This window comes from Delphinapterus leucas, chromosome 12 (genome assembly GCF_059928025.1).
Source record: "Delphinapterus leucas isolate spDelLeu-1000000601 "Yukka" chromosome 12, BTC_Dleu_Yukka2, whole genome shotgun sequence".
Classification (NCBI taxonomy): Eukaryota; Metazoa; Chordata; class Mammalia; order Artiodactyla; family Monodontidae; genus Delphinapterus; species Delphinapterus leucas.
The window spans coordinates 94,932,541-95,003,977 of NC_143140.1; the positions used below are offsets into that span (position 1 = coordinate 94,932,541).

Consider the following 71,437-nt stretch of genomic DNA (forward strand, 5'->3'; position numbering starts at 1 on the left):
GTCTCCGAAAACTGGCCCAAGGCTGCCACAGAGAGGTCTCAACAAACGGGAACCGAAAGCAACAAAACCAAAGAATCCTCAAAGTCAAGTCTGCTTCTTGGACTTCACGATGCATTAGAAATGAGTAACAAACAGACAACACACAAGACCCCTTCTGCCTGGAAGTTTTTAAAGGCCTTCTGAGTAATTCACAGGTCAGAGAAGAAGGAATAATGGAAACTAAAAACACTTGCCCATTGGCACCAGGAGCACACTGCATCTCAAAGTGGCAACATTTAGCTAACGTGGTGTGAGACTGAGCCTTAGCTGAGCACAGAACCTGGGGGCCACAGCGCAAGCCCAGGGAAAACACAAAGGAGGGAAGGAGAAAAGTGAGAGCAGAGATTAATGAAATGGGACAGGAAGGGAGAGTCCAGGGCACCAGAACCAATTAAACGGGTTCTTTGGAAACCTGGGTTATATTGATCCACCTCTGGCAACGTCCAACAGACAAAACAATTTTAAAAGACAAAAACAATTTCTTTTTGACAAAATGATTAATATCGCTACACCTCTGGTAGGACTGAACAGGGACAGAAACCAGGGTAAGCAGAAATAAATAACAACACAAATAAAGCTAGTGTGGCCCCGTACACAATAATTACGTTTAAAAATCTTAAGGGAAAAATCATGAACAGATCTATGTTAGTAAATCTAAACACTTAGATGAAATGGAAAATTTCCTAGTAAAGTATACATTTGCAAGCTGACTCAAAAGGCGATAGAAAACATGACAAGACTTACAAGCATAAAGACAGTGAACCAGCTCTGAAAAATCCACCCCCCGTACAACACCCAGGTGGTGATACAGGTCAGGTCTACCAGCCCTTCAGTGAACAAGGGATTCCTGCCTTTCATACACTGCTTCCTGACATCCAACAAGATGGAATCCTTCACAGAGCATCCCGGGGGCTGGAAGAGCATCGGTGTGACAGCCAGACAGGCAGAGCTCAAGAAAAGGATTTTATAGGCCAAGCTCATTTATGAACACAAGACAGAACCCTGAACAGAGTATCAGCAAACTGATTCCAGCAAGGCACTAAAAAAAAAAAAACCGGTGTAATAATTTCACGTCTGGACTTTGTAGAAGTCTGAGTGGTGGTGGGAACGCAGGTGGGGTACAGATGAAAAGACACGTGTTGAAACCATACTGTGGGCATTCTGGAAGTCCTATTCTCTCTCCTTTTGTATGTGTTTAAAACTTTCCATAATAAAATGATTTACAATGTAAACAAAATCTTCACAGCCAATATTGTTCATTCCATGCGTGCACGACTGGGTTAACATTTTATTAATGCAACTCGTTTTATTAAGAGATGACAGGAGAAAAAAACACGATAATCTAAAAAATATTAAAATTTCACACCATTTTTCAATAATATTTGTGTATTCAAATCAGAAGAGAAGTTCTCCTTAACCTAAAAATAAATAACGTATTTACCAAAAATCACAAAAAAATTGTGAGATATTAGAAGAACTTTCTTTAAAATGGTAAAAGAATGCCCATTAGCCTTTTTTCTATTGCTTTCTGGGTGCTGTTTACATGGCCCTGGAGGTCCCAGTGGGCAGAGTGATACGAGAAAAGCAGATCGAAAATGCAGGGTTAGATTTACAGTCAGTGTTTGTTAGGGAGAAACCCTTCTCTCTCTTGCACCTTTCTCCTCCCCAAACCCTTCCTTCCAGGCAGAGATGACTCCATTGACAAACGCTCCTTTGTTAACCATCTTGTCTTGGCCTGTGTTGCATCCGGGGGACATGGAGCCTGAAGGTGTCTGCTATGGTCCTCGCTGCCCGGTTGGCACAGAGTAGCCACAATGCCTGTGAGCACACGACTTGGGGTCCTTCGATGGTGGGGGTTCAAGGTAACGACCCAGTACCTGGGCACTGATGGCCCGAGAGCCCACGCTTTCCTCTCCAACCTGCGCTTTTGTGGAACAAAGGCCATGTGTCCTAAGAACTTCCCTCTGTTAATACTGAAAATGATGCCAGGGAAGGAGGGGAGTGTGGGCGCCCACGGATGCCTTTCCCTTGGGTCTGTCCTCACTCACCAGTGCGCCTGGGAGGGGCTGGGAGCTGTGCACACAGCAGGGTGAACTGCAAAGTATAGATTGTGTAACTGCAGTAAGGGCCTGCACAGTTAGTATTCTTGTGTTTACCTTAGAAACCGGTTGTACAATATAAACACGAGCGGCCACATTCATGCTAGTAAGATAACTTTTTAATTTTTCCGTACATGGAATGACGGTAAATGGCAAATAAACATCCTGACAAGTTGGAGGGGCCCGTGGAATTGAACAGGGCTCCGAAGTTTTATTTTGCATGAGGCCTGGCTGTCACCTTCCCGGGCCCCTGGGAAGCCATCTGTCCCAGGGAATGTGGGCCCCTCACCTTCCAAAGACATGTGATCAGCTAAGTGGTTAGGCCCTAATCCCAGGGAAGGGCCAGCGGTCTGATAACCAGGGGGCACATCTGCTGCTTGGGGGTTCGTTATTGGGAAGCCCACTTGTCTGAGGATGTTATATATTCTCTAATAGCTTTTTCTCAAGTAGAGCTGATGCTACTACTTCTGGCTGCTTGGATTTTGACTTATTGTTTAGCCGCTTCAGAATCTGGGTAGGAAAGCAGAGTGTTATTTATTGGGCCCAAACAAACACGGCTGGTTTTGTCTGTATATAATCCAGGGCAAATCCCAGAGAAGCCACAGGAAAACTCTTAAAACTAATAAGAGAGTTCAAGAAGATTGCTGAATAAAAGACAGATACACGTACACACACACACACACACAAGCACACATAGCATTCAATAATTATAAAACATAAATTAAAATTCCAATTTCATTTATAATATTAAAAGAGGTATGTAGTGATAAATGTAACAAAAATGGGCAAAACCTTAAGGAGGAAATTTTAAAATTTACTGAGATACATAAAATAGACAAAAACGGTAAGTGACAGTAAGACTCTGTCATAAAGATGGCAGTACCCCCCAATTAATCTACACACTTAAATGCAATTCCATTGAAATTCCAAAGAGGATTCTCACAGAACTTGACAAGGTAACCCTGTGATTCACATGCAAGAATGAAGAGCCCAAATGACCAAGACAACTTTGAAGAAGAAAAGTTGGGATATTGGCCAAATAGTAGAAATCAGCACTTATTAACAGCTGTAGAATTTATCTGTGGTCCTGGGAGGTTGGAAGGATGAACAGGGAACAGAACAGATACCCCTCCAGAAAGATACTCCCATGTGTGCTGCGAGGGTACTCAGGGAGCAGAGCTGAGGACGGGGGGAGAAGACTGGGTTTGTCCATGATGGGGTGAAGTCGTCATGGAAGATGGACATGCAAAACTAGGAGAACTTTACACACACACACACACACACACACACACACACACACACACACACCAGTGGACTAGAGATCTATGTGGTAAGGCAAAAATTTTAAACTTTTAATAAATATAAAAAGATCTTTGCAATATCATACAAAAGAAGAATTCTATGAATAAGATTTTTAAAAATCCACAAACCATAAGTGAAAAGATTCACACATTTGTCTACACTGACGTAAAACCTTGTGTTCTGCAAAAAAAAATCTACGAGCAAAGTTAAAGACCATCCTCAGCTGGGAAGTGATATTTGCAACACCTATGTCTTATCGGTGACCAAGAATTAGTCTCTAAATTATAAAGACTCCTACGTATCAGTGAAAAAAAATTAGGAAAACGGGACAAAAGGATATGTACAGGTAATTCACAAAAGGAAGGTGAAAGGCCAATAAAAATACAAAAAGATGTTCAAGCTCACTTGTAAACAGAGAAACAAGAATTAAAACCATAACCAAGCACCATTTCATAGCCATCAGATGGGGAATATCACAGAGTCCAGTGACACAAAATCTTGGCAAGGAGTGAGAAAATAGGGAGTCACACGCTCTGCTGGGGGAGTGAAATCTAACCCCTGCTGTCGGCACAATAACGGCCCCAAAGATGTCCACGTCCTCGTGCCCGGAGCCTGCAAATACATCACCTCTCAGGGCAAAGGGGGAATGAAGTGCGCTGGTCTGCAGACCTGAGATGGGAGATGATTCTGGATCCTCGAGATGGGCCCTATGTAGTCACAGGTGTCCTTACAAGTGGACAAGGGGGCAGAGAGAGAGGAAACCAGGGACGGTGGTGTGAGAGGACTCAGCCTGAAGGTGTTGGCTTTGTGGAGGCTGGAGCGGCCTTGAGCTGGGGAACGCGGGCCCCTCTGGAAGCTGGAAAGGGACTGACTCTGCCCTGGACTCTCTGGAAGGAGCCAGCCCTGCTGACCCCTGGGTTGAGCCCCGTGAGATCTATTCAGGACCCAAATCTCCAGGACCTTAAGACGTCAATCTGTACTGTTTGAAGCCACCGAGTTTGAGGAAAAAGGTTACAGAAGCCACAGAGACTCCTGCAACCACTTGCAGAAGCTCCTGCAAAAGCTGTGGCCCTGTCTGCGGGGAGCCCTTCTGCTCCCGTGGACAGAACACAGAAAGGCACTCCCCGGGGCACCGCTGTGGTCCAACCTAACGCCCGCCGTCAGAGGAGTGGGCAGGTCAGTTCGGGCCTGGCCAGCGTGGGGAGCCCCCGAGCAGCACGTGAAGGCCTGGGCCCTGTGCCTTAGCCGCCGGATGTGACCCGAGAACCTTCCATTCTCTCCGAGTCCAGTGTGGTGCCCGGTGGAGGCTACCGGTGAGCCTGATGGGCCTGGCAGGTGTCTAGCGGGCAGCCACGGGCCTGACCTCGGACAAGACGGCCGGGGGTGACCTGGCTCTCCACTCACCCGTTTGCTTTAGATCCTTCAGCTTTCAAGATGGTGTCGGTGTAAGAGCCCACCTTGTCGACCTCACAGAGTTGTCCTGACAGCCAAAGGGAAACCCTGGGGAAGCAATGTGTGAACATTAACCGTTAATCGTAGACACTTGTTAACAATAAAGAGCAGGTGCCACACCTCAGCCACGGCCAACTACGCCATAAATCTGAGTTAATGTCTCCTAACCCAACAGCTGACACCCTCTCAGCCAATGGCTCCTACGCATTCTATGATAAACTCTTTCTCCTTAATTATATGTAAAAGGACCATCTTCATATTAAACGGGCTTCTAATATCGTCCTAGTTTCCCCAGCCACTCAAGTGGTCGGTTTGGATTTCTACAGCCTCCTGAAGATGTGTGACGGAGGTGTACACACGAGGAAGTTTCTTTAATGTGTTTTTGTTGCTTTTCCTAGCTGTGCATGATCTTTTTCGGGGGAAGATACAAGAGCTCCTAACAGGCTTAAATACAAGCAAACTCTGTGGATCCGCTCAACTCCAGATCCTAACAATTCCGATGTTTCCAACAGTTTGAACTGTGGCAAAATAAAAAGATACTTGACAGCAAATAAATAAATAGAAATGAAATTTAAATGAAATTCGACTCCAGGGACTATTATTATCATCACCTGAATTTTGCAACTTGGAGTGAGGTGAAATCCCTCCGCCAGTCTCATGATCCCTGCCGGGGTCGGACAAAACAAGTGTTGGTTTACAGCGTCGAGCAAATCATGAAGGCTGATCACCCCAAACACAGATGTGTTTGCTTTGCAGCCTTAGTGAACTGAGTCCAGGATTTGTCAGCACACGGACGGACGTGGTCGCCACAGGGAGGCATTCCGCTGTCTGCGTGCTCTGATGCCATCCTTGTAGATGTCCCAGAGGAAGACTCTGTGATTTGACGGTTTTTCAGTGACTCGTGTGTGCATCAGACACAAACCTTCCCTGAAGGAAGTTCCTGTAGTGCTGAGCTACTTCAAGATTTGATCTCGGAGACCCAGGAAAGCAGTGTAAAAGCAACAGGAACGTCGGGTGTTGTGAAGGATGGGGAAGGCTGTGGTCTCTTCCAGGACCATCTGGATCATACAGATGCTGATTAGATGACGGGGACAATACGCTGGTTCGCTGAGGACCGGCTGTCCTCCAGACGTGGCTCAGAGAGCTGCTACCAGAAGTGTTTTGCAAAGTTACACAGCAGGAGTGCCCGGACCTTGGTGGGCACCAGACCTATTCAGGCCAGGGTGGAAATCCTCGCTTAGGCTCTGGGGATCGGCCTGAGTACTTAGTACTTTAATAAGCCCCTTCGCTGTGCACTGCTTTGCCTCACTAGGGATTAGAAGGGACTTTATTCATCACAGACAGCCTAGGGGCTCCCTTGGTTGGGGGGACCGGAGCGGAAGGGGCTTCCGCTGTGCACGCGTGTGGACGCGCTGTGGTCCACGTGAGCCCCCTGCACTGGCCTCTGGTCCTCCAGGCTCCAGGTGTGCTTTCTCCTCCTCCTTCTCTGTCAGCAAGGATGCCAACCCGGGATGTGCAGCCGCGACAAGACTGGCGATGGGGATGCTGCCATGTTAGCAGGGACTGATACCACTACTGTCACCAGCCGTCGCCTGTCACCCAGGAGGTGAAGTGTGTCACAGAGACCAAATCTGAAAATCCAGCATGTGTCCCCAGATGGGACGAGGGCACGGAGATGGAGGAAAATAATTAAGGAAAATGAAGTGCAAGTACAATAGGGTTAATGATTTGTTAAGTGTGGATTTGCTGTGGATTTTATCCTTGGTTAGGAGACCATGGCTGAAGGAAACATAAAAAGGGAAATAAAACGGAATAAAAAATAAAAGGGAATAACAAACTAAAAAGAGAGTCAAATTTTAAAGATGGAAAAAGATTCTGATTAGAAATTCTTGTTTCTACAGGGATGTTCCTCTCAGAGATACGAATATGTTCTTGTTTCAGCGAGAATTCTCATTCCTTACTGGGGCAAATGAACGACACTGGGAGAACTCCTGAGCTGTCCTTGGATTCTATGCCACCGTTGCCTCGGTGGCTTCTGCAAGAGACCGCGGGCTCCCTGACCACAGAATGGCCACGAGCTGCGTGTCTTGCCACGTGTGCATCCCTCCGCAGCACCTCTCACCGTGGCGCCGGTCCCCGCCACGCCCCTGCCCGGGTCCCTGGCCGGGGCCAGACCTCCTGTCTCTGCTCAGACCCATCTCAGCACAGCTGGGTCACAGGCCTCTCCAAACACAAGTCTAGGTTCTCCTGGCTTCCGAGAGACCAAGCACACACCGATCAACGGCCAGACCTCCTGTGAACACGGGGCTGGAGCCTCAGCCTCAGCCACCTGCCCAGGAAGCCAGCCCTCCCCTCGTCTGCAATAAACATCCCGTGAGTCAGACCCACAGGAAGCCGGCTTGCAGTCTGCATAGGCCGTCTACGAGGAAGCTGCACAGGAACAGCTGTAGCGATCGGCACTCCTGTCCTACGACCGACAGCTGCCCCACTTTCTGTCCCTGCTTCCAGCTCAGGACCAGCTGAGGACCCCCAAGTGCGCCCTCACCCACCTCATCAGGTTACTTGCGGTAACCCTGCCAGCTTCCCCTGCCCCCTGGCCTCCATTGCACCTGCGCCCCCTTTCCCCCGGAAGCTCTCCCATCCCCCACCTGCCCCAACTCTGCGGGCGCTAGTGACACTGCTTACTGATGGTGGCCCACCCCCTCTCGCATATGGGCTGGGATCTGGACCCACTGGGTCCACCCCACCGGGACCACTCAGCGTCCCTCCCACCCCAGCTCCAGGCACCTGCTCAGCCCTGCGTTCCCCTCCCCTCCGCTCCCCCGTCCCCCTCCTCTTCCCTCCTCAGCCCCCCAGCCCAGCCCAGCCCAGCCCAGCCCAGCCTTCTCCCAGTTAAACCTCTAACTGCGCTGTCCACATGGAGTCCAAACTCTGCTTCTTCGGGCCCCACTGCATGGGCGCTGGCCTCTTCAGGGGCTGCTTGGTCGCCCTTACTGTTTGCTTATTTTCTCCAGCGAGACACAAAGCTTCCCCAGCGCGGGCGCCCCGTGTTTTCCTGTCACCCCACAGCAGGCGGCACGGCTCCTGAGACAGTGGGTGCTCAGTGAATGTGTCTGACCAGATGGATGAAGACAGCCTCGGGTTGGTCGCCCAGCTACCCTCCTGGTCATAAGAAGAAGATGCAGGAAGTAAGTTTCTCTTTCCTCTGGTCCTAAGTGCTCTCTCAGCTCTTCCCACTTTCTCTTCTGTGCGCACAAAGGGGGCAGCTGTAACAGAACACCATGGACTGGGTGGTTTAGTTCACAGGAATTTACAGATGGCGGTGCCAGTGGGGTTGGTGTTATTTCTGGCCTGTAAGTACAGCCACGTGTGCCCACATGACCTCTTCCCAATCCCGCTGGGGGCCCTGCCCTCATCTTGCCCTAACTGTCCCCCAAGGCCCCGCCTCTAAATGCCATCCCACTGGGGGCTAGGGCTTCAACATACGAATTTGGGGGACAAGTACATTCAGTCGGTCATAAAAGATAAAGATTCTGTTTCCTCAAATTTTACAGTATGATTTGATACAATAATTGGGGTATCTTCTCTGACATAATTATCCTTTTTTTCTCATTCTTATGAATTAGCAATTCTTATATATTTAATTTCTACCTTAGCTTGACGTTGATACTTAGAAAGAACTAGCTTCTCCTTTTATATATTTACTTTTTTGCTAAAATATTTGTATTTCAATCATGCTGGAAGTTACAAATGCTTTCTAATGATCCCCAAAGTCAAACAGTCAATTGTCTCTTTTTTTTAAAGGCTTTAGGGATGAGGAAATAGCTCATCTGTCTTCAGACGCACATGAAGGGTCACCCATCACCTAATAATCGCCCCTCCCCCATGTCACAGCTGTCTTCTGCGCAGGGGAGCTTCCTGCTTTATTCTCCCTTCACTCTGAGCAGTTACGACCATATCTGTTCAGAAGAAACATATGTGAAAAATATAAAATACTCAGGCAGATGAATGGAGTGTCTCAGTTAAGCTTTTCTTCTGCACATTCTGCCCTGGACCTTCTGCCTCCCTTAAATATTTTTCTTCCCTGAATTTATAGCCCCTCAGACTCTGTTTTGTAATTTCAGGACTGGGTTGGGGACTGGCTCTGCCTCCTTATCACCGATGATCTCGACTTTAACTCTGTGCTTTGAAGTATTTCCCCAAAGAGCCCCCCCCCCCGCCGTGGTTCTTGCCACGGAAGATGCCGCCTGCCTCGCGGAGCCGGGGTGATGCTCGGGGTGGGTCAGAGACCCTCGCTGACTGACCCTCTGTGTGCTCTTTCCCTGCCCACAGCCTCCTCTGCGCCCGTGACCTCCTGGCCTGTCTAGTCCCTCCGCTCTGCGGCCTGCGGGGTCCCCTCCCTGGGCTCCTCTCAGGAGCCCGACGTGGTGGTCAGCGGGCAGAACCGGGGCCCGTTTTCAACACCTTTCGTGTACTCCTCCCGGCAAACCCTGAGGCATAAACAACCTCACTCTATAAGAGGAAGCAAACCCAGGGAGGTTACGGAGACGCCTGGGGCCTCATAATAGCTAACTGTGGCCCAGCGGGGCCTGAACCCTGGGCTGTGTCCTTCTGCTGTGTCCCAGGCAGATGGGAAGACATGGCACCTAGAGTCATATTTATTTACTGTAAACCTGCCCGAGAGTAAATGCAAGAGCACCGGAGAGGAAGTAGCTTCGGGCCTTGGGCAGACAGGTGTGTGTGTGTGTGCGTGGTGTGTGTGTGTGTGTGTGTGTGTGCGCGTGTGCGTGGTGTGTGTGTGTGTGTGTGTGTGTGCGTGCGTGTGTGTGGGTCTGCAAGGCTGGGGAGAGACAAAGACAGATGGAGAGAGACAGACAGACAGAGAGAGGATCAAAGAGAAGGAGGCAGAGAGAGAGAGAGAGAGGGAGGGAGGGCGGCACACTGACTGATGACTGATTTGACATCTTATCACTGAGGGCTCTCTGTCCGCAGATGCCACGGTTGCATTTTGCATGGAGTCTGCATGGGTTTTATGGTTAGTTTGCTCCGTTAGTCTGCTGGTTGCACAGACAGGCCCGGCATCTTCTGGGCGGGGACGCATTCCTGTCTGGTTGGGCTTTGGAACCTGAATCATGAGGAAATGGAGCCTGGCTTCTGAGAAAGATAAACACTGTCAGAAATCCCCAGGGGCCCGAACCCACTGCATCCCCTTCAGCACTGATCTCACATGATCTTGGCCAGAGACACAGCCTGAGGGTCCTCTCCTGTGACACAAGGAGGGGGGCCCTGCTGAGGACGAAGGAAGTCTGCAGTTTCCAAATACGGCATTCAAAGCCCCCGAATTGAGAAAAACTCCAACAGACGCAAGAGATAATGTCAAACAGAGCAGGACACACTCTGTAAAGGGAGCTTCAAGGCCATTTCTCCGGGGTGGCCGGCAAGGGACACAGACTGTGGACACTGCTGGGACCGAGGCGGGGCCGGAACCCTGGCTCTGGATCCTCTCCCAGGACCCTCACCTGCTCAGCGGCCCTGGCAAATACTGGGTTCCCATCGCCTCTTGTGCCACACGGTTGAGATTTGGACCATTAAAGAAAATACCCTGTGTACTATCTTTTATCAAAAACCTCCACCATGGGTGGGTTTGACGTTTTCCTCCAAATATCTGGGCAGTTTTATAGAAAGCTCAGGAAGGCCCTTTCACCTCTGTTAGTAAGCGGATTCTGTGAAGCCCACGTGGGAATTCTATCCAGATAGACTCAAAAGTCTGCTCTGGGCCCTTTGAAATGGTTGCACTTTTGAGACAGAAAGAAAGAGAGTGACAGAAAGCAGCCACTCTCCTTCACTTTTGGAAACCTCTGCCCAGGTCAAACAGGTGGACTTCTTTGTTCTAAAATGTTAATCTTTTTAAAATGTGAGTCTCTGAAGTGCGTCCTGAAACTAGCTGTTCGTTACATGAATATCTAATGTCTACTACAAGATCTACTACCATTTTAGCTTGTTTTCTTACCATTTTCCTTCAAAAGTTCCTACCAACTGTGCATTTAGCCCCAGGACGGGGCTGTGGTGGTCACTGGGGAAGACGTTCCCCACCCCCCCCCCCATGCCTTCTTTCTACCTCGAGGCCCTCAGAACCAGCTTTGAATAATTCAGGATAAAACTTCATGAACTGAACATGCTGCTCTCCGCAGGCAGCTTCCCTGAAAATCCTACCTTCCTGAAAAGTTGAGGGAAATTCCCTTTGAAAAATAAACACCATAAAAGGGTTTCTTTTCCACAGCATTTTTATGCTCAATTCAGGAGTGTTGGGAAGAGTGTGGAGTGTACTCACGTGAAATGCATTTTCCCACCTCGGGTGAAAGAGTGTCCACATGATGGGGAAGGATTAGGGTTTGCTGAGCACCTACTACATTCCTGAGGGCAGGGAGGCTAAAAGGGAAAGACTGACTTGCAAAGACAAAGGCATAATCGGCTGTTTATTCATGTTGAGGGTTTGACCTGGATTCATAGTCCAACCCAGTTTCCACAGCACAGTCCTGCAACCATTTCTTAAAGGAAACGCTTTTGGGGGGAAACTGTTCAACAGGCTGGGGTACACCGAGCGCCCAGCCCAAGTGGAACAGGATGGAGGGAAGCAAGCACGGGGCTCACAGCACAGGCAGCTGGGAGGCCAGCGCCCCGACGAATCTGCAGTCCCAGAGTTCTGGGTGAAGGTCTCCACTGGGGCCAAGGTGGGGTGACGTGCCCAGAGTCACAGCCTAACCTGTGGGGCGGTGCACCAGGGACGGGCCCATCATCTCCTCTGAGGGGACTCCTTTTGAAGGGCAGCTTCGGGGAGAAAGCAAAGTGTCCAGATGACACAGACCTGCACGTCTAACACCGTGCGAGGCTGGATCCGTCCTCAGCCACGAAAGGTCCCTTTGTGTCTGTGGCTCCCTGGCTCCCGGGCCCGGACAGGCCCTGCTGTCGCCCAGCGACCTCACACCATGGTCATGACCTTCAGAGCGGCCGGCTGGAACCTGCGGATCCTCTTCTTCAGGGCCTTGGAGGCCTTGACGCGGCACAGCCTGGGCACCGGCGGCAGAGGGGGCCTGGAACTGGCCGGGGCCCGCTGGCTGGAGCTTCCCCTGCCCTGGCCGCTGCCCTCCGAGGTGCTGCCACTGGACTCCCCGTCCCCGAATCGGTTGGCCGTGTGGTCGCTGGCCTCGTCCCCGCTGCTCTCCGCGACGGTGGAGCGGAAGAGGGACACGCACTCGGCCGAGCGCTCCGAGCCATCCGACCCGCTCCTGGCTCGGGCATCCTGGCGGGGCAGCCTGGGCCTGGGTCTGGCGCACACGGGCCGCGGGCCACCCCCTCTCCGGGCCGCCGGCCTATGGGGCCCCAGGCTGGGGTCCGGGCGGGCCCGGGCTGAGATCTCTACGGAGGACTGCCACCTGCGCTGCTTCCTCCGGGCCTCCCCCCTGGTTGCCACCAGTGGGGCTGCTTCCAAGGGGAACAAGGCCTGAGCTGACACCTGGTGACCCTCTGGTCGGGCCACCAGCAGGGGGACGAAGACAGACACGGGGTAGAGGCTGGACTCAGAGCAGGACCGGCCGGGCGCCGCCCTGGCCAGGGTGGGCCTCCTGAGACCACCTCCCGACTCAGGGGGCGGCCGGGGGCCCCCGACGGCGCCCCACTGAAGCTGCGGCCCCCCAAGCCTCAGCGCCTTGTCGCTGGCCCCCCTCTTGATCTTCACAGGCTTGGCCTTGGGGGGCCCCACAGGGAGAGCTCCTGTGGCAGCAAAGTGCGGGCGGACACAGTGTCCAGGGGCCCGAGGGGGGCCCTCCCCACCCGCCCCCCCGCCCGGCGACCTGCCTCTGCCCGTCCAGCCGTGGAGAGCTGGCTGCTGACCCCGCAAGCAGGGAGCAGGGGCCTGGCCACAGCCCAGCCATGGGGAGCCTGGACGGGCCTCCCGGTGCACGCAGCCGCGCGAGGGTCTGGGGCCCTCCTCTGGACGGCTGCTGGGGTGCAGGGTGCGTACAAGGGGCACAGGCCCCGGCTGCTCGAGGCTGTCCCCACGGGCGGCCCCGCTCTGGGCCTCCCCTCCCACCTCCGCTCTCCCCCGGGCGCACACCGGCTTCTCCAGGCCACCTTCACTGTCCGCCCCCCGGACCCCGAGCCCCTGCGGGGATAGGGACGCCTCCCGTCCTGGGGGTCCACGCTCAACCACACTGCCCCTCGCAGGGGGCCCTCGGCCCTGCAGTCGCAGCAGCCTCTCTATGTAGGCGCTGGCTGGACCAGCCTCGAGGACCAGTCCAGTCCGAATGGAGCTCGGACCTGTGGCGCCAGGGAGGGGCTGACTGGGGGGCGAGTGGCCATCGCTCGGCGCTGTCTCCTTGGTCAGAGTAAAGAGGGGGCTCTGCAAAGCCACGGCGTGCAGGGGGCTGGGGTACGGGTACACCTCCCTGCCCCCCTTGGACACCAGGTCACACTGGTACTTGGGGTCCATGCCACGGCAGAGGAAGGAAGTGGCCTTGGGGTGTGCCCTGGCTTTCTGGAGCCCCACTTCAGCCGGCAGGACTCTTTCAAGGTCACCTGGGAAGGAGAAAAAGAACAAAACATAAATAAGGGAAGAAGCAAGCACAACCCTGGGGCACGAGGCCCTCCCCCGGGCAGGACGAGGCCCCGGCCTTGCATGTTCCACACCTGGACACGCTGCTGTCTGCTGTGCACGTCCCAGCACCCGGCTCCCATCACGTTCCTTCCAGCCACAGCCTGGAAGGCGAGTCCTAGACCCTAGCGTTCAGTTCCTGCCCTTGTTCACTGAAGGTGCGTAGGACGCCGAGGGAGATGGGGCGCCGGTGACCACACGGCCATCGGGACAAGGTCTCGGAACAGACCTTCCCTGAGGCACTCACAGATGTGCAAGAAAGAAAACCCATGGATCCTAACGGCCCAGGTCTAGCGTAAGGAATACGATGCATCTTTTCCTTTTGGGACACTCTGAAGAAAAAGAAAGGCTCTTCCCTGGCCAGTGGGGGGAACCGCATGTGAAGTAACTCTCTCAACGCCCACTTGCAGCGCTGCTCCCACCCGAGTCCCCGGCAGTGGCCACGAGGGCCGTGGAAGGGTGTGAACGGATGTTCATTTTAAATAAGACAAGAAGCCTTTTATTGCAACAGCCCTGCTACAAGGAACACAGGTGGGCGTTTGATGCCTACCTCCATCCAAAACCCAAAAAAAGCCCACAGAAAATATGGGACTCGGGAACCGCCCCCTTCCTTGTATGGGGCTCGGGGACCGCCCCCCCTTGTATGGGGCTCGGGGACCGCCCCCCTCCTTGTATGGGGCTCGGGGACTATCCCCCTCCTTGTATGGGGCTTGGCGCCGACCCCGCTCCCGCCTCCCCTTACCTGTGGACACTGGGCGGGGCCGGGACTCGCCTTGCAGCAGCTGGCTGGCGCCCCCCTCACTGGCCTGGGGCTCCCACGCAGTCAGGGGGACCCCACACACCGTGGCCTCATCTGCTGAGCGGGGCCGGCAGTGCCCCGCGCCGGGCCTGGCCTTCGGGGTGGCAGGCAGCACGGCGCCCAGAGAGGAGGACACGCAGTCGCTGCACACAGACGTGCAGGAGGTGGACAGGGAGCAGGACCCGCCGTCGCTCAGCTCGTAGAAGCCTGCACAGGGGCGCAGAGGCTGTCGGTGTGGTCTGGGGGGCCCGTGCTGAGGGGCTGGGGGTCTCAGGGAAGCGGGCCCGGGGGCAGGGAGGGGCCCGGGCCGGGGAGGTGCCCGGGGCCAGAATGCCGAGGACGCCTCCCCACCAGTGTCTCCTGTTGCCCACCACCTGCTCATCCCTCTCCTGGGCGAGTGGCTCACGTCCCCCCGTGTGACCTCCGGCTTCCAGCCCCGGAAGAGGGAGCCTGGCATCCTCCCCCGCCCCTCCTAGTGCCCGCCAAGCTCATCTGAGGCAGCCACCAGAGAAGGGGCAGCGTTTGGGGAGGTCCCCCGGCCCGGCCCTGCTACATGATTGACAACCCAGACTGTGACAGGATTTTGCAAACTGAAAAAAAGAGAAAGACACGGCAGAGAGCACTGTACTTGGGAAGACGCTGGTCTCCTGGGTTTGCCGTCTGAGCTGCTGTCTGAGCCTGGAATCTGGAGAGAAAGCCCATGTGCCCAGGACCATGAAGGTCAGAACGACCCTAACCATCGCTACGTGACCTTGAAAGGAGGGCGCACAGGGCCGCAGGAGAGGAAACTGTACTGATTTTAGACTGTAGACTTCAAAAAATACTTTTGCTGTCACATAAAAGTTATTATTTACAATCTCCATGCTGGTTCAACATAAACAGAATCTGTCTCAGCCAGCGACAGGTGAGAAGGTCATGGGGTTTTTCCATCAAAAGCAATATTTTAACAATTAAACAACGAGTACGTACGCACCCACTCTCTCCCTCTCTCTCCCCGTTTTCCCAAGCGCATTTAACTAAAAGTATTTCATCTTCAGTATTCTCCAATAACATGCTCTTTCAGGCTCGCATACAGCTCCTGACCCTCCGGTGGCCTGAGCACAGAGGCGGGTTCACCATGTCAGCCCTGCCGGGCAGTGCCGCACCCTGGGGTGAGGGACAGATGGTCCAGGGCCCGAGTGGGCGCCATACCCGAGCTGGGCCTGCTGTCGCTGTCCGGGACCTCACTGGAGGTTCTGCGCACGTCCAGCTGTAGCTCGCTGATCTGCTGGTCCAGTTGGTCCAAGTGGGTTTTCAGGCCGACGTCCTGAAGTCTTAAACGGTTCTCAGAAGGAAAACAGGGAGACATAAAACTGCTCTGTGTACAGAAATGGAAACTGGAGGCTCCACGTGAAGCTACATCACACATACAACTTAACTCTGCAAACCCACAGGCCAGCTCCCACCTGACAGCTCCCCCTTCCTCAGGCCGAACACTGTCTCTAGGACCCCTCCCGCCTCTAGCATGTCTTCCCAAGTGCAGACTTTTCTTTGCCAGCAATTTTCAATTAGACATTTCTTTATAAGAATATGGAGTAATACAGCTTATGAGAGTGGAATGAGGACCAAAAACAGCCAAGGACACCCCCTCTGGCAGGAGCCACCGATAATATTTTCAATGTCTTTTTCTACGTAAGAATCTACTTTCCCAGGCTCACGCCTCGTGGACCTTGCGTTTGGTGCCTGTATCACCACATTCCTTCACCGCAGCCCGTCCACGGCACCTGGGGAGGGCTGAGCTTTCGGCTCTTCAGGGGGACAGGAAAGTCCCCAGGAGAGAAAAAGGCCCTGCCTCTGCAGCGTCTTAGCTCCCATATCACAGGTGGCATTTTGACCGGTTACGGTTCTGTAGGGCTTTCAGGGAAGAGGGAGGGATGCTGCAGGAGGAGAGAGCCCAGCGCCTGGGATCAGCGCAGCCTGAACACCTGCCCCGGGAGGCAGGGTCTTTCTGGTCTTAGGGTCCACATCTCAACTCTGTTCTCCGAGGCTCTAGCTTCTCCAGGCCTCAGCTTCCCTGGCTGTAAAACGGGTTACTGTGAGTGTCAACCACACATATCTGTGTGTGTATATCATGTAATATACATATAGCACATGCATGTGGTTAACGCTCACAATATACATTCACACACACACACACACACACACACACACACACACACACGTGAATCATATGTCTGTAAAACAACACTGTTTCATAAATGCTGACTTCCCGCCTTCAGTGATAAAACTTCACCTTGTTTTCAAGGTCCACTACCTAAATTTCTTGTTTTGATTAGCAATTAAGTTTAAGGCAAATAATTAATGAATGCGATTATGCCAGTCACCCTGTTTGAGAAAATGATCAATTGTGTTTCAAATTCTTATATAGGAAATGAGGAATTACTTCAGTAGCTTCAATAATCTGAGAAGTCAGTCCAAGGGGGAAGCAGGTGGCGGTAATTTGATTCTTATGGGAGAACTACGTTGGCGCAGACTGTTCCCATACCACCAGGGGTAGGGGCCGAGGGCCCAGCACCTGGTGAGTGGCAGACCACCACACCCAAATCCACTTTCCTCTGGACCCAGTGCAAGGGTCGCAGAACAACCTCCAAGTCTTGTAGCAAGAGAGTCTCCCAGCCTCAGGTAATAGTATCTATAAACATAACACTGCAAAAAACCAGAATTTAATCAAAACATACACACCCAGGACCACCCAGAGTAGCCTCAACCTCCTGGCATGTTTTCACAAAGGGAAACGCTCCCCAGGTGGACGGCACTACCTGACAGCCGGAGCGGCGGGGGCAGCAAAGGTGGGCTCCCGGCCCATCACTACCCAAGTAAAAAACACTTAGACAAACGAAGGGAATTTTTACTGCAAATGACTTTTCTTCTAATGTCCTAAAATGAGACCACGGTACTGGCCGAGTTCAGTTCCTCTGTTTGACCACACTTCGACGTTTAAAAACATGGATTTTGACCCCTTCTCTTCCAAATCACGATGTCCTCTTTCTTCTGAAGGGGGACCTCTCTGGATTCCATAGTTGGCTTCTCTCCTCCCTCTCCAATCCCCCTCCCCCCGAAAAACTGACCCTGGCGCGTCTGTGCTGGAATAATTGCTCTGTGATTAATGTTTGCCCAGCCCGGCCTGCAGCTGGTGGCTCCTGATTAGGGTTGAGGGGCACAACCACGCAGGCCCCCAGGTGCCCTCCGATGATTGCTGCGTCCCCAGGACCCCGCTGCATGGCGACAGGGCTTTGTCACCCAGGATTGGCACTGTCCTCCGTAACCCTTCCCCCGTCCCTCGCTGGGGGTTTTTATGTCTCTGCTTTTCATTAACTCCTCGGTCTCTAACTCTGTGCTAAGTCAAAGGTTCCTTATGGCACCAGGACTGAGCATAACCCACTGCGGAGCCAGGCACACAGCATCGACTTCCATGTATTTCTGCAGGGAAAATGTGTTACAGAGACGTCACATGGGTTCCCTCCAGAGCAGCGAGCCAGTCTGTGTGGCCACCAGCCCTCCCTACTCACCGCAGGCCTCCAGGCTCAGGGGCAGGGCAGCACATCCCGTCTGAATCCCCTGAACCTGGGCGAGGGGCAGGGGGTCCGGTGTAAGGGAGAGCACAGCCCGGTTCCCAGGAGCTGGGAGCCCCGGGGCATCCGTGCAGACCCCAGGGCTCCCTGCCACACCCGTTAACTCAGACTCCAGGGCACTCCTGGGAATCTGCATTTTGACAAGCTTCCCTGGGACCAATTTTTTATGACCACAAAAGTTTGAGAACTTCTACCCAGGGAATGCCATTCAAAACAAATATCTGGCTTAGCCCTTTCTTCGAGATGCGGACTTTACATGCCATAAAAGACTGATGCGATTTCCACCTGCTTTGCCCTTTTGCTCGCCATCTACAATTCGGCTTTCCAGCCTTCTCAACCTTTACAGCAGATTGAGAGGACAAAAATGAAAAACGTCCCAAAGTTCAGGATACAGAGACGGCATCTAAAACACCTCTGTTCTTTCCTTGAAAGCTGAGAACACGCACAGGAAACATTTTCCGCATGAGTTCCACGGCACTGCAAGTGCCCTGTGGGTGGGTAAATGTTACTCCCTAGCTTGAAAAGAGGTCCTTCAAAGGGCCAGGGTCACAGATTAGCCTGGGGCATAACGAGCACTAGTGCCGCAGAAGGAAGCCTTGCCCAGCCCCGTGGATGCCTCCCCCCCCTCTGTGACCCTGAGCGAGTTCGTTCCCCTGAGAGGTCACGGAGCAAGCATGGTCGGTCCAAGGAAAACACCAGACGTCGTGATTACAGCTGCAGAGTCAGACCCTCATTTCCTGCAGTGCTTAATGCCGGCACCTGCCAGGGAGGAGGAGGTGCTGCCACTCAGGGTCAGGGCAAGTCGTGACCAGCAAAACAACCACCAGGAGATTCTCCAGCACCAGTTTCCCTGCAGGTCCCCAGAGCCTTTCCTCACATCCCACCTGGGGTGACCGCTGGCGCCTCCTGGTGGGAGATGGAGCTTCCAGGCTCCTCTGGGGCATCCAAATCTTTCCAAGTCAGTGTTGCTGGGAACGTAACGCTTATAAAAATGGGAATGGCAGCCTCTTCTCGGGGAATGACAATCTCCCTGGAAGGCACAGACAGGTGAGCACAGGACCGGCCAAACAGTAAGGGCTGCTTTGGTCAGAGGTCATGGGGGTTACATTAGCTTAGAAATATAGAACGTGGAGATAGTAAATACTGAAATCATCTCCCGCTTTGTTACAGCAGTAAAACTTGCTCATTTATTTATTCAACAAATACTAAGTACCTACTGCGCGCTTCCTGTTGTGACTGTAGACGCAGCAATTAAAAAGGTGTAGCTCGTTCGTGATGACTTCTCCTAATTGCAGTTTAAATCCCCCCCAAAATGCTCAAGCTCATTCTCACTTGGGAATGTCTGTGGGACAAAACTTTTATCTGGGTCAGATAAAAGTTCTTCCTGTCTCCACACCTGAATGGTGACCCACGCCCCGGTTAACCCCAGGGTGTGGGTAGGAGGGGCCCCGATTAGCCGCCGGGAGTTACTGAAGTGTGAACCTGGGGCTGGAGATGAAGGCCTTTTGATTGTACCCTGCATCATAGAACTAGGATCACTCCTAATTTTTTCTCTGTAAGAAAAATGTGAACGTGTTAATCGCTGGGCTGGTGTCACACACATTCAATTATTCTTCTCTTTTGATCACATAATCTGTGCCAAGAACAAAGTTTCAAGACAAAGGGTGCGTGTTCCTTCTGGTCCCCACATTAAAAAATAAATAAATAAAACAAAAAAAAACCTGTTTGATCTTCTCTCCCAAAAGGCTACCCATAATTAGAGGCTGAGTACTCGCAAGTCTGATTTGTATATTACTTAAGCCAAGTTAATCATCAACTGGGTTCTAGCTCCCCCGACAGAACAATTCACAGCGGCATCGCAAAGCTCCTTCCTGCCACACGCATGTCATGCATCTTTGCAGGCTCTGTGTGCCTCTCCGAGCTCCAGTTGAAGGTAGGATGTGTCTGGGTGCACGCACGCACGCACACACACACCCACACACACACAGGTAAGCTAAACCTGCAGCTATGACTGGATAAGATGGGGGGTGAGAAGCCTATGAAAGTTCCACTCGGTAACTAGCTCCTTCCTTTGCATAGCAGCCGCGGAATCACAGGAGGAGAGGCTGCACAGTTAGGGCCCCCCCTTGCCATGTGGGAAGATCGCAGGAGTCCTGGGACACATCTTAAGACGCTGAGCTTCCTGATTCTCTAATCCAGAAGCAGCTAACAAATCATGGACACGACTGCGCTAAGCTGATAGCAAAGCAGCAGCTTCATCCAGGTTACTTTGTAAAGACAGCAACCTTTAAACGGGGCAGATTTAATTTCTCATTTAAAAGACATTCCCCTGAGAGTACTACAGTCAACTCTACCAAATAGACATCTTTCTATACAGCCTTCTAATTTTTCCTTTAAAAAACACTGCAACCCTGCAAAAACTCTTGAGTTTTTTCCAATACATGAGATGAAACCATACATTGGATAAATAACCGAGGCAATCACCTGAGGAGTGTCTTCAGTGGTACAAAAGGGACCCGCGTTTGGAGGAGCCCAGGGGGGAGAAGGCCGGTGGGAAAGCAGGCCCAGAAGGCCCAGTGGGGTTCCACCGCCTCTGCGTTCAGAGGACACACCTCTTTTCATAGGTCAGGTTACATTTTAAAGTCGGAGAGGCCCTCATCGGATCCATGCTCTCCCCAACATTTCTTTACAGTGACACGACCCCAGGGCTCAACCTGAGCACATCACTGGGGACAATTCGGGGGACACTTGGCACGCTGGCACTGCTGTCCCCAGACCCACGCCAGCAGGGAGAGGCTGGCACGGGGCGCAGGACACCAGGATCCCAAGTAGCCCCCAGCAGGGGAAACCGATTCAATGCGTTCTTATCAGCAAAACTCCAACCAACAGGAATACATCCTAAAGTCGGTCTGCGCCGGGAAGTAGGCAGAGCCGGGCGCAGCCCCGATGCGCGGCTCGGCGCGGGCGGCCCGGCCGGGCTGCTTTCAGGGCCCGGATGCCTAGCCTCGCGCCTCGGGCCTCCGCGTCCCTCTCATTCGGGACCGAGCTGCGTCCTTCGAAATCGCCGAGGGTGCCCCCCGATCGGTCGGGCGGCCCGTCCGCCTGTTGCCTGCCGGGTGGACCGGGTCCCCGCGGCCCCGCGCGCCCGGAGCGGCCCCGCGACCCCCGCACGCGCTCCTTACCAGCTGCTCCTGCAGCGCCGCCAGCGCAGCCTCCAGCCGCAGCTCGTGTGCGCGGGGGCCGCGGGGGGCGGCGGGCCCGGGCGGGGGCTGCACGGCCAGGGCGCCCCACACGCGCGCCTGTTGCCTGGCGCGGAGCCCCTGCAGCTCGTGCAGCCCCGCGAGGGCCGCGCGCAGCCTGGCGCCCACCCTGCGGCGGTCCCAGCCTGCGGGCCCCGGCGGGCCGCCCGGCGCCCACATCCCACGTTCGACCTGCGCGGCTGCCCGGAGCCTCCCCTGCCTCCGAGCGGCGCCGGGCGGTGCGCGCGGCCTCCGCGCCGCCTCTCCCCGCCCCCGGCCCGCGGGTCGCCGAGGCGGGGTGGGACCTATCGGTGGCAGAGGAGGCGGTGTCTGCACACGCCCCGGGGTCACAGCGGCCGCCCCCGGGCCCGCCCCGTCGGCGGAGCCCCACGCCATTGGGGACCCGGGCCGCGCGCTCCGGGGCGCCCGGAAGGGGCGCGGTGACCCTTGGAGGGGACCCGAGGGAAGGAGGAGCCGGGTGGGCGCGGGTGAAGGGGCGAAAGTGGACCAAACACGGAGAAAGGTCTTGTTCAGGTTAGAAGCAATGTTTTTAAGGTAAATTATTGGATAGCTCCCCATTGTAAGGACTGTGTTACCCTTACGAACTCACTAGCACTTTGAAAAAACTCCACTTTTCCTGGAAACCTGAGCTTGTCTTTTTTTTTTTTTAATAATAGTAGCTTTACTGAGATATAATTCGCATACCATTTGATTCCCCTATTTAACACGTACAAGCCAAGGGTCCCTTAGCATTGCTTATTCGCCAAGTTGTGCAGCTATCACCACAATCAATTTTATAACATTTTTACCAACCCGCAAAGAAGCTCTGTGCGCCTTAGCGGTCACCCTCCATTTCCCCGCTGCACCTGACACTAAGCTGCCTGTTTGGGAGGTTTTATATACATAGAATCACACAACAGGTGGCCTTTTAGGACCGGCTTCCTTTACTGAGCATATTTTCAAGGTTCATCCACGTTGTAGCAAGTATCAGTACTTCACTCCTTTTTATTGCTAAATAATGTTCCGTTGTATGGCAGGACCAGTTTTTATTTATCCATTTATTCCTTAACGGGTTGTTTCCACTTTCTGACTATTATGAATAGTGCTACTGCTATGGCTGTTCATGTACAAGTTTTTGTGTAGAAGTATGTTTTCATTTCTCTTGGGTGTTTACCTAAGAGTGGAATTGCTGGCTCATAGGTAACTTCTGTGTTTAATCTTTTGAGGAACAGCCAGACTGCTTCCCAAAGTGGCTGCACCGTTTTACGTTCCCACCAGCACCGCATGAACGCTCCGAATGCTCCACACCGTCACCAGCATTCGTCTTTTTGGTCTCAGCCATTCCAGTATGTAGGAAGTGGTGTCCCATTGTGATTTTGATTTCCATTTCCCTGATGGCAAGTGATGCTGGTATCTTTCCATGCACTTATTGGCTATTTGTGTGCCTTCTTTAGAGAAATGTCTGTTCAGATCGTTTGCCTATTTATTAAAACTGGGTCATCTTTTTATTATTGAGATGTAAATATTCTTTATGTATTCTAGATACAATTCCATTATCAGGTATATGATTTGCGAATATTTTGTTCACTCCGTGGGGTATCCTTTCACTTTCTTGATAATGTACTTTGCAGCAAAACGTTTTTAATTTTAAGTCCAATTTATCTAGTTTTCTTTTGTTGCCTGTACTTTTGGTGTCATATCTAAGAAACCATTGCCTAATCCAAGGTCAAAGATTACTTCTGTGTTTTTTTCTAAGATTTTAAAAATAGTTTTAGTGCTTACGTTTAAGTCTTTGATCTGTTTTTAGTTAATTTTTGTAATGATGTGAGGTAGGGGTCCAACTTCATTTTTAAACGTGTGGGTATTCAGTTTTCCCAGAACCATTGGTTGCAAAGACAATTCTTTCCCCATTAAATTGTCTTAGGACATTTGTTGAAAATCAGTTGATTCAGAAAAAACAATTTCTGGATTCTCAATTCTATTTCACTGGTGTATATGTCTATCCTTATGCCAATTCCATATCGTTTTGGTTACTGTAGCTTTGTGGTAAGTTTTAAAGTCAGGAAATGTGAGTCATCCAACTCTGTTCTTTTTCAAGACTGTTTTGGCTATTCAGTCTCCCTTGCATTTCCACATGAATTTAAAGATCACCTTGTCAATTTCTGCAAAGAAGCCAGCTGGGATTTTGATGGAGATTGCAGAGGAATCTGTCGATTGATTGGAGAGGTATTGCTACCTTAAGGTTGAGATGTCTGAACTATAAACGTGGGATGTTTTCCATTTGTTTAGGCCTTCTTCAATTAACAGTGTTCTGTAGTTTTCAGTGTGCAAGTCTTGCACTTCTTTTGTTAAATTTATTTCTAAACATTTTATTCTCTTTCAAATTATTGTAAATGGAAATGTTTTTCAATTTCATTTTCAGAATATTCATTTCTAGTGTATAGAAATAAGTAACTGATTTTTGTATATTGATCTAAGCAAACTTGTTGAATTTTTTAGTAGTTCTAATGGATTTTTAGTGGATTCCTTTGCATTTTAAAAAATTTTCAAGATCACGTCATCTGGAAATAGATATTTTCACTTCTTACTTTTGTATTTGGATGCGTCTAAATTCTTTTTCTTGCCTTATTGCTCTGCCTAGAACTTCCAGTACATGTTGAATAGAAGTGGTGAGAACAGGTATCCTTGCCTTTTTCCTGTTCTTCGGGTGGAGGGAGGAGCATTCAGCCTTTAACTATTGAGTATGATGTTAGCTGCAGGTTTTTCTTTAGATGCCTTTTATCAGAATGAGGAAGTTCCTTTTGATTCCTACTTTCTTGAGTGTTTGTATCATTGAGTTTTTCGGGTTATTTTATGTTTCTTTTGTGTTTTCCTTGGTTGTCTGTACTTGTCTTATCTAATATTGAGAAAAAGCATGAGACTGAGACTTAAGCGGCCTAAGTTCCAACCTCCTTTGCCTTCAGTTTTCTCAACTATATAATGAGTGTATTGAAGATTGCTGGTGCTGCTTTTTTTAAGTAAAAAAATTTATGATTCCTCCTTACATTTTGTTCCAAAGAGAGATTTAGAGAGAGGGAGAGACTGGATATGATCCCTTTATTGGTTATCTCTCTTCCCCTCATCTATGACTCTCTTAATGGTGTCTTTTGGAGAACAGAGGTTCTTCATTTTTATGGAGTCTTATTTATCACTGATCCTGTTTGTGCCATTTTAAAGAAATTTTTGCTTCAGGAAATTCAGGCTCTTGAAGATATTATTTAAAGCTACTTCTAGAAACTTTATTATTTTACCTTTCTTATTTAGATCTACAATCCACGTAGAATGGCTTTTTGTTTATTGTATGAGACAGGGAGATCACAATTTACTTTTTCTCAAACACGTCCCAGTGCAATATTTATTGCCCCAAATATCTTAGTGTGTATTTCCTACACAAAGGTATTATTTTAACCAAATTCAATCATTAAATCAGGAAACTGATTTGATACATAATTACCATCTAATTTTCAGGTCCAGTGCAGGTTTTACCAATGATTCCATTTAACATCCTTTGGATCAGAACAACCCCTTCCAGACTTAGCTGTCCTGTCCTGCTGGTCTCTGTCAGCCTGGAGCAGGGGCCCAATCTATCCTTGGCCTATGACTCAGCACTTTTGAAGACTGTGCATTTTCAGGATGCTCCTTGATTTCCTCTTGCTGAAGTTTCCTCCTGGGTCAGGTTATGCTTCTGAGGCAGGAATATGAAGAGTGACGCTGTACTCTTGTACATCTCACCAAGGGGCACGCAGCTTCAGCTTGACCATTCCTGACACTGCCCACACTGACCACCTCATCTGTATCAATAGCTCTGTCTTTCACCTGTCCGTCCATCCGGTCATCTGTCCGTGTAAGATCTATCCAGCATCTATCTTTTCTCCATTCCTTCCTTCCTTCCTTCCTTCCTTCATCCATCCATCTATCTACCAGTCCATTTATCTATCTATCTGTAGCTGATCAATTGTTCAGGATAGGAAGGGAGGGGAAGTGGGGGAAGAAAAGAAAGAAGCAAGAGCCCAAAGGGTGCTATTGGGTTTTATCCTCCATGTGAGGCGGCAGGAGGAGGGTTCCGGAGTCCTTGGTGTTGGCCTAGGGCAGTGGGTGGGCAGAAACGCTGGACCGCCTCTGCTGAACTGTGGGCAGTTGTGCTCCTGTCTCTGAAGGTGGACACACCTGGGATTGGCATGAAGGGCTCTATGTGGCCAGTTGCCCCTACACTCTGACCTCCAATGTTCTGAGATTTAGGGGTGCGTTGAGGGGGACTGAGGGCTCTCCACTCCCCAAAATGTGCTGGGAGCCTTGCTGAGGGGGAAGCTTCTGCGTCCTTAGTGCTCTTGGGAGCGGCTACCACATTCCCATCCCCTCCATCCCCGGGGCGGGAAGGATGCTGGGTGTAGACTGCAGCTCCTGCCCTGGGCTTCTGTGAGGCTCGCATGTCAGCTGTCACCTACACTCCCCTGGGGTGACAGCGTATTCAGGTCGCAGGGGTGGGCCTTTCCTTTGTGAGTATTGGAGGGTCTGAAAGTATGTGACTTATTCAATGATTATACATCCACGTAGCTGAAAAGATTATTATTTAACTATAACTAAATAGCAATGAAAGAAATGTTTCTAAGATGCCAAGAAAAAACAAACTGAATTAAATGTTGTAACTGTAAGTGTATGAAAAGTGCACCTGCATAGCAGCAGGGCTTATGGAGCATAAGACAATTAAGACAGTCATTGGCAAAGATGGCAGCGTGGGAAGACGCTGAGTTAGTGTTTTCCCACAACTAGGGCACCTGCCAGCTGCTGGTGGGGGAGCCTGACGCCCAATGTGTATGGAGATGTGTATGGAGACGGGAGGAACCCCCAAGGGAACTGGTAGGACATGGGGGGACTGAGGGGGAGGAGAAGTGGAGGCCAGACAGGATTGGAGCCCCTGAGGCCAGGGAGATCAGAGAAGCAGGCCGGAGGGACCCTCCGGGAGGAGTGGAGGGCGATCGCCTGGCCCACTTGGGCACGGGGAGCCTACTGAGCTCCCAGGCCGATACGCTGCCCTCCAAAGCCTCCTCCAGGCTGTGTGGGTCCTTGGGGGCATAGGAGGGAGGCTGGGGAGATCAGGAGAGGCGGGCGGGAAGGGCCCTCCGGGACCAGAGGAGCAGGAGAGGAGAGGAGGGCATTGGCCCCGCCCACTCGAGCCCAGGAAGCCTGCTGGGCTCCCAGGTGAGGTCTCTGCCCTCTGAGACCAGGTCCTTGAGCCTAAGCCCCACCCCCCCAAAGCCCCCAGGGCCTTTTCCAGCCCTGTGGGTCCTGAGCATAGGCCCCACCCATCCCCCAAACCTCACCCTTGCTTAGGCCCCGTCCTCCACAGCCAAGGCCTTTACTCCCCCCCTTTTTCTTTTCTTTCTTCTTCTTCTTCTTTTTTTTTTTTCTTTCCCCTCCTCCTCTTTTTTACTCTTGTGGTACTGATGTACCTTCTGGGTGTTGACTCATCTATATTTTTATTTTTATATTCCTTCTGACATATCTGTTAGTTTCCTAGTCTAATTTTATTTTTTACTTTGTTATTGTTCTGTTTTTTCTTTTCTTTTCTTTTTTTTTGGCCACTGCATGTGGCTTGCGGGATCTTTGTTCACAAGCCGAAGGTCAGGTGAAGCTTCTGCGGTGGGAGCTCTGAGTCCAAACCCCTGGACTAACAGAGAACCTCAGACCCCAGGGAATATTCATCAGAGTGAGGTCTCACCGAGTTCCTCATCTCAGCACCAAGACCCAGCTCTACCCAGCAGCCTACAAACTCCAGCGTTGGAAGCCTCAGGCCCAAAAACCAGTAAGACAAGAACACAATCCCACTCATAAAAAAAATTTTAAAAGTGAGACAGCAGAAATATATGTCACGGATGAAGGGGCAAGGTAAAAACCTACAAGACCAAATAAATGAAGAGGAAATAGGCAAACTACCTGAAAAAGAATTCAGAGTAATGATAGTAAAGATGATCCAGAATCTCGGAGATAGAATGGAAGCATGGATTGAGAAAATACAAGAAATGTTTAACAAAGATCTAGAAGAACTAAAGAACAAACAAACAGAGATGAACAACAAAATAACTGAAAGGAAAAATACACTAGAAGGAATCAATAACAGAATAACTGAGGCAGAAGAAAGAATAAGTGAGCTGGAAGACAGAATAGTGGAAATAACTGCCAAGGAGCAGAATAAAGAGAAAAGAATGAAAAGAACTGAAGATAATCTCAGAGGCCTCTGGGACAGCATTAACCACACCAACATTCGAATTATAGGGGTCCCAGAAGAAGAACAGAAAAAGAAAGGGTCTGAGAAAATATTTGAAGAGATTATAGTTGAAAAGTTCCCTAACATGGGAAAGGAAATAGTCACACAAGTCCAGGAAGCACAGAGAGTCCCATACAGGATAAACCCAAGGAGAAACACACCAAGATGCATATTAATCAAGCTAACAAAAATTAAATTCAAAGAAAAAATATTAAATATTAAAAATATTAAAGGAAAAAATATTAATTAAAAATATTAAAATATTAAAAAGAAAATATTCAAATATTCAAAGAAAAAATATTAAAAATATTAAAAGGTAAAAACAAAAAATCACATACAAAGGAATCCCCATAAGGTTATCAGCTGATTTTTCAGCAGAAACTCTGCAGGCCAGAAGGAAGTGGCAGGGTATACTTAAAGTTATGAAAGAGAAAAACCTACAACCAAGATTACTCTACCCGGCAAGGATCTCTTTCAGATTCAATGGAGAAATCAAAAGTTTTTCAAACAAGCAAAATCTAAGAGAATTCAGCACCACCAAACCAGCTTTACAACAAATGCTAAAGGAACTTCTCTAAGTGGGAAACACAAGAGAAGAAAAAGACCCATAAAAGCAAACCCAAAACAATTAAGAAAATGGTAATAGGAACATACATATCAATAATAACCTTGAATATAAATGGATTAAATGCCCCATCCAAAAGATACAAACTGGCTGAATGGATACAGGTCATGGAAGCAACCTAAGTGTCCATTGACAGATGAATGGATAAAGAAGATATGGCACATATATACTATGGAATATTACTCACCATAAAAGGAAATGAAATTGAGTTGTTTGTAGTGAGGTGGATGGACCTATAGTCTGTCATACAGAGTGAAGTAAGTCAGAAAGAGAAAAACAAATACCGTATGCTAACACGTATATATAGAATCTAAGAAAAAATGGTACTGATGAACCTAGGGGCAGGGCAGGAATAAAGATGTAGACGTAGAGAATGGACTTGAGGACACGGGGTGGGAGGGGGAAGCTGGGGCGAAGTGAGAGGGGCATGGACATATATACACTATCTCATGTAAAGTAGATAGCTTGTGGGAAGCAGCCCCATAGCACAGGGAGATCAGCTCGGTGCTTTGTGACCACCTAGAGGGGTGGGATAGGGAGGGTGGGAGGGAGACGCAAGAGGGAGTGGATATGGAGACACGCGTATGCATATGGCTGATTCACTTTGTTGTACAACAGAAGCTATGGTGAAGCAGTTATACTCCGATAAAGATCTATTTAAAAAAAAAAAAGACTGCCATTGGCAAGTTTGCTGCGGTGGTGGGTGGCTTTCTCCACTGTGCTAATTTACTCTCTTGTTGATCAGTTTATTTGTGCAATAAGCCAATATTCACATACACATGCACACAGCACATACTCATGCACACAGCCCTACATACTATTAGAAAACTTTTTTTCCCAATCAGATTGGCAGAGATCAAAAAGAATGGTGATCCATTGTAGCAGGAGATGGTGGGACGACGAGCCCTCACAAGCCCTCCTCCATCTGACCCCTGCTGGGCACCCCCTTCCTCGCCAACACCCCGTCCACTCCACCTCAGTCTCCTGTGGCCTCTCAGCTCCCCAGGGCCTTTGCATGTTCTGTGCCCTCTACCCGGAAGGCTCAGCCTCAGCGTCTGCATGGCCTCCCCTCCCCTCCCCTCCTCTCCTCTCTTTTCAGATCAGTTTCCAGTCAAGCCGGCCCTGACCTTGCTGCACCCCTGGGGCCCTATGTCCACTTTTAGTTTTCTCAGCACATCATCCTCTCACATTCTTTATAGTTTGCTTGTCTCTTATGATCATTGTTCTTTGTTTGTTTCCCCCACTAGATTGTAAACCCGGTGAGAATAGAGATCTTTGCTTTTAAACTGGTGTATTTTATTTTATTTTATTATTTTTATTTTTTTTACATCTTTATTGGAGTATAATTGCTTTACAATGGTGTGTTAGTTTCTGCTTTATAACAAAGTGAATCAGTTATACATATACATATGTTCCCATATCTCCTCCCTCTTGTGTCTCCCTCCCTCCCACCCTCCCTATCCCACCCCTCTAGGTGGTCACAAAGCACCGAGCTGATCTCCCTGTGCTATGTGGCTGCTTCCCACTAGCTCTCTATTTTATGTTTGGTAGTGTATATATGTCCATGCCACTCTCTTTGCCACAGCTTACCCTTCCCCCTCCCCATATCCTCAAGTCCATTCTCTAGTAGGTCTGTGTCTTTATTCCTGTCTTACCCCTAGGTTCTTCATGACATTTTTTCCCTTAAATTCCATATATATGTGTTAGCATACGGTATTTGCCTTTCTCTTTCTGACTTACTTCACTTTGTATGACAGACGCTAGGTCCATCCACCTCATTACAAATAGCTCAATTTCGTTTCTTTTTATGGCTGAGTAAACTGGTGTATTTTAGATGCCAGCCTGGCTCCAAGTAGCTGTCTAATAACATTTGCTGAATAAACACTTGGTAACTTGTTCATCATTGAGCTGAACGAAAGCTTTAAAAATTATGTCTGGGACTTCCCTGGTGGTCCAGTGATTAGGACTCAGTGCTTTCACTACAGGGACCCGGGTTTGATCCCTGGTCAGGGAACTAGGATCCTGCAAGCCTTGTGGCATGGCCAGAAAAAAATAAAGAAGAAAAAAAAATTATATCATCTTTTTCTTAGATCATCCCCCATATGGTATAATGTTTTTTTACATTATTGAGTTTTGTTACAAAAGTAATATACAAGGTTCAAGAGATATGTAAAGAAAATTTAATATCATCTCTCCATCCCCTTTGGATTAAACCTTCTTTATGTATTCTAACGTACAGCCTTTCACAACCCTATCGTCTATCTATCCATCTACATATGTATGTATGTGTCTATCTATCATCTATGTATGTATGTATGATGTATGTATATATCCATGCATATATGTATGTATGTGTCTATCTATCTATCATTATCTATTTATCCAACTATCATTCTATCTATCCATGTATGTATGTATCTATCCATCTATGTATGTATGTATCTATCCATCTATATATGTGTCTATCTATCGTCCATATATGTATGTATGATGTATGTATCTATCCATGTATGTATGTGCCTGTCTATCTATCTATCTACCTATCATCTATATCTATCTATCCATCTATCTATCATTATCTATTTATCCAACTATCTATCATTCTATCTATCCATCTGTGTATGTATGTACGTATCTATCCATCTATGTATGTATCTATCCATCTATGTATGTATGTATGTGTATCTATCGTCCATGTATGCATGTATGATGTATGTATCTATCATCTATGTATGTATATATGTATGTATCTATCCATCTATGTATGTATGTATGTGTATCTATCGTCCATGCATGTATGTATGATGTATGTATCTATCCATGTATGTATGTGCCTGTCTATCTATCTACCTATTGTCTATATCTATCTATCCATCTATCTATCATTATCTATTTATCCAACTATCTATCATTCTATCTATCCATCTGTGTATGTATGTATGTACGTATCTATCCATCTATGTATGTATGTATGTACATATCTATCCATCTATGTATGTATCTATCCATCTATGTATGTATGTATGTGTATCTATCGTCCATGTATGCATGTATGATGTATGTATCTATCCATGTATGTATGTGCCTGTCTATCTATCCATCCACGTATCATTTATAGCGTCACCTTTTTCTCTTACCCCACACATTACCCTATAGTGTCATCATTGTCTAACTCTTTGAATACACAGCTAATGCTCCATTCTATGGATATACTTTAATCATTCTTCTATTGATGAGCATGATGCTGTTTCCTTAATTTTTTCCTACAACAGCAGTGCTACAAAAAGCACCCTTCTACATATGGCCTCAGTATTGTTGTTTGTTTCTGAGGCCGTCTTCTCAAAAGCAGGACTTCTGATGTCAGAGAGGGTCTGTGTTTTTATCTTAATGTCACGAGGTTGTCTCTCACAAAGGTTGTAACAAACTCCCCAGATCATGGCTGACGCCAAACATCATCAGTTAAAGATATTTCTTCTTGTTTAAGTGGTAAAAATGGGGTCTCAGTATTTCTTCAACGTCCAACGCTGCGGATCTCATGAGTGCGAGAACATCTTCTCACGTGTCCATCTGCAAAGTCTCATTTCTCCTGGGAGCTACTCCCTCGCTTCCCTGCTGCTGGTCTTCATCTCATCATGGGCAGGAGTTTTCCCCGTGTTCTGGGAATTGCCCCCCTCAGGGTCAGGAGAAGATGCCAGTGGTGTTGTGTAACTGACACTGGACTCCAGCAATTCCAAACACCTGCTTAGAAAAGGGAACGCCTTCCACCTTGGAGGCGATGACGGGTCATCAGGGGAAACCGGTAGAACATATTCAGGATGGAGCTGGCATGTGGTCCTGGGAAGAGTGGGGACCAGTGAGCTCTGCTGGTCACACAGACTTGCAGCTGGTGATGTAGGTGGTCTGATGAGACCCACGTTTGTCCTGATGGAATTTTGTCACATAATGATGCTTCATTTGGTTTTGAAAAACTAAAAGGATTATTGACGAAGTCTGAATTCACATTTGTACAAGTTTTCAGTGTTTCTGGATGTTCATGATGTACCTTGAGAATTGTCTCTATTTTGACTTTTCTTTGTAAAATGTGGATTTAATATTTAGCAGTAGTACTTGCCATTCTCGTGTCTTGATGGAGTGGCAAGAAGGTAGCCCGTGCACGTGAAGCTCCACTGAGCTTACCCGAGAAAGGCTTCCCCGGGGTGTGGATGTGGAGGGGGTGCCTCTGTGCAGACACGCATGGCTTGAGAACCCTTGGAATCAGCACCCAACAGACAGCGGGGCTGAAATTCCATGTAGCTTTTGTCCGAAGCCACCGTAAACCTCATACGATGGTATCACTCATTCAGACTTGGGCGTTTTGAGTTGATGTGGCGTGACTCGATCTGCACAGTCATAATGAATTTGTAAGCATGAAAGCCACATGCCTAGGAGCCAAATAAATGCACTATGTTCTATCACTGGTCCGGCCTTATTTACTTCAAAAACAAAAAGTCACGTCTTAATTACCCCTCTTTTCCTTTTCTTTAAATTCATCATTTAAGAGTATTATCTCAGCAACTTCGCTCCTTCCCTGATGACCGCCTGGGTGGGTGGGTTACTTGTTTTCTCAGAACTGTGAGACGGCAGATAATAAAAAGGCTCAACGTGCCTTTGGTCTTGTGTGCCCAGAGTGATGGGGGCATGGGTGGCAAAATAGAATGTATTTTTGTGTGTCTGTGCGTGTATTGCTCTGTTAAAAACACAGAAGGACACTGTGTCCTATGGTCAATTAGTAATGCATAGTCATTTTTGTTCCAAGATTAAAATTGGAAATCCGTAGCCTTTTGTAAGGATGAAATTGAATTGGAGAAGATGAAGCTACTTGTAACTTCACTTTTCTTGTGTTTTATTATTCCACCATAAAGGAAACTCTAATGTCTGCATTGCTACATATAAATGGTAACTCAGAAGGTGACTTTATTTTCTAGGGCCATCCATCATTTGGATAATGGTGGTTAGTGTCACCTTTTATGTACTTCTAATTGCGTTTCATGGTGCAGACAGACGTTGGTTGTCCAAAGTGTCTACATCCAGTCCTCTAAGTCTTCCATGTAATTCCCCTACGGCTCTTACAAAGGGGGCACTAACGCATTATGCCACTTTTCAGACTCGGTGTGTCCATCCGTCCGAGGTGGGTCTTGAAAGGTCAACAGTATGTTTAATTATGCAGTGATCTGGGGCTAGTGTCATGAGGCACCTACCATATTCTCCCTACTTTTGGGTACTCGCTATCAGATATATTTTCTCTTCACATGTGGAAATAACTTTATTGTTTATGCTAATTATTAAAGACGTATGTGATGATGGTTAAATCATTAGCAGGAGAAAGCTGGTCATAAACCCCTCCCATTGTGCACAGTTTTGAATATGTTATGTCTTTCCAGAGATTTCTGTGTAAATATAATTTTAATGCAAATCTAATCTCTTTCTTACTTAATACTTTTTTGGCCATTTTCAATATTAATACCTAATATCCTATTTTGTGACTATAAAATAGCATATTTTACTAACCCCCCTATTGATGGACATTACATAATCAACTATTTTCCCCTATTCTAAATCATCCTGAATAAAAGGGTTTATTTCCTCCCCACCCTCTGAGAAAAAGTCTAGTCAATACAAGGTATTATTAAAACTTTTTCCCCATTTTATATGATTCTTAGATTAATATTGAGAGTGAATATTTTTTGGGTATATGTTAGGTATTTACAGGCCTTGTTTGGAACTTTCCTGTTCAAATCTTTTGTCAAAACTTTAATCAGGATATTTATTATGGGTTATGTAAGAACTCTACATTAAAGATGTGGGGAGAAGGTGTCAAAAGTAACGTAAAATAGAAGAAACATGGGACCCCTTAATGTGAGGGTCGGAGTCATAACGTTTGAGGTCGTCGGCAATAAAAGATGGTTCAGAGTGAAAACCCTAGTGATAGAGAGGTGATTCACTATAGTAGGTGGGAATTTGCATATGTGGGAAAGAGGCTCATTGAAACTAATGAAGGTAACGTTGGGCTGAGGCCGGCGTGGTGTCTTCTGTGGCCCGTCCACTCCCGAGCACGAATCAGACACTCCCTTCCACTCACACCCACAGAGTCCTGAAATGTTTCTGCAACTTTTATTTTACAGAAACCACAATATCACTCACAACCAGACTCTCCGTTACGACCGGAAATTAAGGAAACACTTTAATCTTTGAGAAATAGGAAACTTCGGGGCATGTTTATATAATTGTACACGTATAATTGTTAAACAGTTTTCTATTGGATTAAATGAAATGAATGTATCATTGTTGGAGATACACAGTTTGCCGATTATTTTCATGTGCTTTAGATCGTGTAATTACAGATCTAATTGCAGAGCCCACCCTCTACCCGAGGGCAAAGTGAGTTAGGGCTGGTTATGATTTGTATAAGTCACTCGCATCTCAATTCTAACCACCACAATCTCCAGGGCATCCAGTGGCCACCTGTGGTTCCCACTGGAAGGGAGGGAGCCGCCCAGGGCTGCTCACCTTCTGTACCTGCCCTGAGGTGAGATATGGCTCGAGGAAAACCCTGCTGATTGAGGAAATCAGACCACGAGGGTTTAGAGAGCTGTCTGCAGTTACACAACAAAATTAACGATAATTGCTATGGAACCACTCAGACAGCCTTATCTCTCAGGGCCAAGCTGAGCACAAAATAGACTACCTTCTCTTGGGACGTAAAACCCGAGTGCATTGCATACCTGTCTGTGGGTCCCCGGAAACAGCCTTGGTATCAGAAAGCATCCGACTGCTTTGAAAAGGTGAGATTGCTCTGTAGTTACTGGGAGAAAATCTGAATAGATTGTAAGGGGAGACTTCTGGGGGCATTTGTGGGTCTTCTTTTTGGAAATGCAGTTTTTTTAAAAGAAGACGTTTTATTGGAAATCTTAGTTATTGTTGGAGAAATAGAAATCTTTTCCTTCCTTATTACATGGTGTACTTATAAGGTGATATTTTTATCATAAATATTTAAAATTTAAAAAATTGATATATTTTGTAATAACTCCATGATAATTTCAGAGTATAAATAGATTATAAATAAATAGGCAGGTATAACATGTTTTCAGATGAGAAGAAAACATGTCAGAATCACCGACAGTGTTTTTTCTTGGGGTAGGGGGAAGAAGAAAAGCAAAAATTTAGAAGAAAGGTGTGGCTTTGGCAGGCAGCAGTGACCTAAAAGCTTTCCACGTAAAATGTTAACCAGTCTCAGTGTTAGGTTACACCAGAATCTGCCCCATATACAATAGAATTCCACCTAGGAAAAAGGTGAATGGGAATAAAATCCAGACACATTTCCAGATCCTGTTACAGTGTCTAACAGGAGTTTTCTGCTGGGTTGAACCATGGGAAGTTGCTGGGTTTTTCAGATTTCTCTCTTTAGCAGTTGACTGAACTGACTACCATCACTTCATTTACCAAAAAATAACAGAAGTAGCTTTTTTGTTCTCTCTCTCTGTTTCCAGCATACACATAATTACGTAATTTTATATATATATTGGTGGTGGTGGTGGTGAAACATACCCAATATGAAACTTGCCATCTTAACCGTTGTTAAGTGCACAGCCCCAGCATCGTGTGCGTCCACGCTGTGCCACCACGTGTCCAGCACTTCTCCATCTTCCCAAACGGAAGCTCTGTCCCCACGAAGCGCTCACTCCCCCGACCCCGGCCCCGTGCAGCCACTATTCTACTGTAATATTTTGACTCCAGGGTCTTGGGCTGCTCTTGCTGTCTTTGTTGCTGTTTCCAGTCCTGAAAGAATAGCAGGGCTGAGGGGAGAGGTGTAGGTGCAGGAGGTGGACATTTGCTGGGCTGAGGGGAGAGGTGTAGGTGCAGGAGGTGGACATTTGCTGGGCCGAGGGGAGAGGTGTAGGTGCAGGAGGTGGACATTTGCAGGGCCGAGGGGAGAGGTGTAGGTGCAGGAGGTGGACATTTGCAGGGCCGAGGGGAGAGGTGTAGGTGCAGGAGGTGGACATTTGCAGGGCCGAGGGGAGAGGTGTAGGTGCAGGAGGTGGACATTTGCTGGGCCGAGGGGAGAGGTGTAAGTGCAGGAGGTGGACATTTGCTGGGCTGAGGGGAGAGGTGTAGGTGCAGGAGGTGGACATTTGCAGGGCCGAGGAGAGAGGTGTAGGTGCAGGAGGTGGACATTTGCAGGGCCGAGGGGAGAGGTGTAGGTGCAGGAGGTGGACATTTGCTGGGCCGAGGGGAGAGGTGTAGGTGCAGGAGGTGGACATTTGCTGGGCCGAGGGGAGAGGTGTAGGTGCAGGAGGTGGACATTTGCTGGGCTGAGGGGAGAGGTGTAGGTGCAGGAGGTGGACATTTGCTAGAAGGCAGTGACGGAGGGGCTCTGGCAGCTATCGTATATGCACGTCTCACACGCCGTGTCCCACACGCCGTGTCCCACACGCCGTGTCCCACACGCCGTGTCCGCGGCCTGGTTGGACGGGGCACCCTGGAAGGCTGCCGACCCACCCACCTGCCGTGCATGCCTGGGGCTGAGTTGACTGTCAGGCCCCGAGGCCCGCGGCTCCCGCGGCCGCACAGGAGAGCCCATGGTGGCTGGACGGCCTCGCGATCCATCAGGAAGGTCTCTGGGGTCACTCTCCTCTCTTGATGCGGTGACTAGTCTGGTTTGGCTCTTGGTGGAACGTTCTCTGCATGTGTGGGTTTGTCATTTTCCCATCACATATTAATAAGACCCATTTGGGTGGTGACTCCCTGACGCCCAGGCCCGACGAGTCGGCACTCGTGTCTGTTCAGCTCAGCCCCTCACATTCCGCTCCAGAAGCGGTTCCTCTCTGTCGGGAGGTCTGAGGTCCTCAAAGACGAATCCCCTGCTGGCACCAGGCCAGCAGGGTGGTGAAGGGCAACCATGACCACTGCCTCACTATATGGGCTGGTTTTGCTTCTCTGTGGGCTGTTCTCGCTTCTCTTATTTTATTTCAAGTGGGGGAAACACGACCACTTTTTAAGGGGATGGTGAGCTTGAGTCACCTTGTTGCTGATGTGTTAGGAACTGAGCTCATGAAACCTGACCTTTCTGACAGAAGAAATATGTCTTTTAGGTGACATTGGCTTGAATTAGAGTCTCAGATGCTAAGCAACTGAGCAGAATTTCCAGGAGAAATTTCCACCCTCCTGTGAGTGGCGGGTCAGCGAGGAGAGCACAGTATATAAAAGTGTCTGATTTGTTGCTGATACAGGTGAGAAAACTCCGGGTGACTGTCTGATGGCAGATACCTCACAGGCAGGTGAATCTGGCCCTCTGTGCTTGGGAGGGGGCCCCGAAGCCCAGGTGCCCCTCAGTGCTATAGCTGTAGACTTCTCACTCCAGCAAAGGGCAGAGAAATGATTGCCACCACGGACTCGGATGAAACAGCAAACAGGGTCAGACTCAATCAAGCTGGATCATACAGTGCGGTTGACTTCTATTTCTCGCCACTCTCCAGCATTTTAGTTAAAAATAGCCTTCAGGGGCAAGTATCGTGGAGAAAACAGGACAATGAATGGAGAACAAGGAAGGTGCTGCCCCTGGAGATGGGAGAGCAGTTATAGGATAACACAACACAAGTACAATTGGCAACACACGTGGCCGCCTTTGTCCACGGTCAGAAGAGCATCACTGCTCCCCCCACCCCTCCAGGGCTTTTCTGCCCTGACTGTGTGTCAGAGAATTACCTGGGAAACCTCCAGAAATTACAATCCTATGCTGGTCAGCCCCCTTCCTCAAGCAGTTTAATCAGACTGCTGACCCAGGAAAAGCCTATGAATTGGCCTTGTTTGAGACCGTCCTGGTGATGCCGGAGGGGTGCAGGGGTGGGAGAGCCCCTGTTAGAGCCTCAGCAGTGGGGGTCATGGTCACTGCCCTGGGTTATACGCTGGCTCATGTGTCCCACCCCTGCCCCTCAGCTCCAACCTGCCCACTGACCGCTGTGGACCTTGGCCCCCAGAAGGGATCTGTGTCTACCCTCAGAAGGTGCTCACGTGACCTTTCTGTGCTTGTGGTGGTGCTGGATGTCACTGACGGGATTCTGAGAATGCCACGCTGGGGTATGCGATTTAGTTCCTAGGCTGGCTTACTTAGTGGGTAATTAAACTGCCAACGTATTTATTAGTTTTGGTCCTAAAATGTAGCGCAAGTACTCAGAGGCTTTCTAGCAAAGGGTGTGTTATTTTATTCATCAAATAAAATATTAAAATCTGAGCAGGTCCCCTTCAGAGGGTGTTTCCCATCATCACGGCTTATGGCTCTACTTCGTGATGAAGTTCTCGATGAGTGTCAGTCTTCCTTTTGAGTAACAGGACAGAGCTGAGGCTTGTGCACTGTGGCTTATGACACTCCTGGTTCCTACCACCTCAACACCACACCTGCCAGGTATGGGGACGTTTAAATCCCTAGGACACTATATAAACTGCATGAAGGGATCGTCCTTCAGGATGGTAATCTGCTTTCTCCATCACCAAGAATATGAGGAAATTGCTTTAAGGTCCAAAAAGCATCGAGTCAGCAGTATTTGTCCTGAACCAGCCAGAGACACTAGCTGGGTTAAGCCACATATACTGGCTTTAAATTTAACGTCTGCACTTGTGGGATGTTGGGTCCTCAGTGCCTCGTGAAGTGGTTGTAAATGACTTAATAGACGTGGAGTCCTTAAAACTAGGACTTTGCAAGCACTCAATAAATATTAGCAATATTAGAGCTGGGTCAAAATAGGAGAGGGTGGTCTTACTGTCCTTGAGAGGTTTAAAAGCTAGATGGTAAGAGAAATAACCCCAACCGTCATTGGGGTGTTTACTCTTTGCCAGTCACCAGACCAGCACTTTTATTGTTATCTCACAAATACAGGTAAAAACACAGAAGAAAACATAAGAGAGATTGTGTAGTCAGGTGGAGGATACGGGATCTACACGTTCCGAACACAAGGTTATTAGGTTTGCAGAAGCCAAACGGGATTTGTCAGGGGAGATTGGTTTGAGCTGAAGAACCTTCACAAGAGGAAGCTTTGGGTGACCGTGAGCCCACCTTGGAAAGACATGAGATGAGAAAGTGGCCGGTCTGGGAAGGAGCCCGAGAAGTGCTGGGTGTGACGAAAGAAGGTCATGAGAAGAGCACCTGACGGGCTTCCTCAGTAGGTGTGGGGCGTCCCCTTCTTAGGGGTCTCTGGAAACAGACTTTACCCTTGTCCTCCAGGGAAGCTGTGGGCGTGAGGCGTGCGTCTCCTGGAAAGGCTGGGATTGAACAAAGGATTTTAAAAGTATCCTTTCTCCGGTTTAATTTCTGAAAATAGGGATAACGATGCCAGGGACAGTTGGTGCCGATGTGGAAAACCACGAGGAGGAAAGACGAGGGCAGTGCTGCTTCTGAGCAGGTGGGTCCCTCGCTCTGCGGCCCCTTCTCCACGCCAGGCCCCTCTGCTGAGTCTGGCACTTGAAGACCCTTGTGCGGGCCTCTCGGGGGAGGGGGCAACCTCGACACAGAACCTCGGGGCCTGCAAGGAGAGCTCTGAGTGGGGACAGAGCTGGAGGGAGAGAGGAAATGGTCCTGATGCTTCTGTCTGGAAGAAATGGTTCTCTCTGGCAGGATGAAAAAGGGCAGCCTTCCAGGCAGTGACAGCCTGTGAGAGCAGGAGACAGAGGGAGGCGGGAGCCGGGTGTGGCTGACGTCTGTCTCTGGGCCCCAGGCCCGCAGAGCAGGGGTGGGGCTCAGGGGAGGTGCAGGGGCTGAGTATCTGGAACACCTCCTGCTGTGAGGCTAGCTGTCCCTTCCAGGATGCTTCGAGCTGAGTGAGGGAGCCCACCAAGCAGAGGACAAGCCCTGGGGGTGTCCAGACAGCCTGGTGCCCACTACAACGACCAGAGGACAATGCAGATCAGACCCACCTGGGCTTCAGGGACCCGGGAAACCGGACCTGCGTCCTCTTGGGCAGGGTGGACGGGGGACTCCTTACCCAGGAGTATAAACATGGGTGCCGGGGAGCCCTGGGGGTGGGGGGTGTCCATCCTGGGGAGGGAGTCCGGAAGGGGTGGCGCTGCACTCTGCCCGCCTGGACTCTGGGGTCTCCAGCCAGGGGTGGCGCCAGGGGTGGCGGGGGGAGCCGTCCTGGCCAGCGGGCTTCTGCCGGCCTCACCTCCCCCGCTCCTGCCTCCAGCCTCAGGCTCTCACAGGTTAGGGCTCTGCAGCCAGGGGCCCAGGGTCGCTCCCTGTGCGCTCAGCTCTCCTAGAGAAGAGCCCGGCCCACAGCGGGTGGTCAGCAGTATTGCTGAGTTCGCGAAGGAAAGGGGGCAAATGAAACCCCGAGCCTGGGAAGGGAAGACCCTCGCCTCCGGCCACTTTTTCTAGGTTGGTGATTCCCAAATTCCGGTCGTGGAGGCCCTCCGAATTGGCCAGGAGACTTGTTCAAAATGCAGCTTTCGGGGCGGAAGCCTGGTCCTCAGACTGCGACGCCCCAGGAGCGGCTGTTTTAAGGCACGTCTGTCCCGGGCCGTCTTCGGGTTTACTCCACCTTTGTGACGTCTGTTTCCCCATCACCTAGGCCCGTTCTGGCCGTGCCAGGCGGCAGAGGGAAGGTCCCCAGCCCGCGGGCGGCGCGGACGGGAAGGGCGACGGGGAGGCGGGTGGGGTGATGGGGCAGGCTGGGTCCTGTGGGACCGCGGGGAGGGCCGCACACGGGCGTGTGAGGACGTGGACAGCAGCAGATTACGAACCACCCAAGTCCCTGGCGGCCCCCCAACACAGGTCACAGCTCTCCTTCCCCACGGGGGCGGGGGGAGGAACGTCCTCTGCAGTTTGGGTTTATCATCCCTCCAATTCTTAAAAAAGCTTTCCCCATACATGTTGCTAGGTTCTGTCCATCTTTGAAATTTATACAAATGGGCTCGCCCTATGCTCACGGAGTTCTCAGGGCCCCCCCCCCTCGCCCCCCGGAAACGGACACACACGGTCTGTGCCGCTCAGAGCGGCTACGGGCAGTGAGTTAACGCAGGCGAAGCCCCCAGAACGTAAACAGAGGCCGTGATTGTTACCCTACCCACGGCTGCCTTTGCTCCATGCCCTGTTCGGGGCTGCCGAGCCCGTGCACGGGGCAGTAGTTCATTCCTGTTTTCACTGTGGAGTGATTCATTTTATGATTCACCGCCATTTATTTATCCATCCCATGCTCGTCTGCAGTTTCCCCCATGACAAACTTTGAAACTTCTTGCATGTGTTTTCCAGGTGCCTCTGCGAGAGTTTTCCTCCGCTGCAAGGTCGGGAGAGGGGCCCTGTGCCCAGGTCCGCGCTGCAAGTTACTCCCACGTGGTGGGACCACCCCTCCCTCGCCTGCAGCTGGGGAGGGTTCTGCAGTCACGTGTGCTCACCAACAGTCGCTCTTTGCAGTTTTGCTGAGCCTGGTGTGTTGTTTTACTGTGGCCTGAACTGTGTCGCCTGGTTGACAATGGGCGAAGCTGCTCTTCAGCAACACATTGGATCGTCATTTTCATCGTCTGCAAAATGCCTCCTGTATTTTGCCCACTTCCCTGAAGGGTTGTTTGTCTTTGTCTCATTGGTGTTCCAGGCCTTTCTGTTCTGGTGGCCAAGCCTGTGTCTGCATGTGGTTGCAAATAATTTCTGGTTGTAGCTGGTTTGTCCTGTGCTTTCCATCTCTGCACACTGTGTTTTGAGAAGCACAGGTTCTTCGTTTAACGTGGCCGTTTATTCATCTCTTTGTGACTTGAGACTTAATCTGAAGTGGTTCCCTACGTACCTGCAGACGTAAATCCTAGCTCATTTAGTCATTCTCCACATACCTGACATGCTGTTCAAAATGCCCTTCAGTTACTAATTTCAGCCACATATTTCATTTTGCATGTTTTATTTGGTTCTTGTGGAGATACAACCTGTCAGTTCTGACAGTTGTACTTTCTTTCCTTATGTTCTCCATCTTTCGTTTCTTGAAAAAAATGCCTCAAACGTCACATTCTCCTTAAACTTGACATCTGTCATCTTTGGGGGTCTGCTTCTGTCCTTGGATGTCGCTTGCTGTGCTGTTTCCTCATGTGCTCAGCGACTATTGACCGTGAACTTAGGTTTCTTTGAACTTTGAGGGAAGGGCTGAGACGGGCGACCTGTCCTTTCAGGGAAGATGCGCTTCAGCTCCTGTTGGGTCCCAGGACCCTCGTCGACACTGTAGCCTGCGTTCCGGCCACTTGGCTAGAATCCTGGCTCCACGGGAGGCGCACCCCAGGGTCTCCTGGGGCGGATGGGGGCTCCCCATTCACCCGCTGTGGGGCCCCCATTTTCGGGGGAGGCTCCAGGGCAGGTGACAGCACCTGGCAGGGATTTATGAAAAAGTTACGGCAGAAGCATTCAAGTTGAGATAATTATTTTTTCCTTGACAACTGGAAAAATAAGATAAAACAAAACATAGTGTCATGGTTAGATTTTATTACACCACCTCATTCCATTGAAAGAATGTGGCCCCAGGACTGCGCTAAATCCCCCTCAGCTTCTGTCCAGGGTTGGAGATGGGAGGAAGTCACCCACAAAACGAGACGCCCACTTCGCTTGTGTCCATCTGACTTATTTTTCTGAAGTCCCATGACCGGCCCAGCCCGGCCCACTCATGCTGCCTCATTGCTCGTGAAGAAAGACAAATCCTGCCCCAAAGAGCTCCCTTACGTAACAGGGACAGAACCAGAACTGGCCCAGGAGGAAGCGATGGGCATGTGGAGGCCCAGCCCCCGCCTGCCAGGAGACTAATCACAACGTCAGTGTGTTTCTTCCACCGTGACCTAGGGTCGTGGACTCATCCCAGGGGGAGGGCAGCAGCCTAGCTGGGGGTGAGGGCAAGCGGCTGCACTTTCTAGAACAGGGCTGGGCACACGGTCCACAAAGGGTAGGAGAAAGTGTTCTAGTCTTTGTGGGACAAGACACAAATTGAATCTCTTGTAGGTACTCGACTAGAGAGAAAGCAGATTTCCACCAGTTTTTACTGATGAAATCGTAAATTTTTACGGACGAGGACATTTGAATTTCATCTAATTTTCACATCTCATGAAATATTCTCTTTCGATTGCTTTTCAACCCCTTTAAGATGTAAAACCCACTCTCCTGCTCACGGCTGAACAGACACAGCTGCAGTGGCTTTGCTGACCCCAGGGGGGGAGCAGAGGCCAAGCAGGGCAGGGCGGCCAGGAGCGGGTGCGTGTTCCCCCAGCACTTGGTACCCGGAGCTCTCAGTGCCCCTTGTAGGCCAAGTGCACAGTTAATTTCACCCATAGTAATTCTTACTTGTAAGTAAATCTATTCAGTGACAAATGACTCTAAAAATTCGTCATTTTCAGTGGCAAACCCTAGTTAAAATCCATAACGGGGTGACTCAAAGCACCGCAGTCCCCTGGCCTTTACGGACCAGATGCTGAAACTCCTTGTTCTGACGGATTTGCTCTCTCTCTCCGGGCCATGTGGCAACAAGGGAGGGTTCAGTCACCGCCTGGAGAAACAGTTCGCCTTGTTTCCATCCTGGGCTGCTTCCAGGGAGAGAAACTTCATTATGTTCAACTGGTTTGCAAGTGAATTCTGGTGGATGATCCCATAAAATTGTTTCTCAGGGTGATGCTGGGCTGGGTTCCAATCTGATTCGGCCCCTCGGGTCACCAGAATCGATTCTTCCCTTGGGGTCATGGGTGGCAGAGTTGAAGGGTGTCCAGGGCCCCAGGTAACCCCGCCCCTCCAGGACCAGGTGCTTTTCTTACACTAAAAATGCACAGAAACACTGAATTTTCTTCCTTCCTTCCCCTGGGACGTAGGTGCCTACATTTTATCACCGATAAAACTGACGTGACTTACTTGTGACAAACGACATATAAAACGTGACTTTCTGTGTTCATTATTATGGGCAACTGTGATATTTAAGAAGAGGTTAGTGTACTTTGAAAGGGAACTACACAGTTCTAGGAATGGATGGGAAGACTTCCTGCATGGAATTTCCCACCAAAGCAGGAAGCTCCTCGTGTCACCAGAAAAGTAACTTGGGTCTTCAGTGTAGAGATAAACCTCGGTGCCTCTGATTCAAAAGAACCTGCCTGTTGGACTCCCTTTCTTGAGAAGTATTTCCTTTTCTCCTGCCTGGTAATGGTTCTGAGCTGAACGTCTAGTTTTTAGGTAGAACATTAAGCTCGATTTCTCAATATGTTGAAAGGAATAAAGAGCAGGGGACAAGAAGTGACCCTGGGGAGCCCATCAGCCAATCAGGGATCAAGAGCAGAGAAGGCACGTTGTACCCCAGGGACTACGGGCTTGAGAGCAGGTGTCACCCTGGAGCATTGCCCCTCACCTGAATTCACTTGCAAATGTGGGTTTCTATTGTGTTCCCTATTTGCCTCTCAAAACATGTAAACAAATAAGACAATTCCAGAGACTTTTTTTTTCTTTAAAATGGAAAGTGCTTCTTTTTCTAATTGAACAATGATGGTTACTGAAAGATCCAGGAATTAGTTTTAAAATAATCACACATTTAAAAATAATGACCCGAGGATAGCAGGTATGACGCTGCTTTAACATTAATCCTGGGACTTCCCTGGTGGCGCAGTGGTTAAGAATCCACCTGCTAATGCAAGGGACACGGGTTCAAGTCCTGGTCCAGGAAGATCCCGCATGCCGCAGAGCAACTAAGCCCGTGAGCCACAACTACTGAGCCCGCGTGCCGCAAGAACTGAAGCCCGCACACCTAGAGCCCGCGCACCGCAACAAAGAGTTGCCCCCACTCACTGCAACTAGAGAAAGCCCGCGCGCAGCAACGAAGACCCAACGCAGCCAAATATAAAAATAAATAAATTTATATATAAAAAAATAAAGTTAATCCTGATCATCTAACCATGTGGATTAACATACCTTCTGGGAGAAAAAGCACCTGGATTGTGCGTGGTTGCTGGGTCTGCTTGGCTTTTCCAGGTGGATTTTGTAAGACTCTGTACGGAGAAGGGATTCACTTCCACATCCTAAGTGCCCAGTACGCTTGCTGACGCCCCACGTGTTTCACGAGACAAATGTTCGGTGATAAATGAACCAGTATGTGTCCCGCAGAGGGGAAAACATACTTGCATCTATTGCTTTGATGTCCCTTAGTTGTAATTACGTTTTATAACATGAATGATTTCACGCTTTTTATTCTTTTTTGAAAAATTTATGTCGTTGACGTAAAGATTGATTTACAATATTGTGTTAGTTTCAGGTGTACAGCAAAGTGATTCAGTTATACATATATGTAATAGTTTGCATCTGCTAATCTGTATTTTTTTTAAATATCTTTATTGGAGTATAATTGCTTTACAATGTTGTGTTAGTTTCTGCTGTATAACAAAGTGAATCAGCTATATGTATACATATAACCCCACATCTCCTCCCTCTTGCATCTCCCTCCCACCCTCCCTATCCCACCCCCTCTAGGTGGTCACAAAGCACCGAGCTGAGCTGATCTCCCTGTGCTATGCAACTGCTTCCCACCAGCTATCTATTTTACATTTGGGAGTGTATATGTGTCCATGCCACTCTCTCACTTCATCCTAGCTTACCCTTCCCCCTCCCCAGGTCCTCAAGTCCATTCTCTACGTCTGCCTCTTTATTCCTGTCCTGCCCCTAGGTTCATCAGAACCATTTTTTTTTTAGATTCCATATGTATGTGTTAGCATACGGTACTTGTTTTTCTCTTTCTGATATACTTCACTCTGTATGGAATGGACTCTAGGTTCATCCACCTCACTACAAATAACTCAATTTCGTTTCCTTTTATGGCTGAGTATTATTCCATTGTGTACATGTGCCACATATTCTTTATCCATTCATCCTATGATGGACACTTAGGTTGCTTCCATGTCCTGGCTATTGTAAATAGAGCTGCAATGAACATTGTGGTACATGACTCTTTTTGAATTATGGTTTTCTCAGGGTATATGCCCAGTAGTGGGATTGCTGGGTCGTGTGGTGGTTCTATTTTTAGTTTTTTAAGGAACTTCCATACTGTTCTCCATAGTGGCTGTATCAATTTACATTCCCACCAACAGTGCAAGAGGGTCCCCTTTTCTCCACACCCTCTCCAGCATTTATTGTTTGTAGATTTTTTGATGATGGCCGTTCTGACCAGTGTCAGGTGATATCTCACTGTGGTTTTGATTTGCATTTCTCTAATGACTAGTGATGTTGAGCATCCTTTCATGTGTTTGTTGGCAATCTGTATATCTTCTTTGGAGAAATGTCTAGAATGATTTCATTTGAATATTGACAAAAGCCCTGCGAAGCCTGGGGTATTTTCACCCTCATTCTACAGGTGGAGAAACTGGTGAAGGTCAGACAATTTTCCCAATATTCCTCTGCTGACGAGTGATGGTGCCGAGCTCACGTCCGGGCTAAGGGTGGGGACCTCCCACCCTGTCACTAGCCACGGCTGTCTTTATTTTGTTGTCATGCTGCACGTTGCCACCTCTTGCAAGAACTTTTTCCTCACTCCAAATGAGAGGTGCAGAAGTGGTCTTGATAGATTTTGGCTTTGCATGTGGCTTTCGATTTCAACATTCTCATGATAATATAATCTAAAATGCATTTAATTTTTTTAAAAAGTGAATTCTATTAATTTTTCAATCAAAATAAAATCACATATCACATAAGATTTAGAAAGCTCAGAATATAAGAGCTAGAATCTCATTATTGGAACGTGACTGTGCTAGTATCTTGGTTTGATTTCTTCTGGCCTTGATCTCCTACACCTGTATTTTACATAATTGCAAATGCAAACTGGAACATTCTGCATGTTCCACATAACAGGGAACCATACCTTGATGTCTGCGCTAATATTCTGTTGTGTGTAGGGACTAAGGTTTATGCCTATTTTAAGGCTTCCAAAGGGTTTTTGAACTACCTTTTATTAGAAATGGCACTTTGCTGAACATCTTTATGTATAATTTTCCATATTTAGGGCTTTGTTCCTTGGGTTAGAGTCCTCGAAGTGGATCTTATAGGCAAAAGGACATAAACATTTCTGAAGCCTTTACAAGCGATGGTCAGGCAGCTTCCAGAGGCCAGGTGTTAAAGCGTGTACATTAGGACGAGCAGTAGCGGAGAATGAAGTTTGCTGTGTTCCAGCCCAGAGGGCATCCCGTGATTTTTAAGATGTTTCTCTAATCCCGTGGGCTGAGAATTGATGTCCTGGGTTCAGACTGTGTCTCGATGCTCTGTTAGGACACTGGGCTTCAGTGAAGGGCCCTAGTTGTCACAGACAGCCCGGGACTCTCACCTGGGGGTAGCCCTGGTCTTCAGAAGCTGGCGCCCATGACCCCTCCTCGCCTCCGGAAGGATGCTTCTGCACGCATCTCCTCAGACAGGGAACCCGCTCGGAACCTGCTGTTGGTTCTGATCTAACGGAGACGGGAAGACCGTAGCCTTTCGGACAAAACCCCCCAACAGGCTCGCTTTGAAAATCAGAGGACGTAGAAACTACAAGTGCTTTGAAATCTGAGATGCACGTTAGATCTCAGGGAGCACTTCTGGGCGGGCTGTGGCTCTGGACTGCAGGATGACGACTCTCCCATCCAGGCTGGCGGCCGGCTCCCCCCGGGTGTGGACAGGGCGCCCCCTGGTGTGCACGCGGGGGGCTGCAGGACTCTGGCGAAGAACCCCATCTCCTTGCGCAAACCAGACTCCAAACCAGGGCTCCCGGGAAACTCCAAACTGCGAACATTTCAGTTCGGGTCCGTCCAGCCCATCCTCCTGGAGATGAGTCTGGGGCCGCTGCCCGCTGACCACACGGGCAGGAGTCGGGAGTCCGTCCTTCCCCTCCTGGCCAGCCCCGCGCCTTCCTCCCTCCTCCCTTCCCTGTGCTCCATCCTTCCTTCCTGCAGGTCGGGACTCAGGCCCGGGGTTCAAAGTCAGGCTTTGACAGTAACTCCCCTCCCACTCTGGACAATGTAGTTAAACTCTTCCAGCGCACTGTTACCGGTGTCTGCTCCAGGGAGATGCTGTGAAAAGTAAACGTGTTAACACAAGCCTAGTGCAGTGCCTGGAAAGTCAGCCCCCAGCACATGCCGGCCATTGTTTCCTTCCTTTTGCTCGGCTCTTGTGGGGCGTTTCTCTGGGGAACCAGCCCCAGGCAGGAGGGAGTGTGGGATGCGTGCCCAGCTGGTTATGGTGCCTTGTCTTTGTGCTTCAAATAGGGGGAATATATTTTAAAAGGCTTTGAATCTTGTCCCTTTCAAAGGACACCGAGGGTGTGTCAGGGCTCACCTTTTTGCTGCCCTCTGGGTGCCACTTAGAGAGGCATGTTCTGGAATCTTCCATAGGACCATCCTCTGTGTCTCCTGCCCTGCCTCCAAACACACACGGGCTCCTCCTTTAAATCCACCACCCCTGCCTTCTCCTTTCGTCCTGCTGCCCTGCCCTCCTCACCTCCACCCCCCCCCGCCCCCCCCACCGCCCCGGGCAACTGGTACCACCTCCTGGCCCGCCCCGTCATCCAACCTCAGCATGGCCACCCTCCACTCACACTCCCGTCAGGCACCCGCAGAATCAGGTCGAGACCTGAGCCTGGCGTTCGTGACCTGCCCTGGGTTCATCCTAGTGTGCTTTGCCGGTCTCACGTGGCCGGAGGGAGTCCCACCTCGTGCTTTGAACACACCTCCTCCTCCGGGTACCGGGCGCAGCAGGGGCTGGGATGTGCAGTGAGGCAGGGATCCCTGGGACATGTCCCAGGAGGTCGGGTGCGGCTGGCATCTTGCATCCTGTACCGGAGAGGACGTGACGCTCAGGAGTTTAGACGTGCCCTCTGGGTCACGGGAGCCAGTAGAAATGGCACACGACGTTGTTTCCTTACCGGGTGACCCACGTGCGGCTGAGACGGCTCAGCTCACGGTGGCGGCAGAGTGCAGGCGAGGGGCCATCGCAGAGCGGGACACGGGGAGACGATGAGGCTGTGAAGACGGCAGAGCTGGGCGTGCAGAGAGAGGAGGGGACGCGAGCCTTCTGAGGGGTCGCTGACAGGCCGTGTGATCGACCCCTCGTGGATTTCTAGCCTCGACAGCGGAGCTGCTGGGAGCGGGTGGGGAAGGAGACCTACAGCAGACGCAGGGTCCGTGGATTTGTTCTCTGAGGTAGAAGGGCTGTCACAGGGGAGAGTCCACAGGGGAGGGGAGGTCAGGGATTTTTCCTTTCCCCAAACAAAATGGTATTTGGAAAATCTCAGTTTTACCTTTTGCCGCTTCTGACCCAAATCTAGAGTCTTCTCCCAGGGTGGTGGTTCACAGTAGCCAGGACGTGTTTACGCAGAAAGAGTGCCTCCCATACATCTTATCCTCCTAGACCACATCCCTCTGAGTCATGCGCTTTCTCAAGGCGTTTCTAACGTGGCATCCCTTTTATCATGTCAGCATCAGAGACGTCTGTGCAGGGTTTTCATGGGCTCGCTTTCCAAAATTCACACTGTTCTCTAGGCCGAAATGAGGCAGTGCCTGAGAAAGATATTGCCGCCAGACGCCGTTCTGCAAATCACAAACACCACGTTCAACGCTCCTCTGAAGAGGCTATTTTCTACGCAGGTTAGGTGGTGTCTGTTCCAATATAAAAATTAAGCAACTGCCTAGTAATTCAGTGAATATAAACTAACGCATACTCATCAGATCCCAATATTTTCTCAAAAGGAGGAGGATTGTCTTGAATTTATTCAGTGTTGACCCGAATTAGCCACTTACTCCACTTCGCTTTGTGTCTACAATTTGGTAATCTCAGATAAAATTGTCCCATCCCCCCGACCTCTTTATTTTCTTTTTTTAGCAATCTGGTTATTGTTATTGCTACTAAGTTGCTTTCGTATGCCAGCTAGCAATTACCACATTGTTAGTGAGCGCAGATTTCTTCCTTATGATGTTAGTTGTCCACTGTACAAAATTATTTCTCAGGCAGAGTTTAAAGAGATGCCTTTGACGGAGAAGCTGGTGGACCTAGCGCATTTGGGAGCGTTTGGGAAGCCTTTGTGATTCATTAGAGCACAGTTCACATCACTGGGGGTCTGTAGCCTGACTGCCTAGTACATGGGCCGTTCTCCTCTGTGCCTTGATAGAAGTGGAGGAGCTCTCGGTTAAACCAACTGCCCTAAGGCCCTGGGTTTCCGTGGGGTTGCAATGGTGTCTCCTGGTGGATACCTGCATTTAAAAAGTAGCTGTTCTTTTATGTTCACAGGGAGATCTTTCAATTCATCACGAGTGATTTCACGGCTGCCCTGGGGAGGGACCTCGGTCCAGGGGCGCGCAGGCCGCTTGTCCTCTGAGGTCCCGTAATTACTCCAGGGTCAGACGGAACGCCCTCAGGGTGCGCTCTTATTTGGAAGGAGACATCCGTAGTTGGAAAGAGAAATTACTGTTGCCGCCTGGTGAAAACGCTCCAGGACATCAGGGTTTCAGAAAAACAAGGACACAGAATGAGGTGGTAGTTTAAAATCAGATGTACCTTACGACTGAACACGGGAAAGGGAACACGTGGAGACTAAGGGGCAGAGAGGCAAGATCGGGATATGTGAGACGTGGCAAAGAAATGGCTTTCTGTGTTTTTCTGGACTATCTTCTGAACAGAAGAGAGCTGCGCTCAGGAATCTCAACTTTTTGGAGAAAGAGAATGAAATTGCTTCTTTAACACTACATAAAACTACATTCAAATAATGACACGTTTATACAAAAATTGAAAGTATGGTGAAAATAACTTTTCCTTCCTGAAAACAAAAGGGAGCACGTTGCCAATCTGATCCCACCGCCTCTGCAAACTTCAGTGTGTATTTCCATCAGGCAGACATGGTCCTGTGGAGCCGTAAGTCCTACAACTATCAAGGTCAGGACAGTAGCAGGGCTCAGTCACTGCCACCTAATCCATAGACCCTACAGGAGTTTCACCAGTTGCCAACAATACCCTTTCTGGCAAAAGAATTCAGGTCAGAATCAGCCTTGGGCTTCTCTGTCATCTTCCTTTTGTCTCTTCTTGATCTGAAACAGCTCTTCAGCCTGTCCTTGCTCTGACTTTGGCATGTGTGAAGATCATAACCTGTTACTTTGTGGGTGTTTCCTCAGTTCAGGTGGGGCTAAAGCTTCAGGTTACACGATGACGCTTGTCCCCATGGCAGCCTGCGGGCACACACAGGTTCCATGGTTCACCGCCAGTGATGTATTTTCATCGCTTGGTTGAGGTGGCATCCGCCAGGCACCCCCGTAAGTTACCTCTTCCCTCCCTGTGACCAAGTAGTAAATCATGTCCTAATGAAGTAGTAGAAGAAAGAGCATTGGACTTTTATTTACTTTCATTGCTTTTTATATTAGTATATCTTTTCTCTTGTGCCGAAAATCTTAGTTTCTAACATTATTAACAGAACAGATTTTTTTTTTTTTGGTACGCGGGCCTCTCACTGTTGTGGCCTCTCCCGTTGCAGAGCACAGGCTCTGGACGCGCAGGCACAGCGGCCATGACCCACGGGCCCAGCCACTCCTGGGGCATGAACCCGTGTCCCCTGCATCGGCAGACGGACTCCCAACCACTGCGCCACCAGGGAAGCCCAAACAGAATGGATTTTGTTTTATTTTACAATATACCTATATTTGTTTCAAAATTACAATATTAACAATTTTCTAACAACTTGGCTACTGAATGAGTTTAAAATTGATTTTATTTTTTTTACTATAGAATATATCCCACCAGAAACTTACAATCATCTGAATAAAGAAAATTAAATACTTCCTAACTCATTCTATAAATATTACCTTGATAAAAAAAAGCTAGACAAGGATATTATAAGAAAATTACAAAGCAATATCCCTCATGAACTTAGATGAAAAATTCCAAATAAACACTTGCAAATCAAATCGAACAATATATATAAAGAGCAAGCCACTATGACCAAGTGGAGTTTATCCCAGAAATGCAAAGATTGTTAAACAGTCAAAAGTCAATCAATGTAAATCATCATATAGACAAACTAAATAAGAAAAGAGAAAGCAAATGATGACGTCAATAGATGCAGAATAAGCCTTTGAAAAAATTTAACATCCATTCCTAATTAAGAAAAACCTCTAGGCAAACTAGAAATAGAAAACTTTCTGAACCTGGTAAAGGGCATCTGCGAAGAAACTACATACTCAGGGTGAAAGTCTGGGTGCTCCTTGTATGATTAGGAATAAGACAAAAATGTCTGCCTCACCACTTCTATTCAGCGTCATACCGGAAGGCCTAGCCAGAGCTGTAAGGCAAGAAAAATAAAATAAAATGAAAGGTTATTATCTATGTTATTTATTTATCAATAAATCCAGAAAAGAAGATGTGAAGTTATTTTTACTTGCAGGCAATAAAATGCAAAGGAAACAACAAAAAATCCAGTAGAATGAATAAGTGAGTTTAGCAAATTACAGGATACAAGATCAATATTCAAAATAAACTGTATTTCTATATATTAGCAAAAAAATACTGAGAAATTGAAATAAAAATGCAATTCCATTTACAATAGCATAAAAATACAAAAACTTGGGAATAAATATGACAAACCATGTGCAAAACATGTACAAGGAAAACTGTAAAACATGGCTGAGAGAAACTAAAGATGATCTGAATGAATGAGATAGACCTCGTTCATGGGTCAGAAGACTTAATATTGTTAAAATATCAATTCTTTCCAAATTGAGCTATCATTTTCATGCAATTCCAATAAAAATCTCTGCAGGTATTTTTGGGTATAAATTGACTAACTGATCCTAAAATTCATCTGGAGATGGAATGGATCTTGAGCATAAACATCTTGGAAAGAGGAGAACCAAATTGGAAAATTAACACGACCTAATTTCAAGACTTATTTTAAAGCTACAGTAATCAAGACAGTGTGTTATTGCCATAAAAGCAGACAAATAGGTAAATGGGACACAGTGAAGAGTCTAGAAATGGATCTATGCGTATATGAACATTTGCTTTTGGAAAAGTGCTTAAAGGCAATTCAGTGAAAACTAATTTCAACCAATGTTTCTGGAAAAATTGTATATCCATATGCCAAAAACAAAAACTTTAATCCATACCTATTTGCACTATATACAAATATTAATTAAAAATGGATCATAGACCTAAATGTAAAACCTAAAAATCTGAAATTCCTAGAGGAAAACACAGGATAAAATCTTTATGGCCTTGTGTGAGTGAAGCTTTCTTAGATATGACACCAAAAGCATGATCTCAAACAAAGCAAGATAAAGCAAAACACACACAAAAAACCAAGTTGATAAACTGGCTTTCTTGCACATTAAAAACTTCTGCTCTTTGAAAGATGCAGTTAAGGGAATGAAAAGACAAGCCATGAACTGGGAGAAAATCATTGAAAATCATATATCTAATAATGGACTTGTATCTCGAGAGTATATAAAGAACTCTCAAAAATCAATAAGGAAACAAACAACCCAATAAAAAATGGGCAACAAAACGTTAATAGACATTTCTCCAAAGAAGGCACATGGGTGGCAAGTAAGCACATTCTTTTTAATTAAAATTAGAAAGAATGACCACATCAAATGCTGACAAGGATGTGGGGAAGAAGTGGAGCTCTCACACACCGTGGTGGGAATGCAAAGTGACGCAGCTGGAGAAGGCGGTTAGGCATTTTCTGAAAAAGCTAAACAGACACCTGCCCCACAGTTTAGCTCCTCCCCTCCTAGATATTTATGTATCTAAAGACAAGGAAGCACATTCTTCTACCAAGACTTGGACACAAGTGGGCACAGCAGCTTCATTTGTCTCAGCTTAAAACTGAAGAAAACCAAAATCCCCATCACGAGGTAAACAGATAAAAAACAAACTGTGGTGTGTAGACAAAATGGACCACTACTAAGAAATAAAGGGAACTAACTATTGACACATGAAGCACCATGGACGAATCTCAAAACTATAGTCAGTGAAAGAAACCAGACCAGAAAGAGTGCTTACTGTATGATTCTATTTACATTAAACTCTAGAAAATGCGAGCTAATCGCTGGTGAGAGGAAGTAGATCAGTAGCTGTCTGTGGGCAACTACAAAGGGGCCAGGAGAAATTTTAAAAAATTTTTATTGAAGTCTAGTTGATTTACAATATTGTGTTAGTTTCGGGTGTACAGCACAGTGATTCAGTTACATATGTATATATATGTGTATGTCTATTCTTTTTCAGGTTCTTTTCCCTTATAGGTTATTACAAGATATTGATTAGAGTGCCCTGTGCTGTGCAGTAGGTCTTTGCTGTTTACCTATTTTATATATAGTAGCGTCTAACTGCTACCCCAAACTCCTAATTTACCCCTCCCGCCTTTCCCCTTTGGTAACCATAAATTTGTTTTCTAGGTCTGTGAGTCTATTTCTGTTTTGTAAATTAGCTCATGTGTATTATTTTTTTAGATTCCACGTAGAAGTGATATCATACGGTATTTGTCTTTCTCTGTCTGGCGTACTTCACCTAGTGTGATCATCTCTTGGTCCATCCACGTTGCTGCCGTTGGCATGATTGCACTCTTTTTAATGGCTGAGATTCCATCATCTATATGTACCACACCAGGGAGAAATTGTTGAGGGAGGGTCACATGTTCAGTACCTTAACTGTAATGACAGTTTCATGGACGTGTCCATATGTTGAAACTCATCCAATTGTACACTTTAAATATGCAGCTTACTGTACATCAATTATACCTCAATAAAATTGTTTAAAAAACAATAACTAAAGTTACCAGTAGTAATTTTTTCCATGTTTATGACGCCAACTTGAAATATAGTCAGTTTCATTTGTTTTCAATTTTGGGGTCTGCTGTTTTCTTTTTGATTTTATTTTATATATAAAAATTTATATACTTCCCACTATAAACTGTGAAACAGCGAACATTCACAGAAATCTCACTCGTATCCCCCTACATAAAGATAAGCTTTTTATTCCTTAAAGTTTTGGTTTATTTTTCCATTGATTTCTTTTGAAAATATCGTGGAATATGTGTGTGAGTGCGTGTAGACACACACACTCACATAAGCCCCACACACTCACATACACACACACACACATCCCCCTCCTCCTGTCCCAAGCAAGGCAGAGGTCCGCCAGGGCTATCTTCCTGGAGCCTGGACATCTGGCCCTGGTGCTTCATCAGGCTCAGGGGTCGAGGAGCCAGCTGGTGATTTATAAGATGCTGTTAAGTCAGGGCCTGCCCTGGGGCCCTGGGCCTGGCTGTCATGTGGCTGAGGAACAGGGAGATGGATGCCCTGCACCTGGAGGGGCTGCTCATGCAGTCGGGCATGGCCTCAGCCCCAGGGGGGTATGAAGGCCTGCTGGGAACCGGGCTTGGACTCCACTGAGTCCAAGGTCCCAGCACTTATCTTGGTGGTTCCTGATCAGAGACCCTGTGTGTCCTCCATGGATGTTACAGGAGGGCTCTCGGTCCCTGATGGCTGGTCCTTCAGTGCTGTCTTCTTAACCTGGATCCAGCCGGACCTGCGTGTACCCTGAGGTTGTTTATATCTAACACGGGCTTGTAGTTCCTTGTTCAGGGCTCAGCTCCCGAGACCCAAGGCCTGGGAGCGGGTGTCTCATTTCTACTCTTGGTGCCTGGGAGGATGTGAAGTGTGGGGGAATCGGTTCCCTTTTCTAAAGGAAAACATCTGTCCCAGCATTTTCTGGTGGGTTGCTGACACCAGCACACTCTTGTCCAGGAGCCCGAAGAGCACTGTGTCCACCCCACAACGGCCCTTTGTGTCTCAGGATCATTTAAGAAAATTGCAGACATCGCCAGTTAGAAAAACAAGGCTACCAGTTCCCGTCCCTCACATAAAAACAGCAGTGGTAGAGTAGAGCCAGTATGCTCTTACATAAACATTATAAGTATAAAATATGCACAAATAATTACTATATAATAAATAATAATTATATATATAGCGTGGGGAGGGGGGGTAGAGAGAGAGAGAGTTCCATGGGTTTTCATATGTTTTCAAAAAGTACTTTATTTTTGAAGATCCAGGGTTTAGAAGCATTTCTCTAAATGTGCATAGTGTTAAAAGCCATTCTTTCAGAACGATCAACAGCCACCCCCGCTCCCCAGGGTGAAAAAAAATAATAGAATAAAGCTTTTTCTCATTCTCAAAGTTGATGGTTCAAATTTTAGCCAACATTGGAAATGGGATCCAGGTGTTGGTGATGACAAGCCTGACACTTTCTGGAACATGCTCTCTATTTATGTAATAAAAATATGTTTTGTTTGTCGAACATAATTCTGGCGAGTGAAATCGGGCTTTGTTTAAGGTAGCTGGTAGTTGGTGGTGTGGAATAGTCTGGCTTCCATGAAAAGTGCCTGGTTGTGGGCAGACAGACAAGCGCTGGGCCCAGACGGAGAAGAGGAGGGTTAGCAGCTGGGGGGCCGGCCCTCAGCCCCTTGGAGCTGGAGTCTGTGCAGCCGGGGAGCCGGTCCTCAGCCCCTTGGAGCTGGAGTCTGTGCAGCTTGGATGGAGGGAAAGCCCAGGGCCCGGCAGAGCTGATCACTGAGATCAGCGTCCAGGGCACACAGGGCCAAGAAGAGGGTCTCTCCAGAATCCCCACTGCCTGGTCATCTTCACAGAGTGACTGGTGGGTCAGAGGGACCCAGGAGACACATTCAAGTCCTTCCCCAGGGAGGAGGGGCGATCCCATCACTGCATGAAGGGAGATGTCTGCTGCAGGGTTGTTTATAATTACAACAATTAGAAACCACACAGTAACTTCCAAGAGCGGAACCATTGAGTACTGAACCAGAAACGATCGACTAAAGTAACACGCAGGAAAAATAACGGACCCCTTGAAATATTGTCACACCTGGGGAATGACTCCCGGAGGCAGTCCCGAGAGGTGGTCCTGGGAGGGGAGTCCTGGGTGCTGGTACTGGGAGGTGGTGATGGTAGTGGGGATCCTGGGGGGTGGGATCCTTAGATGGGGTCCTGGGGGTGACCCTGGGCATCCTCTCTCCCAAGCCTCCAGGGGCAGAAGGAGGCTCTCAGGGGTCCGGGTAGTAGAGCCAGGTGAGCCAGGAGTGAGTTTACTGACAGGTAAAGAACTTACACTGGAGCGGTTTTGCACGTATGCAGTGGGGGGAGACGGGGCTTTTTGGTGTCACATCATAACCCTTCATTTGTGCAGCACACCAGACGACGTGTGACGTGGCCTCGATGTTTTTGGCCCACGGAGGTCAAAGCCGGGGCCACTTCAATCTGCTCCCGCATGGTGGGCTCCCCGCGGGACGTCCCCCCAGGCCACAGTCCCCCAGGCCTTTGAAAGCAGGGGTCTTCCAGAGGCTTGGGCATCAGATCCAAATGCACCCACTTGAAATGTGAGGCAGATCTCGGGGCGGACCGGAGGAGCGGAGCGCTCGCGGGCTGGAACGGGGCTGGAGCAGAGCACGCAGGAGGTGCCGGCACCGGACGCCTGCAGGCTGGAAGCGTCCACGGCCCGCCCCGCCGGCCCCTGCACACTGTGGGCGCGTCCTCCTTAAATCGGATGGACGCTGCTGCTCTGTGCTGAGATGTCGGGGGGTGGGGCGGGTGCTGACCCAGGCCAGGCCTGGTGGTGAGGACCACGGGGAGGGTCTGGGAAGGTGCTGTCAGTCCCGGCTAAGCTCTAGCCCGCCCTGCGGAAGACTCTCCTCTTTCCCAGAGGACCTTTCTGGTGGCCTGCTTTAATCACGCGCCGGTGAGTGAGCACCCACTCCTTCCTCGGGGAGCCCGGAGCCCCTGAAATGTTCCTGATGCCGGTACCTCAGCCTGAGATGGTGACAACGTGTTGAATAATAGCAAAGAGCAGTTGTGTCCTGGGAGAGGTCTTGCCATGGGAACTGCTGTCATTTCCTCTGCTTTGGGCCAGAGACAGGGAGACAAGTGTAGGCTCAGTAGAGAGAATGGGGAAGAGGAAGTTCTTTTCCAGGGGGGATTGGAGGGGAAAATCAAGGTCAGCAGGTGGCCCCTCGAGGCCGGAGCAGAGCCAGCTCATGGTCAGATGTCAGCTTCTCCTTGTGGATTGCATTTCTTTTGTCTTCAAGGCTACGTGACCTTTGTTTACCCCTGTAACTGGGGTTGGCTGTGCCCTGAGGTACAAATAAAGAATCCCAGTCATGCCTTTGGCAAAGAACCGCTTGGACCCCCAATGAAGGGTGGCCCCAGGATGGAGGTGTGTCTACGAGACGGAGAAGGTAGGGCAGGCGGAGAAGTCGGGATACAGTCTGGAATGGGAACTTGATGTGTCGCAGTTTCCCAAGGGTTCTCAGATGTGAGGACGCGCGGAGACAATGGGGCTGGTGGAAGAGTGTGGACACGGGACAGGCAGCGGGCGGGTTGGGACGGAGACCCAAGGGGCCATGGCAGCTCCAAGACTCCACACACACGGACAGACTGACTCAGGAACGAGGTTTGGGTGCCTGTGAGCGCCGGCTCCCTAGCGGGGGAGAGAATTCACGCCATCCCCTTCCTGCCCAGACATCTGCGTGGGCAGCAGGTGGCCTCCCCCTGGGGCCTCCGCTGCAAACATCCAGGGAGCAGCCTGGCCCCCTGCCCCAGGGCCCTGACCCGCCAGGTAAACCTTTGGCTGAAGAGTCTGGGCCAACGCACCTGTGCAAAACTCCTTTGAAGAAATACTCGTTTGCTCTATTTCACTTTGGCTAGGACTCCTGCGAAAAGAAAGTATCAGACTTCTGTATTTGACAAACGTGATCTTCTTCTAAAGCCCCTGAACAGAAATGGCAGTTTTGGGAAGAAATACTATGAGGAGAATGTTATTTCGCCTCTGAGTTAGGAGTTTTGTCATCCTCGTGGCCGCTAATCTCCTCCTCTCCTTTTACCAAAGAACGTTGACCCATCACAGGCAACCGGGGTCAGAATGTACTGAGCCCAGACCCCACGCCCGCCCCAGTTCTTGGGAAGGTAAGACGGGTAAGGAGATGACACTGTGGGGAGGAGGCCTGGGGCGGGGACCAGGGCTTTGTATCTGACGTTTCCACATGTCACTCGCGGCCACTGCGAACCGCTCCTGCGATAAGGTCCGTCTGCTTTGAGAACAGACCTGGCAGTTCCTAGGGGGTTCCCCGATGGGCCTGGGAGGGACTGAGGGCTGGTGGCTGGTGGCCAAATCTAGGTGTCCTTCCCCCTCCTCTCTCCAGTGCTCACTCACTTACTCATAAAATATTTCCTAAGACATAGGGATTGGCTCCATAATTTACCACTGTTTCCTCCAAGAGCTTACGTGTAGCCGTGAAGGAGAATGATAGGTTTGCCTGCAGTCGGTAGTTTGGTGAATGAAGCTGGACACACACATGCATGCACACACACACACATATACTATCTTCTTGTTTTGGTAGAAGAATGTATGATAAAAAGTTTGGAAGCTAATCCCAGAGTGACTGTTATTGGGTGGTGGACATACTGTCCTCAAGTAGTGGGATTTAGTGTCATTTTCACCTTTTTCTTTATAAACTGTACCGAATACATTTGTTGCAAAACACATATATGTATATCTTGTGTAGGGAGACAAAACAAGTACAGCTGTTTTAACATGTAGAATATATTGGAGCACTGCTCCCTAGATATTATTTTAAGAAGGACACGTTTCTCAAGGTTCACAGAGAAGGAAAAGCGGCCGCGGAGATGAGGCAGGAGCCGTCGATGCTGCATCCCCTCCCATCTGTCTCAGCAGTGGCCTCTCAGAGCAGCAGGTGCAGAAGCCTCTGTGAGTCCGGTGCTCTCATGCCATAGAGAAAAGAGGGTCTGAGAGGCTCCTGGACACTGATTGCTGGGAGAAACAGTCCCTGTGTGGTGGCCAAACTCGTCCTCAGCCCTGGCTGCGCTGGAGCCCCCTGCGAACTTCACAAATGCTAGTGCAGGGGCCCGGCCGAGGTTCTCATCTGTTTGGCTAGAGTGTGGCTTGGTCATCAGGACCTCATGAAGTGCCCCAAATTGTTATAAATATGCCATCCAGGTTGGGACCACTGTTCTCTATGCCGTCCTCTACCCTGGCTTCTTGTGTGTAACCGGGTGGGTCAGGGGAGACCAGGATCCCGGCTCGGGCCTGGCACCACCCCGAGGAGCGTGGCAGGTCGGGGAGACCAGGATCCCGGCTCGGGCCGGCGCTGCTCCTTTCTTCCCTCACAGTCTCCAGCTCGACCAGCTCTGCGATGGAACTGGACACTCTTTCTCCTGCATCTTGGATCCAGGAGCTGGGAGCCATCAAGGATGACACATGCACACTCGGCCCTTGGAAACCGAACAGCTCTTTAATTTCCTAGACCCCTTCACCAGGCTTACGCTATTTGGGATTCTAGATTAACCCAACACTGGGCAATCACAGCTCTGTTCTTAGCTGGAGCCTCTAGGTGAACACCTGGCCTCACTAAAATTGTCAAATCTCGCCCTTACGCAAAGAAGTATTATTATTTTCATTATTCGTCTGGAAAATTATTTGCAGACTTGCTGGCTCACTGTGAATCTCCCAGTATTTTGCAACCCCACTTCACATATTTCTGCAAGGTTCTGGCAACTGCCATGCAAAATGAGAAAAGAGTGTTGAGTTGGAATCACAAGTGTTTTTCGAGAGAGCTCTGAGACCTGGATGGAGAGAGCAGGGCGCAGTTATCTGCTGGTGGCTGTGACTGACACTGATCTCATCCTCTCCAGGGCGGAAAGAATTTGTCATCCTTGTGTCCTTTCTGTCTCCTCTTTGCATTTAAAGGAGAATTGGAAGAACAGGAATCACTCAAGGATTTTTATTCTCAGCGCACAAAGTGTCTCTTCGTTGAGGAAGGGAATAGCTTTACCGGAGGCAGGAACGCGCATGGCTGTCTGGGCGGGGCCGCCCGCCGCCCGGGGCTTCCCACACCTGGCCTCGTGTGAAAATCAGAAGGAAGAGGGTGACCTCCGCCTGGATTTCCCGGTCCCAGGGCTGCGCACTCTGTGTTGGAGGAAATCGAGGGCTGCATTTCTTCTATTTGGATGAGCTGTGAGTGTGGCCTCGGGAGAACCAGAGGCCCTTCCCAGGTCCGGGCACCCTGGTGCTGGAGGGAGCAGACGGGCTGCGGGGGCATCCACCAGAGATGCACACTGTCTTTGCTGAGGGTGCAGTCCTCCCCCTGTTATCTATCCACTAGGATTCCAGGGGTAAACCCAAAACTTGGGGAAAAGGTGACAAAGGCAACAGGAAACAGGAATGAAGCCACGTGACAAAGTGAAATTCTGCCATCAGGACCACATTAGGCATTGCTTTGAACCCCCATGGAGAGAGATGGGTGTGAGCCCAACACCATCGTCTGTGGCCTGCCTGCTGGCATTGCCACCGTCTTAAGCCTGGGTCTGCATCTCCATGATTCATGCCCACCCCACCTGCCTCTCTTGTCTCCCATGAGACCCCCAAGCCCACCACCATCATTTCCTGCTGCCCCTCTGCTTTCCCTACACGGCTGTGGAGGTGCGGGAATGAGGGAGGGTCCTTCCTAGGCGGCTAGAGCAGGCTCCCTGGGGCGTCTTCCAGTTCACACAGTGATGCCCATGGCTGGCTCTGCCCTGCATCTCTGACGGCACCCGTCTCTGCTGCCCTGGGCTCAGCACCACGCCCCCTCCGCGTGGTCGCTCACCTGTATTCCTCGGCCACATCCTCTGGGCTTGCAGGTCTCTTCTCCTCAGGGTAGGTGCCTTCACCTGCCAGCCCCCGGGGTGACTGCCCACCCGCCCCGCACCATCTCCTGCGGTTACTGTTTCTGTATCTGTATGCCGTCCATCCATGGCCCCCCTGCTCCCCACACTGTGCAAGGGGAGAGACCTCCACTGTCCCCTCCTCCCTGCCACCTGCACCTGGAACAGCCAGCCCACGAGAGGAGCTCGGTGCCTCCCTGAATGAATGAGAGCACGCCCAACCGCTGTCCAGTCCTGTGCTTCCAAGGCTTCCTCAGGTATTTAAATTAAGAATAGTATTTAGAGCAGCTCCTTGTTTGCATTTTTATGGCCTGGGAGGACCGTTCATCTTCCTATAGCTCTTCACTCTCTCACCTCTCCTACGGAGGCTGGAAGGAGTCTGGAAGATGCAGCAGCCCTTGCCCTTCACAGACCCTGAAGCCGGTGCAGGCGGCTCTCCGTCCCGGAGAGAAGCCCCCGTTCCTGACCCTCCAGCGTGGTCTGTGCACACAACACAGAAGACTGCATTGTCCACGAGCCCATCATCTATGCAGATCTCGTCTAAAGATGTGTTTACCTTGTGTTGTGGCTGATTTTGCTTTCCTACAATATGAAATTTAAACCAGCATTTACTTTATACGGTATATATAACTGAACCATTAACATAATGTCATATCTGATTCTGCAATTTGTGTATTTATATGGTAAACCTATTTTCAGTGTAAGGAGAAGATGAACGTAAGTATAAGCAGTACATTTCCATAAACCATCTGTTTACTACTTGGCATTAAGTTGGTAATAAGGAACGCCGTTCCTTTTGCATTACTTCAGTAGAGTGGAGGCAAAGGTTTTGTGCCGCAGGGCTCGTGAGCTGAGCTGGAATATGAGGATTTGTGGTCGCCTCGTCGGCAACGCATCAGGGAAGGCGCTGGGATGGTGGATCTGGAAATCCCGGTCAGACGTGGGGGGCTGGAGGCTGAAGGGCCGGACCCCTGTGCAGTGTCACCTCCTGCCACCAGGGGGCGGACTCAGCTCGCGCTGGACGTGGTCCTGGACGCGGAGGACTGCTCGGGAGGGGAGGGACCTGGGGTGCAGAAAGGCCATCGTAGGGCCGTTTGGAGCCCGCCCTGCCGGCTCCTTTCCACCAGCCCAGCCCAGCTAAAGCCAGGACCCCTCAGGCAGCAGGAGCCTGGGAGGATCCGGACACAGGGACCCCCGGCGCGGCGGGTGCCCAAGGATGCACAGGGGCTGGACCCTTCCGAGCCGCCCTGGCCAGCAGTGGGGCTGGGGGCGGGGGGCCGGGGGTTTTGTCACCCCTTCGCTTTCACAGGCTGTGGTCCTGGGATGTGAAGACTTCCTGATTTGGGAAAAACCCCTGCAAATGAACTGTTAGTCTGCAAAGCTGCCTTAGAATGGAGACTTTGGTCAGAAAGCAACAGGCTGCCTGACCCCTTTCTGTCATTTGCCCAGAGAAGAGGCAGAAGTGGCACCGGGACCCGCGAGATGCCTATCGGGAAAGTCGGAGGGAAGGGATCCCGCGGACATGCCGGGGCAGGTGTGAGCCTCAGCCCAGTCCTGGCAGGTGGGAGGCCGGTGTCCCCCATGTCCCCACATCCCCTCACCCTCGGTCGGCCACCTGCATCGCTATCGTTTCTTCAAAAGCCACACAAATAAATGGGGCAGCGAATGTTTGAAAAGTGCCCACCCGCGCACCCCTGATTACCAAGTGTCTGCCGTCAGCCCTCGGGTCAGGCCTGAGGCCGCGGGGGACCCGCTGAAATTACTGATCAACACAAGTCCCCAGAGAGCATCATGAGATCAGCCTGAGGCTGACCTAGATCAGCGTCTCTGCTTCAGGAAAAGCCGAGGGCCTCCTATTGCCAAGACGAATGATAACTTGAGTTATGTGAGTACGTTCACTGTTTACAAGGCTCGACGAGAGTATCACTTCCCTTAAAAAGGATGAATATAAGCGTTTTGCGTTCAGTCCGCCCTTTCATCTGGTCCCCAAAGTCCACTTTAATTCATCTGAAGTGGTTCAAAGGGGTCACAGCAGAAGCCACTTCTCCAACACCCAGAGGTGCTGCAGGCTTTCCTGGGAGGAGCTAGGAGAATGTGCATCTGGGCCCAGGAACCGGCACAGGGATCCTGAGATGGGCACATGGTCAGTTTTTCCTGGCTTGCTGGCCCCTCCCCTGGGCTCAGCCATGGCCGTGAGGGTCACAGCAGCCTGCCAAGAAGCAGGGAACAGACCCCATTGCATCCACTGTACAGAGTGCACAGAAGTGACATGATTTACCTGGAGCCCCTCCCCCTGCCTGCCGTGGCCGGGTGCCACGTGGACGTAACCCAGCCCGATGCAGTTGGTAACACTCGGCGAGCCTCGGCAGAAGCTGGAGGTGAAACAGGCTAGTTACTGCCTCACAAATACCAAGAAGCCAGACTTCCAAACCCATTTAGGTTGTCGCTTCTTGCCGGCAGAGAAAGGTGGCATCCCTTTGCTCCTAAACTCACGGGGCCAGTGCCAGGTGAGGCACGTGGAGATGAAAAGAAAAGCCAGTGACCCTGATCCTGTCTTTACTTAAACTTTTGGTATTTGGTCACCATGGATTTTTGCATTAGTTTAATTTTTTAAATACTGTTTTAAATGTCACTTATCTCGAGGATTGATTTTCTCATTCCTCACCTTAGTCCCAGCCCCGGGGGGGGGGGCGCTGGTTTGGCTTCAAAAATATTTCTTTCTTTGAAAGGATGACCTGTCATCTTCCCCCAGCGTCCACGCTTTAAGACGATGAAACTTACAAAAAGATAGAAAACCAGACTTTTTCAGCTTTCCTATGAAAGGGTGGGGCTCTTCCTTGGCTGTGGATGGGTCACAATTCCCCTGCAACTTCTCTTCCGCAGCGGCTGCCCTGGGACCTCGACAGCTTTTCTCCTGCCCTGGGCTGTGCCGGCAGCTCAAGGCCACCGCTGAGACCTGTTGTCACTGTGAGGTGGCGCTACCTCAGGGCCTGAAGCTGCAGAGCTGCTGGCCACATCCACTCCCCGCGGGCTCGGAGCCCCCTCTGTCTTTGTCACTTAAAGACACCTTCACACGTCACTCCCGCCTGGCGAACCTGCGTCTCCCACTTTATCGTTCCTGCACCGTCGTGGCTGTGGATTCATCCATTTTCACCCAAAGCCAACCTCAAACTTCTGATTTTGATGCGGAATTCCCTACAGAGGGTGCATGGGCTTCCTAGGGCCGAATTTCCAAATAAGGTACCATTCACAGGTACCAGGGTTGGGCTTGGGCACATCCTTCTGGGGACACAGTTCACACCATTATGAGAGGTCAGGCTGCAGTGTCCCTCCCACGCGGGGGCTGCAGCTCGGACTGGGTTTGGGGTCCAGAACCGGGAGGGAGGCACCGCAGGAAGAGCTGCCACCAGAGGGCACTGCTGCCCAGGGTTTGTCCCAGGCCCGGGTTCCCTCCCCGCCGTCAGGCAGGAAATGCAGGGAAACAGATCTGATCCGGAGTGGAGACGCGGGGGAGCCATTCGCCTGTCGGGCTGGAGGGTGGGTCTGCTCCCCCTGCATCCTGTGAGGCGCACAGCGGGTCTGGCCTTGGCCTCAGTGCTGGTCTCCGTGTCCTGTCTGGGTCGGGGCGGCTGCCGGTCATCGACAAGGGGGCAAGGAGGCAGCCTGGGTGCAGGAGGTCACAGGAGGGCCTGGGGCAGAGCAGAGGGAGGGAGCTGGGGAAGATGTCGGGGCCAAGGCGCCAGCCTAGCTCAGTGTCCCAAGGGTGCGTGCACACAAGCGCACACGTACATGTACACGTGAATGCGGGCATTGGGAGTAGACTTCAGCCCTTGGCCCTCTACAGTGTGGATCGTCCCGGCCCTTGGCACCCTGCAGTGTAGACCGTCCAGGCCCTTGTCACCCTGCAGTGTAGACCGTCCAGGCCCTTGTCACCTTGCAGTGTGGACCGTCCAGGCCCTTGGCGCCCTACAGTGTGGCCCGTCCAGGCCCTTGTCACCCTGCAGTGTAGACCGTCCAGGCCCTTGTCACCCTGCAGTGTAGACCGTCCAGGCCCTTGGCACCCTACAGTGTGGACCGTCCAGGCCCTTGGCACCCTGCAGTGTGGACCTTCCTGGCCCTGGTCACCCTACAGTGTAGACCGTCCCGGCCCTTGTCACCCTGCAGGGTGGACCTTCCCGGCCCTTGGCACCCTGCAGTGTGGACCGTCCCGGCCCTTGGCACCCTGTAGTGTGGACTGTACCCCAGGGTACAGCCCGTCGGAGATGTAGGGTGGGAGACAGCCCGAGCCTGGGGTCTGCCCTGGGGGCCTGACCTGTGGTCTGGAGCCTTGTCTCCGCGGGTGGTTCCAGATCTCTCTCCCAGCCCGGACCTGCTGGCAGGCTCACGTCTCTCTCAGGACTGACACATGCCACCTGACCAGGTAACAAAGCCCCATTCACCCCACGTTCACTTTTATGACCAATATGTGGCTTCCTTGAGGATCCAGCCACTTTGATGTGGACGTTTGTTCCTGCGGATCAGACGCTGTTGATCTGAGCAACGGTCCATCCCCTGCGGGCTGAGCTTCCTTGACTCCCCACCCCAGCAGCAATTCCAACAGTCTTTTATTGCTCCACAGGTGCCTGCAGCCCGATAAACGGGGCGCAGAGCAGTTACTGATAAGGACATTTAATGCCTAACAAGGCCGGGGAGCTTCCGCAGGGACTGGGCAGGGGCACGGCTGGACGGGACCCGGGACCCGGACCGGAGAGCATGAAAAGGGTGATTGTGAGGGCAAGAAGCCGGCTCACCTGTGCCTCAATTAGAGACACCTGTGTTGACTTGTCCTGTGAGGGGAACTCATTTCTCAGCCAGTGCGAGGCTTATTTACCTGGAGAGACCAGCATCTGCACTGGCCCCTCTTCATCAGGAGCCGACAGCACCCAAAGACGACTCTTTTCCTTTTAATTTGGGAATATGGATGAAGGGAAGCAGCCTTAGCTGTGGTTCAGCTCAGACGGCGGTGCTGGGGCTGCGATGGGACCAGAACCATGGCGTGGGCTCCGGGCCGAGTTCCGGTGGGCAGGTCCCCGGGGGAGTGGCAGGGGTGCAGGCGCCCCTCCTTGTCACCTCTGTGCAGCAGTCGCGGAGCAGAAGCGGCCACTTCTGGACGCCTTCACTGCGGCTCCTCCAGGTGGCTCATTCTTTTCTTTGTGGCTCAAAATCTGCGGGGGTCCTTGAACCTTGGACAACCCCTGAGCTTCTCCTACGTGTGAGGATGCAGAGCTAGTTGGCAGATCAAGGCTTTCTCCTTATTTTTATTACATACTCTCCAAGTAAAGGTAACAGGTTCAAAGAACGGGCACGGTGGCAGTGAGGCCCTTCAGCCCATTTCTGACAGCGCACAGACCATTTTGCGGCGGAGATGCCTCAAGGCCTGCTTTCTCACACGCTCATTCAAGTTGAGGGTGGGACGTGCGGGGCTTCTCCAGGTGCTGGTCCGAGGTGCTCCCGGTGGTGGAGAAGGAGCTGGGCCACACGTCAGGGAACCGGCCCCTGGCTGCAGGGGATGCCCAGGGCTGGACCAGCAGTGGGAGACACCGGTGTCCCCAGCAGTCCTGCGGGGTGCCAGCTGTGGGGAAGGCGGGGAGGTGACGCAGAGAGTCATCCTGAGGACCCGCACCCTCCCCTGGTCCAGCTCCGGACACACACTCCCTGTCCCCCAGAGGCTGCTGGGCCCGAACTGATGGAGAACCGGCCCAGAAGGGATGGAATAACTGGCTTGAACGTGCGCCCAAAGCGGAAACAGATCCAGACGCCGACCGCGAGGAGGGAGGACACGTGCTCCAGATAAGGGGGGTCAGGAAGGGAATGGACGCGGGTCGCAGCGGCCCGGCTCCCCCAGCCCTGCTTCCTGGGTGACATGTGACCGGGACGCGGGACGCGGCCACGCAGAGCCCGAGGACAGAGCCGCCTGGGGGTCCAGCCCTGCCCTGCCTGCCCCCGGTGGTGGGGTGGGCTTCCCCTCCCTTCTTCTATCCAGAGGGGACAACTCAGGGACGGACACCGGTCAGACAGGCCCTGTGATGCTGGCTGTCGCTGAGGCAGCAGGAGGGTCTCCTCTGTCCGTCACCACTGGTCACTTCCCTCTTCCTCAGGGGACCTAGGGCACAACTCTCCTTGGCTGGGCGTGAAAACTGAAACCCAGCACATCCCTCCCGGGTCCCTTTGGCAGTGGCTGAAATGCCAGGACGCTACGGTTTGGGGTTCCAGGCGGAGGTCTCGGGCTGCACTCTCCAAGCCCTCGGGGTGCTCAGGGTCGGTCCCTGGGCGAGGGCCGCCCCACCTCCAGCCTCACCCCGACCAGATCGCCGCTGGTTGAAGGGAAAGCCTGGTTGCTCATCACAGGTCTCAGGCCTGAAGGAAGCCCCATGCTGACCTTGGGCTACCAAGCGGACGACCCGCAGTTCCGGGGGAGGGGCAGGGGCGCAGACCCACCTGCATGCAGCCCAGGTGCTTGATCAGAGCCCTGTCCCTGTGCAGGTGACAGTGTTGGGACTCAGGTCAAACCGGGTGGATGTGAATCTCGGTGCTGTGCTGCTGTAGCTTCGGGCATTCGGGTGATCCTCTGACCTCTGGAGGGATCAGTTTTCTTATCTGCAAAATGAGCATAATCGTATATGCTTCCCAGGAGTGTTCCAGTTCAAGAGAGAGGTGTTCCCTGAACACCTTGCGGGGGCCGAGGGTGGGAGGGGTTGCCCCCGCTGGCGGTGGGCCTCCCGAGCTCCCCCTCCCCAGGAAGCCTGGACCAGAACAGCCTTTCCCAGAGGGGTCTCCGCTGGACCACCGCCAGGCTCACCTGCTTTCCATTCTCGGGGCGCCTGAGCCCCTTCTCCCCAGGCTGGTGTGGACAGGAAACCTGGGCCGCGAAATCCACAGCCCTGTTTTTTCTGTAACAGCACAGTCAACAGGCAACCGTCGGAGGAAAATTCGAGACAGAAAATGTTAGAAGCGTGTTCTGGAAGGGCAGCCGTGGACATTAGTCCTCGCCCAGGTGAGATACCGCATAGGGAGGAGCTTGAATGTGTGGAGAGTTGTAGAAGCTAAGGGGAATTCTCAGGTTCCTCGTGGTGGCGTTCTTGTTTGAAAATGGCCTGTGGATACCCAGTAATAATTCAGTTGTTAGTCTGGTCTCATATCTTAAAAGCCAAGCTAACCACCTTTAATTTCAAGTTTCCTTTTAAAATTGTAAATGAGGAGTTGTCTCGGGGTGACCTGACATAGACCAGATCCAGGTGTGGTCACCCTCCCCACCTGGCCTCTTTGCTCAGCCTTGATACTTGACATGTGACTGCATCCCTTGGCCACGTGACATTGCTCCTAACAAAGTGATTCAACATGAACATTCCCGCCTGCATTTCAGAGCCGCGTAGAATGAAAGGTCTGTTGCCAGCCCCAGACTCTAGGTCCATCTGTTTCTAGAAGTGGGCGATGCAATTGAACAATTAAAAAAAGCAGTTTTCCCTTCTTTTAAAATCTTCCTCTCCATATGTCTGTTTGTAAACATCTTATCAAGGTAATAGTGTCCATACATTTGTAATTTACGATATCGAAGCTAATACATCTTCTCCCAGGGCCTCATAAAATCCAATGCTTATAATCTCCCTGTAGTTGCGATTCAAAATGAAAGGCGGCACCGCCGAGCGGCCGGCACATGTGCAGATGGTTAAATGCATTTTTTAAATAAAGGCATTTCTCAGGGTTTTTTTTTTGTTGTTGTTTTTGGTTTTGCGTTTTCATACCACAGGATGCCAAGTAATCTGTTGATTTAGTAAAGTATGTATTTAATCCTCAGAGAAAACTCTAAAAGGGTTAGCATAAAAAGCAGTTAGGGCATAGGACTCAGTTCAGAACCAAAGCCCTCAGGGCTCCCATCCCCTTAGAAGGGGCCGTGTGTGCAGAGGACGTGGTGCCCTTTCCAAAAAATCTGGGGTCACCGCACTGCACCGATGCAGGTGGCCTTTCTCTGAAGGTTCCCTTGAACTGGGCGGGCAGAAAACCCGTGTTCCAGAAGGGACAGAGGCAGACTAGCCAAGGTCGCTCTAAACGTGTAATCACGCTGACATTTCTGGTGAGCATTTCTGTTCTTTCCACCAACCTTCAGCTGCAAAGTTAAGAGGAAGAAATCGGTGAGTTCTCCAATGCAGTGTTTGCATCTCCTCCTGACGGTGCCTTCCACACGCTGGATGCTGACGGTGAGGTGTTCCTCCTTTCCTTTGACACCCAGGTCACCTCGGCCAGCAGCCACTGCCCTTTGCTTAGCAGAACCTCAATGTCTATATGGTGTTCACCCCTGCGCCCCGCCGGACCACACACTGAGGAAGTGTCAGCTGGATAGAAAGGGTCCCTTCGGCTCACCTGGCCTTTCAGGTGGGTCATCGCCCACAGGCAGGCTGTGGACTTGCTTGTGGATTGAGATGTGTGAGAATTCTCTTCCTTGCTGTCCAGTTTGACGAACAGACCTTTCAGATTTTCTCTTGTCCTTGAATTAAACATGTACACGTTTCACGCACCAGCGTTGCCAAATCCCGCCAGGACTTGGTGAGCTGAGCCTCTCTTGCGAGGTCGTCCTGTCCCTTCTCTGACCCCAGCTGCTGCACGGTCTGGGGGACGTCAGCGGCCTCGGACACCCCTATTTTCTTGTGGGTGAAGCAGAGGGCATCCTTGCTGGCCTCACGCAGACTCGAGAGGCCCGTCGTGATCAGCGGCTTTCAGCCAAGCCTGCTTCCAGACGCCTTCCTTGACCACCACACACATCAGCATCGGAATCAGAACCAGCCCCCAGAGGAGGGACTTAGTTCTGTAGCAGACGCTGTAGTCACCTCCTCAGCACCTGTCCTCTCCCCCAACACCATGTCTCCTTCCCAGCAGAGGGCAGGATTTGCTCAGACACCCCCAACCCCCTCCCCAGATGAAACAGTATGTCTCAGAGGAAGCTGGTCTCTCCCCGGCTTTGGGGTCAGCCCAACTTGTCCCAGGCAGGGTTTCTCCAGCTCAGGAATGTGGACTTGTGCGCCAGGGAGCCCCCTGTCGGGGGGCATCTTGTAGTCTGTTACATGCTCAGCAGCCCCCGTGGAGCCTCTACCCTTTGGATGCGGGGAGCACCCTCCTCAGTCTCCAGACGCTGCCAGTGTCTTCTGGGGACTGAAGTGACCCCCACTGAGAGCCCTGGTCCAAGCCAATGATGACAATCCCCATCTCCTCTCCTGAGACCATCTCTGAAGGTGTTCTTGACCCATTCCGGACAATGAGATGTGAGGAAAGTTTTCTGGAGACTTCCTGGCAAAGGTGTTTTGCTCTTAAAAAAGGCACACAAGGTAATGTTCCCTCTTTCTGCTGAATTCTGTCTGATTTGAGGTGAGGCTATGTCCCGTGGGAGCTGTTTGCTGCTATCCCGATAGGACACGTGAACGGGGCAAAGCCAAGCAAATGGAGGGAAGCAGAGTCCGAGCTCACCTGGGCCCCTTCTACCTCGGACGTCTTATTAGGTAAGGTGTATTCGTTTACAACTGCCACTGTGACAAACTGGCACAA

The 71,437-nt window shown here is 50.2% G+C and overlaps 1 protein-coding gene across 1 annotated transcript; it reads right to left on the minus strand.

Moving 5' to 3' along the window:
* Positions 1–11,179: 11,179 nt before the first annotated feature.
* On the minus strand, positions 11,180–21,389 carry DACT2 (dishevelled binding antagonist of beta catenin 2). Its single transcript, XM_022561204.3, has 4 exons — positions 21,135–21,389; positions 15,533–15,665; positions 14,285–14,548; positions 11,180–13,466 (listed from the first exon to the last, which is right to left on the minus strand). Exons 1-4 carry the CDS (start codon positions 21,369–21,371, stop codon positions 11,872–11,874), a joined length of 2,229 nt encoding a protein of 742 aa, XP_022416912.2. The 5' UTR covers positions 21,372–21,389; the 3' UTR covers positions 11,180–11,871.
* Between the last annotated feature and the right edge of the window lie 50,048 nt (positions 21,390–71,437).

Coding starts and splice junctions, on each gene's coding strand:
- DACT2 (XM_022561204.3), bottom strand. CDS start 21,371: ATGTGGGCGCCGGGCGGCCCGCCGGGGCCCGCAGGCTGGGACCGCCGC. Junction 15,666..21,134: donor CGGCGCTGCAGGAGCAGCTG/GTAAGGAGCGCG, acceptor TTTCCTTCTGAG/AACCGTTTAAGACTTCAGGA. Junction 14,549..15,532: donor CGACAGCAGGCCCAGCTCGG/GTATGGCGCCCA, acceptor GCCCCTGTGCAG/GCTTCTACGAGCTGAGCGAC.